Source organism: Rhopalosiphum padi, chromosome 2 (assembly GCF_020882245.1).
Source record: "Rhopalosiphum padi isolate XX-2018 chromosome 2, ASM2088224v1, whole genome shotgun sequence".
Classification (NCBI taxonomy): domain Eukaryota; kingdom Metazoa; phylum Arthropoda; class Insecta; order Hemiptera; family Aphididae; genus Rhopalosiphum; species Rhopalosiphum padi.
Window position 1 is genome coordinate 43,092,571 of NC_083598.1, and position 60,298 is coordinate 43,152,868.

The following is a 60,298-nucleotide window of genomic DNA, read 5'->3' on the forward strand; positions in this document are numbered from 1 at the left end:
CAAAAATAAAACAATATAAAAGGTGATTATCATGCTTATGTGTGAGACCAGCTGTTCATCCGTCACCAATGATTTATTATATTAATTTAAACTTTTGTGTTTTGGCGGCAACACCATAGTTACCGCTAAAACTGTACCAAAAGTTAGGTAGGTACGAAAAATCTAAAACGACATAATATACACAACTAATTATAAGATTATATTTCTTTCTAATATTTGATAATTTGTACTGTAGTCTATGATATATATATATATATATATTATATATATATATATGTGTGTGTGTGTGTGTGTGTGTGTAATTGCAGGGGCGGATCATGGATATTTTATACGAGGGGGGGCACTTATAAATAATAATATATACTCTTATTTTTAAACATAATTGGTAATATATTTAATATAATGTTGATTACATAATATCACACATCAAAATAATATTTATACATATAGGTAATACCGTTAATATTCATGTACATAAATAGGAAAAAATATCCTTATTTGCTATATTTTTCATTTATATGATTCTCGTAGTTACATAAAAAATTTTCGACAGAAAAAAAAATGATAGGAAGGGACATGCCCCTGTGCCCTTCCCCTAATCCGTCATTTTACAATTGTGCGTAAACGATCTGTCCTTAGGTTACGGATTTCGTTGTTCAAGCATAGGGAAATCTAGACAGATACTAATTTATTTTGCATAAAATCTATGAAAGTTAAGCTGTACTTAGTATTATTCATTAATTAATCGTTTTACGTATTAAATAAACAATCTTTTCTTAATTTGAAAAACATATGACTTATATACAAATACGCCCTAACTATCCAAAAAACGCTACAATATAGGTACACCAGGAGAAACAACAATTATGAAAACTCCAATAAATCAAAATATAAATATATTAAATAGATATTTACCGTTTTTAACTATTAAAACAAAAAAATGAATTTTCTTATTAATAAAACAATTTTACTAATTTTAGTATAACTATTATTTTTTACAAGTGGTTTTATTTTGTTTTTAAAACTAAGCCGATATTTTGACATTCTGTTTTCTGTTTTTATCAGTATATCCTGCAGTTTAAAATGTTTTATACCTACTCAACAGTATAAATCGTTATTTGCGTCTAGGCAGGATACAGTTTTTATAGAATATCTATATTATACATATATGACCACCAAATGATCAAAATCACGAATCACGACATACAAACACACTAATTATATAAAACTACTAGCTGTCCCGCACAGCATTGGCCGCGTAGAGAACGTCCAAAGGCGTCGAAGATCCCTTCCACGTCCCTTTGGAGTAAAATTTCGTACGGGATACTGCTAAACACATGGAAAATGGGGGGTAGCCAAAATCACGAACTTCTAATTCCAAATGTGACGGATAAGAAATAACACTTTGTAATTATCTTAGTTAAATGTTTCAAGGTCTTTAATAGAAAATTCACTACACTTACACTTCACTGAATAATACTGAATATGTCGTACCGAACTTCCTCTTTTATACCTTTGAAGATTGAAATTTCTAGAACGAAGCTTTAGGGACCATTTTATACGACGTCACTCCCTATACTTGAACATTGTGGATCTTTCTAGAAAATTCTATAACTTTCTTTTTCACACTTAATACAATGCAAAAATATAGTGGGCCTTAATTGAGATAAAAAACTATCCTATCTTATTATTAGGATTATAAATTACACACAGTATAAAAAATTTCATCAAGATCCGTCCAGTAGAATCAGAGATCATCCCACACAAACATTGTGAAACAAGATTTTTATATATAAGATAATATTAAGTGGGTTGGATGACAACCTAAAATTCAATAAATATATACTTGTCAATTATACAATGTATCAGAAAAAACAAATACTTACCAAAATATTTATCTATAAAATAAAATATATTATTATTATATTAGTATATTATTATTTATTATAAGGTAAAAAGTTCTTGACAAAAGTGAATATAAATTACATAGTTCATAACAGTATAAAATTATAAAATTTTTTTTTTTTTGCCGAAATCTAAAATATGGTCTCAAACCGAATTCAAACAGAACTTTTTGACATATTATGGAGAACCAAATATGAACCAAGTAGATATTCTTAAAATTTTTTTACAGATATAAGGATAACTATATGGGATCTTGTAATAAATTTTCAAATATGTTGATCCATTGAATATTGCTTTATCAAAATGTATAAAAATAAAATGCTAAAAACAATAACAAATTTAGCTTGTCTATAAATAGACCAATAAGTATTTTAAAATGTTTGTTAATTTTATCATATAATAAATTAATATTATAGTATAATCATTTCGAGAAAATTTCAAGTATCTAAAATTATTTAATTTTAAGTTATACCAAAAATACCAAAAGTTTTTGGAAAGAAGTATTAACTAAATCCAATTTGTTATCTAAAACCATCTATATTTTTGATAATCGAAGCATTTTATTTACTACTTATCGTGTATACATACAAAAAAAATATACATAATTGTAAAATAAAAATAATGCAATTAGTAATAATAAATAAGCATAAAACCTCAGTAAATTTTAAATTTATACAATATCATTCTTTTTTAAAGTCGATTTATGTAACCCAATCATGCAAAATCTACTTTATTTAATTAATAAAACTTAATTTAAAAAAAAATCGCTGTAAATACGTACTTATATTATCTAAAAAATAAATATATAAAATATATATGTAAAAACTTATATTTTTGTGATTACTATTGATACAAGAAAGGGGAAGGGGGGGTTAGGGGTTCAATTTTTTATCAAAATAACATGTAATAAAATAATGTATTTTTAATTCATGTACCTATTATAAAAATGTTTACAATGTTACATTCGTGATGGTATTATAGAGTATTTAGAGTGTTTAGTCTCGTTTAATGTAATTAGTATCAGACTGCCTCAAAAATATCTACATTGCACTTTAGTTTTAAAGGCCCTCATTTTAAAAACTAAAATGTTTTATTATGTAGGAAAGGCTCGAGGTCGAGGCTTATCAGGCAATCGCACATATCTATATCATAGCCCATGTATTATATATCCCTGAATGTAGTTCTATGTTAAGTAAAATTTGTTAAATAGTTGAAAGGATTTGTGAGAGTTCATCCACGCAACGAAAAGGTTAGGTCTCGTAGGATGTGTGGTCAGTGTTATTTATGTCAAAGTGAAGAGTGAAATTGCTTTCTAGCTTAGACATATATAATGTTAGAAAATGTATTTAGTTATTTCAAAATAATTACCTGAATACCGCACACTATGTTCGCCTTCAGGATGGCCTGTAAATTTATTATATTAATGTAAAACAAAACATCAGTCGATTTAATTTGTTTAACGTAACTGTTCTCTAGTATTATTTTAAAGCAGCAATTTATAAACTTAGTACATGTAGATATGAACAATTGACAGAGGTACTAGAATTTTATATTTACAACTTTTATTAATAATAAACTACCGTACGGAACATGATTTTTACTTATATAAAATTGCTGAGGATAAAATACTGTAGCCGTTTGAAGAATAGCAATCAATAATACATTATTTATTGGTTTTCTAACTTGTTACATTAGTGTGTCGAATTTCGTATGGGTTGTGGGTGCGAGGTTTCATAAAATATTTTTTTTATTTCAATATTCTGTTAAAACACTTTCTTAAGTTGACTTCTATAGAGATGGTAATAATAGTTAAACTTGTCCTCATACAAAACATTTATATTATTGTAGGTTTAAAAAATTAAAAAATTATAAAGTATCTAGAAAACATAATGGTGCTCTTTTAACAAAAAACAAATGGTTTAAAGGGAGCGCCAAAAAAATTGAAATGCATAATGATAAATAAAAAAGGGGGCGAGTATTTTTAATTTTGCCCTGGGTGCCAAATCTTATCGGCACGGCTCTGGTGTTAAGTAGTAAGTGTCTAAAATTAATAAATAATAAGGTACCTATATGCATACACTTAATATGCATCTTTAAAAGTGATATTTTATTTATATCCGGAAATATACAAATATAAAAATGAAGCCTAGTATTAAGTATTTATGATTAATACAAGATGAACGAAAAATGACATATTACATAACAAACGAACCTATTTTTTGACGCGAAGACTCGAAGCTGGTCTTCTGGCAGAAACTAGACCGAAATCGGTGGTAAGAAAAACTGAACCACACTATATTATAGGAGAAGAGACTGACAATATAAATGTTCCCATTTACGTTGATCGTAGTTAAGCGGGCTGTCCGTTCAGAACCTGGATGAATCGCTTTGATATGTTTTATGTGCTACAAAGAGGATGTGGGGGGGATATTTGAGTCCTCAAAATCAGGAGCTTCGTATATTGTATAAAAGGCACATCTAGTTGCGTAACATCATTAGCCATGGTTAATGTCAAAAGTGTATTATTATTTTTATCATTATTATTATTTGCATAATATATTGATACCAGTTTACTTTGATTATTATTATTATTTTATTTTGATATGGCTGTATGAATTACTAACGTTAAAAACATACATAAAAAAGCTATATCTCATGAAAATTCTAATTGGATCTTAAGTGACAAATGGCAATCACTCATCACTGAAACTAAATTCTCCTGACTAAATCAACTATTCACTATATGGATATGAAATTATTAGAGCAAACCGCCTTGACAAAACAGAGCATGGTGAATCTACATATTTTATTATCTCCGAAAAAATTGATCATTCTCTCTACCACCCTTCAATAATCTAAGTCCTTATTGAGTTAGTAGATGCGGATGATATAGAAATTCTAGAAGAATCGCAATGTCAAATATCTCAAGTACACTTAAATTTATAGAAGGTAGTCAAAGAATGATCATGTCCAGACAAACAGACAGAATATGTGGGTCAATGACTCAATATACCTTTGTACGTATAGATAACTTTAAATACCTATATAATAGTATTGTTATAAATATTACATATACTTCATCGTTTTAAACCTGCAGGTGGCTCACAACGTCACGTTAACGGTCTCCGTGTCGTACACATTTATAATAACTAAATATTTAAAACTGAAATAGTTTTATATTGAGATCATTAAAGTCAATGCTTGTAATTATGTCACATATTCTTCAAAGAAGGATATAAGTACAATAAAATTCTACTCTATAATTATAATTACTTACCTGTAAATCCAGCCATATGTAATAGAATATCTGATAAATTTTAAAATAATTCATACTCAATTATTATTTAAAACTAAGTTTGATTAGCATAACAAATTGTATAATTGAACGGTTCAAAAATATTAAACGAACTAATCACGTTTTAACGATAATTATGAAGTGCCTAGCTCACTATATATTGACTGAATATTTAGTGATTGTTTTTATAGTACGTTATTGGTCTGACAAACTGTTACAAGGTTTCAAATATAAAATTAAAAAAACTATATACCTATTATATATAGGTAATAACTTTTTTTTAAAAAAAACATTTCACTGTAAAATCGATACAATATCTGCTTAGAATCTAAAATGAAATACTTTATGTTATGTATTTACTATTTAGACGGTACTTAATTTAAATTATTTTGTTAATAATATTTATTTTTTTATTAGTTTCGAACGATTTATATACAAATCCAATTTTTATACATAAAGTAATAATAGAGTAGATAATATCTTTAAATTACACACACACAAACATTAACTATTAACCTATTATAACTAACGGTTAACTATATTACAACCTTTTAATACTTAATATTAAAAATATGCCAAGTTCCCAATTATATACTAATAATAATTTAAAAATATTACATTTTAAATCGACTGAAAAAAAATATTTAGTATCAGTATTATTTATGACATAATTGTTTTTACATAAAGTCTAATATATTTTAAAATTGAATTGATTGTATTAAATAAGATATAACAATTATATTCGACCTTCTTTCGGATAATTTTGCATACATTTTTCATATTTTAAATAATTATATTAATTTTATTCTAATCCGATGTGGAAAAAATATTAAAATTACAGTTTATAAGTAACATTAATTGTATGTTGCTTGTTTAAAGCTAGGTAAATTTGTATTGTGTCAAAAAAATTTTCTATGTTAAAAACGATTTGTAATAACTTATTTAATATTTATTTACAACAGCTATAGTATAAAAATATTTTATACAACAGATTTAATATTTTTTCTATCGTAATTTATGATTTACTTTTTCATAAACAATACAACTTATTAAAAAACCTTCAAGCTTAACATTTTTGTTGCCTAAATGACTACATATTATTATTGTGTATAAATTAAAAGTAAGAAACAGTGTAAGTTATGTTTCTCTCTAGTAAATAGTTATAAAATATCAATAAATGGTTTTGGTTTTTGGATAATTTATAACAAATTTACAAGCTGTTACATATCATTATCAATGCAATAACAATTAAATAAAAAATTTTTATTCATAAATAAATTTTACCATACCAGCATCATCTTTGTTATAATTTCCTGGGCAATCTAAAAAAAACATAAAATGTAAGAAACGGTATGTTACGTATGAACAGCAATAAAATAATAATTAAAATAAAAAAAAAAAAAAATTAAATAATAATAAATAAAACCATACTCTGGAACTCTGCGGAATTATCGCTATATGTTGGATTTGATGTTGCTGGAATAATCAAAATTGGAAGAACTATGATTGTAATAGTTACAAAATAATGTTTAAAAATATTCATTTTTGTCATTTGATGATGCATTCGAAGCATAAAAATTATGTGAACGTAAAATAATGAAATGGATAATAATCATACTTCTTAAGTTCTTTTATAACTTATTCCGTTCTATCCCACCTTGCAATAATAAAGAACAAACAATTTACAAACAATATGTAACAACAAATATACTATGTCAACAAAAAATAATCATTATTTGTCATCTTCTGTTTTAGACACTATTTTAATATATTATGATCTACTTAACATATTAGTCACGTTTTATTTAAGAATATATTAGGTTCTTTTAACACAGTTGAGTCATATTAATTTTTTTTTAATACACATGACGTATAGAGCAGGCCACTTAAGCGCAAACCACTATCAATTATTTAGGTCAATCAATGTATAAAATGAGCTAAATTATTAGTTATATATGGTACTTATAAGTTATAAGTAATATATATAATATATAGTATATGACTATTTTATTTTATATATATATCAAAATACTTTTTTTGTATTTGTATACTATTCTAAATACATTAAAAAAATATACTCGAATACGTATTCTGAATATCTTTTTTTAGTATTTTTATTTTATATTTAAATACTAAATATAAAAAAAAAATGTTTGTGTTTATAAATTATAATCCTGGGTAGTGGTCATTCAAAACATAAAATATAGTATTAGCTATAGCCCATGTACGATGTACTACCTACCAGCGGTGTTAGGTTTATACTTTAAACGCCGGAACTACATCTATACGACCCTATTCCGTCTAATAATAGTATAAGGAGACAGGAGTAAGGACATAAATGTCATAAAAGTTTGTATTTTTTAGTTCAAAATTTCCTTTTAAAACGAAGCTGATATTGAAATACAAGTGCTTTTCATAATTCACTCAATAAAGATTTAATTGTAAAGTAGATAAGCTATATTAAAACTGGTGTGTTTGTAAACCACTTGTTTTTTGTTTTTCTCGAATCTAGTTAAAGGAAGGCTAAAAATATTTATTTCATTTGTTTAAAGTTATTAATTAAGGCATTGTATGTGTATGATTAATTATAAAACAATTTAAAGTTAAATAAAATGTTGGTTATTAAAAGTCCTCAAAATATTGCAGGTTTCGATAAAACAGCACGATACCACATACGTATGAATAAAAAAGTAATATAATTTAAGGGATATGTATAGGTACGATATGCATTGATTTGTATGATATAAAACTTTTTTATAATAATTGTATGTATCCGAATCATTTACAAATTATTTATAATTTTTTTTTTTGAAAGAATAGCAAAACAATTCCTTGTATCAGTTTTAGATAATATTCTAGTGAAAAGAAAAGATATCAGCCAAAATCTATAAACATCTTTTTTTCTGGAAATTCAGAAAAAAGGTTTAATTATGACACGGATCTACATTATAATATAGTTTAGTGATTCACAACCTTTTTGTAATGGTGGCCCTCAAATTTTCCCCTTGTTAATTACGCCACTCACCACCACAAAAAGAAATATGATTTTATAATATGATTATATATTTATTTATTCAGTCGAGACCCATAAAAAACATTTCGTGACCCATAGGTTAGGAAACACTGGTCTATCTGAACCATTTACCGTAAGACAATATTTCAAAAGAAGTACTAGCAAAAAAAAAGGAGGATTATAGGAAGAAAATTTACAATGCCAATTCTCAAATTTGACATATTGAACGTCAAAATCGGCGTACACCTTCAAATTTTAGTCACATTTGTAAACTTCGGCCTACTACGTCGTGCAAGAATATTGTTTATAATATTATGCATTAAAATAGTAGGGATAGGCCAATATACCACTTTCTACCGATAGCCGATACTCCGATACAATAATATAATATGTTAACGATAAAAAACCGATACTTTAAAACCAAAATTGTCTGTATAAATCATAAACCGATATTATATTTTATTTGTAGGTACCTACATAAGCCATAAGGTGTTTTTTGTTTGTACATATGGGCAAAGTACGATTTCGTGCGGTTCTTATCGGCGGTAACTTTATAGGCGTACGATTGCACGCACTATATTATTTTTACTTATAAGCAACGTTGTCAAATATATAGTTTTGAGGTAAATCTGTTTACAATTTCCAAAAGAATAATCAAACCAAAACCGAAGGAAGAATTACAGAGACTTGAAAATTTGAAAATTGAACATTAACATTTTATACGTATAAATAATAAAACACCAAAAAATGTACTTATGTATTTGGCCATAATTGGAAATAGGTGTCGGGGCTTTAATATTTAATTTAAATACTATATTAAATATAATTTGTCCACTTTTTTAAATCATTAAATTTAAGATTCTGAACGGAGTGATGAATGTATTGGTTTTACAATGATATGTATTTTTTTTTTTTTTTGTATCTGTCATCGTGTTTTGGAGTAGAAATAATGCTTTCAGCCCCTCTAAAAAGGAAATTTCATTTAGTTGATACTTTGGGAGGGTCAAAAGTAAAAATTTTCAGTAGTTTTCAAAAGCGTTAGGAAAAACCCTGAAAAAGTATCGGAAAATAGAAATGTTTACGCATAATACGTTTTTAACAAAATCGGTTTTTTTATTTTGCTGTAACTCAAAAATCAAATAAATAGCTCGTACGCATAGTCAACAGGAACATAATTTTATATTCGGTCCATCCTATCATCATATATTTTGCGTAGAATATATAAATAAACGATGCGAGATATATGTGTACAATCATAGACATCATGCACACGGCGGGGCTCGGCCGGAGGTAGGAGGACCGGACATTTCTAGGGACACGGCAGTACAATATCGGATGATATTGTCATACATTTAATTACAGTAAAAAAATTTAGAAAATAATTATTTTTTATGTGGTTTATTACGAAAAACTTATAAATGTTGAACGTAATCCTACTGGTTCTTCTTTGTCGAGTACTTTACAATTTTTTCGTTTATAAAATTTTCTTTTTCGGAAAATTGTTGAGCATTTGACTGATTTTTGTTTACGAGTGACTAATTAGTCAAAACTTATTATTTCTTATTTTTATATATGTATGTACTTAAAATAATTTGAGTATTTCGATAATTCTATTGAAATATCATACTAATTTAGATATGAAAATGTAATGTATTATCTATGATATTTTAATTTTTTTAAGACAATATCATCAGTTCGATAGCTTATAAATAATGTTATATAAACTACAAGCTGTACCCGTGCACTTCGCTGCCGTACAAAACGCATCCATATTAAGTTTGGTTGCCTAATGCAAACATTTAGCATGAGGATAAAAACTATTTTTGGTTATCTGATATAGTGTATAAAACACTGATATTTCCGACATATCAACTTTACATAAATGTCATAAATTGTTGCATTTTTTTAATCGATTAACCGATTATGTAGATTATTCGTTAAAATAATCTGTTATTCGAATAATCGATTAAAAAATCCCACAGCCCTAATAAACATAATATAAAGAGGTAATATATTGAGGTCATTAATCGGAATAAAAACTATCCTATCTACGAAGAAAAAATTACATACTTGATCATAATTCCATCAAATTTGATGGAGTAGTTTTGGAATATATCAACAACATCATACCCGTCGTACACCAAATTTTTATATAGAAATACATTTATACAATTATGTATATAGGTATACCATATAATATATACGTTTTCTTAATTAATAGATAACTCAATTGTTTATTAACTTAGACAAATTCTATTGCAATAGATACCTTCCCCGTGATATACTCTTTCGTTTAAAAAAAAAAATCAAGAATATCTGATAAGTAATTCCAGAGTTTACCCTGTACAATGATTTTCATTTCATATTTATACAGTTAGATAGTATATTTTTTTTAATCGTACTTATCTCCCATCGTGTAAAAACACTAGAAACTAACAAACGTATACGTGCCTTTTTTTTACCTTGGAGAAACTAACACACTACGTAAGAAATAACGTGTGTAATTTTTTACCAGTTACTCTCGTGTAATAATTTACGATTGCCCACTTACATATTATTTTTGTCGTTATTATGCAACTAGAAGTAAGTAAAATGAAAATCTGTAGGTTTAAATTATGGGAGTGTAATATAATAATTAAAATAAAAAATAATAATTTTTTAAACATAAAATTTAAAAGTTTTAAATTTGTTAAAAACTTGAGTGGAAAGTCTAACTTTTTTTTGTATTTTCTACTAAGAACCCACCGTATGAATTTCCTCCACCAACTTTGACCTAAATATGCATCCTTTCATTTGATCCGCCGCGCGACGGCTGCACTATTAATAACGATGAGTGAGAATTACTTTTTCAAAATCGCAAATATTATTTTAGGTGAATCATTGATATTATTTATTAGATATTAAAATTAGAGATGTATAAATGCTTTAATATAAGTATCTATATTTTTACTACAAAGTAAAAAAAAATACCAGTGGTACACAATTATTATTTTTCAAACAATGAGTTTTAAAATATTGTGTTATCAACCACTTGGAAAATAGAAATTGTATATAACGGACGCAATTCATGTAGTCGTGTAGATAGTCGGACGCAATTTGTGTACCCACTTACCAAATGTCTTATTTTGGGACGCAATTTTGGGTTTGGCGTTTAAAATCGAGTGCAATTGTTTGGGGGCTACGCGTCTGAAGTGGGTGCATTTATTGTGAGTCTTATGTCTGTAATCAGGTATAATGGTTTGTGGACTAGGGATTTAAGGTACAAAAGTGGAACAAATCATTTACAAATTATATATTTTGCGTTCAAACTCGGGTAGAAATATAGTGACTTATGGGTTTGCATTCAAAATCGGAAGCAATTGGTTGCGGGTACGAGTACGAGTACGGGATACCAAAATGGATCACATTGTTTTCGAGTTATGGGTTTTGCGTTCAAAATCAGAAACTAGGTAAAATTTGCAAGTAGTGTGGGTAAGATGCTGTCGCTGTGTAAGTGGGTTCCGGGTATGAAATAATTTAATATTTTTGGGCAAATGTAAACTGGGCCCGCGATTACCTTTTTTGTTGTAAACTCGGCCCGAAAGTTTTAGATAATAAAATAGGTAGATTGTAAACTCGACTCGGAAATTTTAGGTAATAAAAAAGGTCGGTTGTAATCTCGGCCCGATAATATTTACCAATAAAATTTAATAAGTACAACATAATTTAGGGAGTTTACCAATTGCGCTTAAAATTACCTTTTCATATACCAATTGCGCTCTAAAATTGTTAGGGTCGATAGACCAATTGCGCTCAATACATTTTACATTACCTAAGGAAAACTTAATAACCGATTTTTTTGCGAGTTAAAAGTAAAAGTCTTCCAAGTCGGTGAAACGTATAGGCTTTATACAGTTTAGTTAATGAAAATTAAAATAAAATAATATTAATAATAATAAGAGACTAGGTGGGTAAATCATAAAGATATAATAATAATAATATGATTTTGAGTTAAAGGTAATCATGATGTTTGTATTTTGCACGTTTTAAGAATAGCTATTATGTATATAGTACTCATATAATGTATATGTATAATTGGATGATTTATTTTTTTTAATTGTAGAATATACTTTTCGTGTGTTTTTGGATTGATGTAAAATGTATTATATAATACATATGTAATCAATATACCTATATATTGTATATTGTACGTTTATCGTATTTGATTGTACCTATATTAAACCGGGACAATATTTTATGAACAAATGAAAAAGTTACACAATTTAAATAATTGTGAATTACAACTGTGTATGTTAAAATATAATATGTTATAGCTTTTAATATAAGCGTAGTATACAATTGTTGTGGTGAAAACGTGGTAAATTATCTTAATTGGTGGAAACGGATATTGGTGAAAAAGGGAAAGGTACACTTTTAGTGGAAACGGGTATCGTCCCATTTTTTACGGATTACCCGTTTTTACTCCCTGAATTAATAATGTGACGGAATTAGAATATAGAAATTATGAAATATACATTTATACGTTTTAATATTATAATTTATAATAATAGCAGCTATTTTAATAACCAAAAATGTTCGATTATAAGTTAGCATATAATTAACATATTTAAATGCATAAATCGCAAGTTTTATTTGTGAAATATTATTTATAGAAAAAAATATGCTATTTGAAAAAAAAATGTATAACGTTACACAAAAGATAATCCTTCCTTCGTATACTATTATTTAAATACAACACTTTTCTAATTCTAAAATTATTCATGACTCAATTAACTAATAATATAATTTTCGTTCTCTCAATAAAAAAATCTAGAAATGAAAATACGATTGGCGCTGTCTTGTAAATTTCTACACTATATACTTACTGCATATAAAATATCGGAAAACGGGTAATGTGTATTATGTGTGTGTGTGTTGCCGGCACATCGACACAAACAATTATATTTATTCCGACCTACTAATCCGCCAAAATTATCTAATCACTGAATTATAATTTGTCCCAATCCTCTGTCCTCTGATCCTCTGTTAGTACACAATGTGTGATTTTAATAACGGAATTATGAAACTGTTCCATCGGCGTGTTTCATTAATTATTGTTATTAACGCGTACGTTGCGTACATTTGTCAATTTTTTTTAATTGTTAAAAAGTGTTTTTTTTCAAGGTTCCCAGGTGCGCCAACAAGTCTTCTTCCGCTATATTGGCAACATGCCACTCAAGTCTAACAAATTCTCTACGCTTTTAAAAAGACATAAGATTAGTTTTTTTTTAACCGTCAACAGGTGTCCATGGTAATGAATGATTAATAATTATCTGATATTGTATAGTAAATATCTATAGTTAATAACACTTGTATTTAAAACTAAAATAATCAAATAAATATATAAATATAATAATAATACATTATGTGTATCGCATCACTCGACTTGTACGGCGCATTGTATAGACAATTTAACTATACATTTATGCGCTGAGCAACACATTTTTAATGTTAATATCATATAAATATATAATATTATTATAATGTCTAATCGAAATGTTGTTCTATCTTCAAAACGACATTTTTTTCAATATACATATTGAAATTCTCGTACTATCTACTTACTAAACACTATGTGAAATTCGTTTTTTACGGAAAAATCGTCAAAATTAAAGTGATAAAGGCCAATAAAATAAAAAAATATATCGATTATTTCGTGTTTTTTTGCGCGTAAACTGCTTCAGCAACTCAATTACCTAACAATGCGTACAACATTTTAGAGTTCAAAAATAAATCCTTCACCGCGAAAACTCGCATACGAGTTTTTTTTTCCAAACAGTGGTTTTTAGTGGCCTTACAAGTATTAAATATTTGGATTTACGTGATGTGAATTGCGAAATTTAATTTTTCTTCTTTCAATTTAACTCTACGGACATATTTTTCCAATGAAACTAATTTGAAAAACAATCAGCGTTCGATTCAGTAACCAGAAATAATAGTCATCATTTACGATGACTATATATTCACTAACAATATTTATTAGTCCTTATTCCTCAGGACAAACACCAAACGCCTTCCCGATAATACCATAATAAATTATGATAAGTCCCGTAAAGTAAATTATAAAATCTAAATATCATTATATAGCTTATAGGTATAAAACTGCACGGTCACGTCTCCTGGGGGTGGAGAGGGGGGGACAATCGTGTGATGTTCTGTTTTTCTTTTACAAAATATCCATCATTCTTTAGTACAAAAGTTTTATTTTTAATTTGTATCAGTATTTGCCGGACAATGGTATTAAATTTATAACCAACGCTATTTTTTATACAAAAGTATAAAACAACTTTGTATATATACAAAGTTGGGAAACCGTTCGCATGGCGTTCAAAATAGGACTCCTAGTGCTTCTTTGTGCAATATTTACTATAGTATTTGGGTATAATTAGTACGAAAGCATGTTTTTACGGTCAAATTTTGTTACCTACCAGAACGACCTTTTAACTTATAAGAACAACTTTTGAGATATTTTCTATTAAAATTTTAAGCAATAGGTAGCTTAAATAAATAAATATTATTAAATAAATTGAAAACTTTTTACATTTTTGACTACAATAAATTTATAAAATATGTTCGATGAATTTTTTTAAAATTTGATGAATATCATAATAATATTATTTTAAATTCGAAATTTGTCGTAAAATATTGATTTTACGACAAATTTCGAATTTACCAATACGTTCACGATTTATCGCTCCACAATATTAGCAAAAAAAACGGTACTGTGAGTTGTGACTATTGTGTAAACACTATAAACATACTACATGGGCTACATCAAGGTTTATAGATAATACCTATAGGCTATAATATCTAAACACCTGGGGGCTACATAACGATTTAAGCAATTTTAAGGTATATCTTAAATCGTGGGCTACATAGCCAAATAGGATCACGGCGTTTCTTTGTCAGTCACAGAAAAGTAGATAATATCTATTATTATAAATTATAATCATCAATCAGTAATCACGATAATATTATCTAAGCGGCCTGTAACATTACGACGCTAACGGCAGAACACAGAAAGACGGCGTGCTCCAGGTGTAGCTTATCACCATTGTTTTTGTAATTGCTATCAGTTTGAATTTTTAAATCTAACATCAATACATTATCGAAGTCTCATGGTAGTAACCGGTAGTCACTAGAATTACTAGTTTATAAGTTTTATCTTTAGGCCTTAATTCCTGAATTTCTAGTTTATTGTCTTTTAGATAAAAGTAAAGTAATACAGGGGACCTTCAAGAATGGCTGGTGAAGTTATTGTCGATGCTCTTCCTTATATTGATCAAGGGTATGATGAGCCAGGCATCCGTGAAGCTGTAAGTAGTTTTGATACATCCGTATTATGTTTGTAATAAACACTAATTATCCATTTGAATTGACTTACAGGCAATCAGCATGGTGGAAGACGAAAAACGTCGTTACAGACCGTCGAAAAACTATCTCGAACATTTACCGCCACTCAATGTATCAGCATTTGAAGTAATTATTTTTTTTGTGTTAAGTTCAAGTATCTGTTCCTATACAGTTGTTAAAATTAATTAAAACACTATTATCACCCTCGTAGAGTAAACATTTTTAAAGATTACATAATTTGATATACTTACCAATGTGATTATTAAAACATCATGTTTACCTTTAAAATTATGAAATATTATAATAATCAATATTCAATAGACAGAAATGATGCGCACAGAGTTTGACAGACTTCAGCAGCGTTTACCTATGGAAACAATGAGTATGAAACGCTATGAGCTACCACCACCGCCTGCTGGAAAACTCACGGATATGTCTGCTTGGAATGAATGTTTAGAAAACTCAATGGCCCAACTTGAACATCAAGCTACAAGGTATATTATATTATTATTTTTATGTTATAAACTTATAGGGTGATTCTATGTAACAATGATATTTAACAATATTTTTTTAATTTCCATTACTGATATTTATTATTTATTTTTTATGTCTAAATGGCTAACATTTGATATTTTCTTGGTTTATCAACAACCCCATATGCTTGTATATGTTAAAGAAGCCACTCTTACTGTTAGAAATCCTACTTTATATTGCATGCATTGGTTTTAACTTTGGAGAGTATGGTTTTCATTTAATTTCTTTCTTTGTTGTCATGCAATTCTTATTAAACTTCATAATGCTATATTAACAATCATAGGTGACAAACATTACTTATCGACATCAAAGAATCTAATATCTACCTAAATCACATATTTTGTGTTATTATTGTATATTTTCATCAAGTTAGTTTAAATTCTTAAATTTGTCAAGACTCCATAATTTTTTCTGAATAGTATTATCATAGGCCTGCTTGACACTTGACATCTATGAACATTATTGTAGATATTCTTATTATATTAATCATTATTCATTATGTTTATTACTTAGTACTTGCTATACTGGGGAATTATTGGTTCCGCCGAAGCTACCTGCTTAGGAAAAGGTTTATATTGATTTTATATAATATTTACACATCAATTCCATTAGACACTGTTTATCCCCCCCCCTTGTATATGTATTTTAAAATATATAGTATATATTAATAAAATGATAATAATTGTATAATTCAAAATCAAAACTAAAATTTATATTCTAATTAATACGTGTATGTTAATATATTATTATAAGATGTATAATCTAATTAATATATAGGTACGTCATATAATATAAATGTAACTACTTTTGGTAATATTTGGACATATTTTTTAAATAAGTGAACTTAGCGTAATAAAAGAATATCAATGAAATATATTGACACGTTTTATTTTTATTTTTTTCAAAACAGTCAATTTGTAAATCTAATTTTTAGAAAACTTTTTGTTATAAAAATATTTATTTAGTGAAGTTAAACCAGGGTTGGCCTGGGTACCTGAGGGCCCAGGCAGGAATTATTTTCTGGAGGCCAATAATAATTTTATACGTTATTAGCCAGTACAGGAGCCCAGGAACTATAATACGGCAAGGGCCGGCAGGAATCCCGGCCCTCTGGCCCTGGCCAGGCCGACCCTGAGTTAAACCATTTTATACAATTTATATTATGCATTTTATAATATATTCACATACAAGTATTAATTAGAATATACATTTTAGTTTTGAATCATACAATTATTATAATTTTATACATTGTATTAATATATACTAAGTATATATTTTAAAATACATATACAAGGAGGGGGGGGGGGTAAACAGTGTCCGGTGAAATCGATATGTAGATATTATAAACATTAGCCGGAATCGATATATGCCCATTATACTATAAATTTGAGATCTGTCTATGACACCTTTTCCTCTTTAAGCTACATTTTAATAGATTATATTAAAAATACTTTTGTCTTACAGAATTACAAACTTAGAACTGATGATGGATTATGGAACAGAAGCCTGGAAATCTTATTTGGAAATCCTAGTGAAATGTGTTGCTGCTGCACAGACACAAGTGACTAAATTGAAGTAAATATACATATTAAAATCTGTAGTTATACAGGGCGATTCTTTTATCATTGTACACTCATTATTTCAAATAGTATTCATGTTTTTAAAAACATTTTTTTACATAGTTTCAAGTTGTTAAAAGAACAACATTTTATTAAAAATTTATGTTTTTAAATTTTTTTTTTAAGTTTTTACTTTTATGAACAACAACATAGAGTTTTAATTTCATATTCCAAAGCAGAATAATTTTTTTAGTATTTTGATACTTAAAAATCGAATTTAGGGTGAATAGTTTATGAGTTATAAGTATTTAAAGTTTTGATGTGCGGAGTGAAGTGGTACGGGGTTACCCCGCAAAATATTTGTGCCCTACTCCACTTGTCTTAACTTTAAATATGTATAACTTATAAACTACTCGCCTTTAATTCAATATTTATGTATCAAAATATTCAGAAAATATTCTGCTTTGGAATATGAAATTAAAACTATGTTGTTGTTCAAAAAAGTAAAAAACTTAAAAAAATATTTAAAAATATTATCTTTTAATTAAAACCTTGTTTTTCTAACAACTTAAAACTATGTAAAAAAATGTTTTCAAAAACATGAATACTTTTTGAAATAATGAGTATTTCATAATAAAAGAATCACCCTGTATGCTTCTTACCTTATTAATGAGTTAATATTTATAGAAAACAAATTCAAGAAGTAAATTTCCAACGAAAGAATGTGCAGATGCAAGTTGGCGAAAAATTAAGAGATTTAGAAGCTAATTGGGTGGGATTGGTGAGCAAGAATTATGAAATCGAATTAGCATGTGCTCATTTGGAAAAACAAATAAGAGCATATGAATTAGCCAAAACAGAAAAAATGGATACAGATTAAAAATTTCATCTTAACTTTTTTCGTAATTATGTATAAAGTATTTAAAAACATTTAAGGTATAAGAATAAGTAAAAACAACATTCTCATGTATTATTTTTTCACAATTTTATATTTCATGTAAAAAAAGTATAAAAAATGTGTATTATAAAATAAAGCATTTTGCCTACATCAAAATTATTAACTATGTTGAAAAAACACATAAAAAAAATTTGAGTATCAAATATATTTGATAGTCATACTATCATGATAAATTGCACTAGGTATGTATGGAAGCCAGTCAAAAAGCAAGACAGTAAAAATGCCAATTATGAAAACATTGAAAATAATGAAATATTGACAAACTAAAATAAATATTGATAAATTAAAATGTATTGTGACTAATTATTTGTAGTAAAACTAATCATCTATTAAAATAATTAAAATTAAAAATACTTATAAAAACATACATCATTTTTTCTTTGTAAACCATGATACAATCGATAATATTATTATTATACATTATGAAATTATTTAATTAAAAATGTTTAATATGTTTTAAAAACAGAAAACAAAATTCCAAAATTATAATTTTCATTTAACAATACTTTAAATAAAATTTTTTTTTTTTATTAACAAAATAATAATTATCTACAGTTTGATTTATATAAATTATGATAGTCACTGTCAATATTTCATACTTTTCAATATTTCGATTGTTGACGTTTCATACTACAATTGATTTATATTATTATATAATTTGTTTTGTTAATAATATGTTATAAAAATACAATAAGTACATTAAAATTTAGTATGTAACAGCTACATAAATAATGTAACTTAATAAATGTCTAGGATTATTCATAATATATAGTCATATAATTTAGGTATTTAACGGCTTAATATTACTTACTATATTGTACTTAAGTCGTATATATTCAAAGGAACTGAAGTAAAACCTAGCAATGCTTATTAATTTCAAGCTAAGGATATAATATATATAAAAAAAAAATATCGCACAAATTTTAATTTTATGATTTATAACTAATTAACTGTTTGTTAAAATTCATAAAGTAGTTTCGTTTTTTTTACTGATCTCATTATTCATAATGGTTGATTCCAATACAGCAATTCTTTCTTTTAAAATGTTCACCTAAACACCAATATAATTATAGTATCAAGTACATAGATTTTTTGAACATGACAAGAGAATGTTACCTGAAGAGTGTGTGTGCTGACCATAATTTCGATTTCAGATTCCAATTTCTTTAAACGTGACTGAGATTTGCGTTTAGCCCTTTCCAAACTCCGTTCAAGTGTCCTGTGGTTTAAAAACAAATAAATAATATTATAGTTAATAATAATAAAAGCTGTATAATCTTACGTGTTCTCATTGCGGAGTTTTTCAATCAATGTAATATTTTGCTTATGTCTAGTGTCAGAATTTCTTATTGCAAGTTGATATGCTGTTGTAACATCTTTTAGCTGTTTCTGTAGTTTAACATTTACACTAGCATTACTATCAAAATCTTCAGATGATAATTGCTGCTCTAATGCTTGAATTGTATCTAAATCTATTTTAGACCGTTCTTCGCACTCGACCAAACGTTTTTCTAACTCGCAGTTATGTTTTTGCAATGCTGCATAACGTTCTTGAAGTTCACTCTTTTCTTCTCGTATTCCCATTAGTTCTTGTACAAGAACTGCCATTTCTAAATCAATGCGAGTTACTTGATTACGACTTCGTGGTTTAATTGTTTCTTCTTCACAATGATACGATTCTAAAGCAACTACTGTTGATCCAATTTTTTTCTTTTCTTCATCTAAATTATGTAACAGCTCTATGATTTTATCTTTCATCCTGTTCAATTAAAATATATTATTAATGCAAATTAATAATTTTATAAAATATATAAAAAAATTTAAAAACAGTAATCAATCACATTTTCTCTTCTTCATTTGCTGAACCATCGTAGATGGACAATAAAGATGAATAACAGTTCATTATTTCTTCACCTGTCTCTACTTCTAATTTTAGTGCAATCATGTTTGATTCATATTTTCCCAATATTAAATATAACCTTAAATGTATAAAAATATATATATATATATATGAAAACACTAGTATAATCCATTACAATTTAAAGTAAAAAATCTTACTTATCAGTTTGAGCAGCTGATTGTTCAAACATAAGCTCAAGAACTGCCATTTGTGAGCGTACATGGTCTAAACGTGTTTGTAATTGTTCAACTTGGCGCATTAAAACTTCTTTGTCTCCAGATTCTAATAAATTACAATCAGAAATTGCAGCTGATGCAAGACGTTCAGCTATAGCCTTTTGACAGATCTAAAATTTAAAAAAATTGTTGATAAAATAGTTAAAAAAAATTATCCAAAGATAAAACAATAATAGTCATACACTAGTGCCTTCAAGGTTGACTTCTGCACTGTCTTCAATAAGCTTTTGCAGTTTTACTTTTTCAGCTAATTTAGATGTCTCCATTAATAAACGTGATGGAGACATTGGACCAGATGAAAAACTGCTTTCTGTATCCTGTAACTATAATTTTAATTATTAAGAATTTACTGATCTTGGTTAAATTTAAATAGTTAAAAATCAAATAAATGATTTATTTATATTGTATAAAGTATTAAGTACAAATGTAAAATGATAAGATATCAAAACAATATTATTATAGAATATAAATTAACAGTGGCGGCAATCCTAGAGTAGAGGTGTAGGCGTGTAGCGCCTGCTATACCTTTAATTAGAGGTGGGTGAGGTGGGTTATCTATGTAATTTTTTGTACACGAATAATACAGAATAATACTTTGGAATATTTTAATAGTATAATAGTAACTATTTTATTCTTTAACATGTTGAATAAATCAAAAAACTATTCAGTAGACGGATGTTATATGGATGAATATTGTTGGGGTAGGTAGTAACTTCTTATGTTTCGCTAAATTTATATTTTTAAGGATAGCCACTGGACATTAAACTTTCAACTTGTATTATTAAACCATTGAAATATAATATAAAATTGTATTTTAAACACTGTCATAAGTTATTACAATATGATAGAGAACCTGTCAACCTGAGAACTTAGGAATAAAGTTTCTTGAAATTAGTGAAAAAAGATATATAAATAATGAAGAAATTTTACTATTTTGAAACACTCAAACGTTGTTTTTTGTATTTTTATAACTGATATTTTAAATTTAAATAATACTTCATAGTTAATAAACAATCAGTGTGATTATTTCTGTACATTCAATACATTTTTCACATCAGTGTTCTATTGAATTTGAATTGGATAATTTAAAATTTTCAGAAATACCAAATTGTACCTTTAATATTAATTCTTCTTTTTCATCAGTTACTTCTTTCAAATTGTGTCTTGTTTTCTCTAATTCTTCTTCTTTTAAAGCCAATTTAGTATGTATATTATGATCATCAGAACAAGCTGCACAGTCACCCTAAAAAAGAAAAATTAAATATAAAAATGTAAATTAAGAACATTGTTATGTTTTTTTAAGATGAATATTTTTAAATTGTAATATTTTACATACTTTTAAAAATTGATACATTGTAAAATAAATTATTAACATCAAAGTTAATGTTTTTATGTAGTTTAATATAATAGATCAATTTACTATAATAATATTAAAGCTACTAACCAAAATTGGTTCTAATGAACATAAAATTGCTAATAACAGAGACAAGATAAGGTGGTATAGGAGTATAGCATTCTTATTAAATGTTTAAGATATAATTAATTTAAATTGTCCATAATGTACTAAATCAGTTTTTAAAAATATATCTCAAAGATTTCTTCAATATTTTTGTCAAAGACAGTCAACTTGAGTATTTTACGTACAACAAATTTGAAGGGAATGAAAAAAAGTTTGTTATATTGAATGTTTATTTTTTATTACATCAATACATCACAATATTTTCAAGAGAATGAGATTTTTATTATGCTGAGCTTTGTTATATTGCAAGTTGGCTGTATACAAAAATACATTTAGAACGATTAAATAAAAAGTTCATAAGTGAAACATTTCCAAATTGTTTATCTTAATAAAAAAAATTAAATAACTTAATTTTGATTTTATACAAGTTAAATGATTGATGATTCATAATATTTATTTTATTATGATTAATCCTAAAAAAAAATCTAATAATATATATATTTTTTTTAATATTTACTGATTTTAAAAGCAAAATATCCTTTGTACATACCTCTTTAGATAAAACAATAGATTCTTGAATAAATGAGGATGTTTCAATACTTTGAGCATCAATTTCTAAAAAATAAACACATATAAAAATAAATTACATTGATTTAAACACACTATTACCTGATTGGCTTTCTTCTATTTCTTCAGTAATAACCTGAGATCTTTGAACTTGTAACTTACGGGCTAATTCAGCAATGACTGAATGCAATTCAGTTATTCTTTCTTCGTATTTCTGTTTTATATCAATTTCTGTTGTAACCTGTACAGCAATTGAATGATTATTAAATATAATAATATTTAATAATAAAATATTTTTATAGTTTATTAATAAGTTCTACTTTGATTTGATTTATAGATGTTTCAAGAATATCATTTTTTTCATTGGCCAATTGCAATTGCTTAGTTAAATCTGATATTTCAGTTTTCAATGACTTCAATGCAGCCAAATGCAACTAAAATGTTTAGTTTTAGTAAAATAAATTAGTTTTAATATACTTATGAGTTATGACTAATACAATTCAAAAATATATCAAATTCAGGTATTATTTGTGTTTCTTACTTTATTAGCAAGATGTAGTAAATTTCCAGAGTTAGCTGATCCTCCCGTTTGTAGTAGATTTTGCATACGAACAGAATTTGGTTCAGGACTTAGGTCTCTGGCACCACTATCAAATTCCCAGCTTTCATGTTTGCCACCAGATAATGCTCCTAATGTTAGTTTAATTAAAAATAAATAGGTTCAAATAAAATGTTTAAAAATCTTACCCAAACTATTATCACTACTGGTAGGCAAGTATTCAGGTAATGGGTCATAGATATGGACACGAAGTGCATCGATTTCTGTTCGTAATTCCAAACGACGTCTAACAAACTCATCAAACGATATACGACCAGATTTATCAGCACCCAATTCTTTCATCAAGTCATCGACACTATCTTCTAAATTTAACTGACGACAAATAGTCAACAGATCTCGACTACAAATATAGAACACAAATCAAAATTTAAATAATAAATTTATTTTTTAAGGGGAAAAGGAAAAGGAAAGGAAATAAAAATAAAATATATGTTCAGGTCAACATAATTTAGAAAAGCCATTTAAAAGTCATAAGAAAGAGTTTAGCAAGAACTTAAAATGTTAAAACTTTAATAATTACTATATGTCTTACATGTTATGCAATACTAATATGGCTAAATGATCATGAGGATATGTCACATTGACACTAAGGATTAATAAAACTAATACATATAACCAGAATAATAAACAGTTTGATAATCAAACTTTGATTACATTTAGGCATTCTATTAATTTTTTTTTATTATTCCTGTGATCCACCCTTGGATCGCAATAGAAAGTATGATCGACCATTGAGATGAAATAAAAAATAGATACAATAAAATTCACAACCATAATAATATTGTTATATTATTTTCACCTATCGATGTAACCATCGCCATCGCCATCACAGGCTTGGAACAGCTTCCTCGCCCTCTCTTCTTCACATATTGAACTCGTCTCTACGCTTTCGGACACAGATTGTTGCTCGTCCATAACGATTCATTTCGTGATCAACATTTTTAAATTCAACACCGGCGCGAGACTCTAAGTCTTTTTGTAGAAACAATGTATTCCGAAGAACATAACATTCAGTTTTCAGTCCATTTTTTAACATGCGATCATCGAAATCTGATTGTATCAGTAACTTATAAATTATAATTTACTTGAGTAAATAACAAGATTATAACAAAAAATACGGATTACGGAAAACAACTGATAACAGGTAAAGTGTGATAAGAAAGCGTCCAATATCACTCAAATCGAAGCATTTTAATGACGGCGTATCGGCGTATCATGTATACATCAATACATCATACATAAAAACACACACGTCATACAATGATCATTCATCACTATAAAATCAATACTTTCATAGTTTCATCGCTCCACTTAGGGTCCAAAATTTGTAACATATAAAATTAGATAAACTTTAGTTGTACCTATTTAAAATAAATTGTAATGGGTATTGTATGTAATCATTAAATGGTTTTTTGATATCATTCATTACTATATATTTATACGTTTTTAATAATTAAACTACTTACAATGGAAATTATAAATATGTATTCTTAAATACCAACGCCGGATTAAAAGTTAAAGACGCCGGGGGAAAAATACATTTTTCAAATAATTGGTTATTGGTACTAAAAGTAGTTAACGCCGTTCTTAACATACAAAAGTTATGACGCCGGTCGCCGAGGGCAATTGCCCACCGTTAGACATGGCACTGTTAAATACCTATACCTACAGCTAGGCCAGTGGAATAATTGAGAATGGATCAAAATAAATTTGTATAGTGAACTTGTGGGGAACTTTGCCCCCACACGGCCGCACCCCCCTTATATACATTTTGTATAATTTAATAACTTAACACGCATATCAATATAATCATTCTATATTACATAATACTATAAATTTATAAATATTTTATAAATTGTTTTAATATTTTACAATATTATGTCCAGATTTCTGGGCTTTTTAGCAAGTTCATCAATGACCTCTTCATTTGAAAATGTAATGTCATTGTGATTTGCCAACATTGACAGACCATTAAGTCTTTTCTACAAACAAAATTAAAACATTTTTCTTATTAGATATTATGAAAATGTATTTTATTAAGCAGTAGGTAAGCACAGGTGCACAGGTATTAAAATTACTAACCTCTGAGTTCTAACATACTGTTTTGAAGATATATTTTAATTCTTTTAAGGCTAAAAAACATTCTTTCAGGCGTATTTGTAGAAACGGCAAGTGTGCACTGTGCATAGTATTTTTTAAATAAATTGCACATTTGGATAAAAATCGGCAAATATTATTTTAGGTGAAAAATTGAGATTATTTATTAGAAATTAAAATTAGAGATATGTAAATGCATTAGTATATAAGTATCTATATTTTTACTATGAAGTAAAAAAAAATACCAGTGGTATATAAATTATTATTTTTCAAACCATGGGTTGTAAAATATTGTCTAAACAATTTTGGGCAACTTTTAAAAGTTCCATCCACAAATTTTAAATCAACCAATTAGAAAATATAAATTTTCGGAGCACACTAGTTGCCTCCCAAATTATACCAATTGCCTCCCACCCGTATCGTAAATAAAATGGTTAATCTACACTAGTTGCCTCCGATGATCTGGTAGTTAAAAATTATATACGATTTGCCTTCCAAGAATTTACACACTGATTGCCTCCCATATAGACTTAAGTAGTGGTTCATAAATTATTATAGTAACATAATATATAGATATTTAGAAATTGTTATTGTAATTATTTAAAAAAAAATATTAGATAATATAGGTACACAATTATATTAAAAACAATACTATAATTAATCAATAAAAAAATTATTATATAATATATTTTGTTATAACTTATAGGTAATAATTATAAATTGTTTTATATTAAATCATTTTAAGTCATTACTCATTAAGTATATAGTTACAAATGTATAGTTACTATATTATAGTACGATTAAAAAATTGCACATAATTAATATAAAATAATAAGTATAGGTATGTTAATACAAAACATGTGGTAGACAATTAAAAAAATATAGGTAATATACTAATATACATAAAATTATCTGTAAAATATTTGTATAAAAAATTATTTGCTATAACATTGTTTAGGTTTATATTTATTAGCCAATATTTGAAGGTACTCAAAATTTGATATTTTTTTTTATTCAACTGAGTATCAATAAAAATGATTTTGTTTCTAATTTGTAATTTGTACTGTGGTTTAGGCTTATTAGAACTTTGTCTTAATATTACAGTTTAGGTCTGAATTAATTTTAAAACTTCAATAAATTTAAATATTTTTGGATGCGGAGACCCAAAATAGCTATTAAATTTGCTATGAAAAGATTCACATGCGTTGGTTATTGTGAGGCAACTAGTACTAGACCCTTTTCGATTACAATAAAATTTAAAGTACGTTGGGAGGCAACTAGTATACAAATTATTGACCTTTTTGACTTCGGGAGGCAACCAGTGTGTCCCCGAAATTTTATATAACGGACGCAAGACGCAATTAATGTAGTCGTTTAGATAGTCGGACGCAATTTGTGTACCCACTTACCAAATTTTTTATTTTGGGACGCAATTCATGTGTAGCCAAAAATGTCATGGGTTACGGCGTTACGGGTTTAGCGTTTAAAATCGAGTGCAATATTGTTTGGGGGCTTCGCGTCTGAAGTGGATGCATTTGTTTGTGAGTCTTATGTCTGTAATCGGGTAGAATAGTTTGTAGGCTAGGGGGTTTGAGGTACAAAAGTGGAACAAATCGTTTATAAATTATGGATTTTGCGTTCAAACTCGGGTAGAAATATAGTGGCTTATTAGTTTTGCATTCAGAACCGGTAGTAAGTGGTTGCGAGTATGAGACGAGTATGGGATATCAAACTGGATCACATTGTTTTCGAGTTATGGGTTTTGAGTCCAAAATCGAATAAAATTTGTTCTCATCAGAAACTGATTAAAATTTACAAGTAGTGTTGGTAAAGCGCTATCGCTGTGTAAGTGGGTTCTAGTTATGAAATAAGGTAATATTTTTTTTGTCACGCCTGCACCGAAAGTTTGGTTTTCGACCACGGTTGAAGCACTGGAAAGCAACCTTTTTCCGTCCAGCGGGCGGAAAAGAGGAAATCCCCAAAAGTGCCGAGCACGTATCCCCTGCACAACCATAAACTGAAATGTATACCACGGTCTTTATAAAACATAAACTTTTGGTTACATCTTATATTCATAGTATAACCTCCTTGCATGACGCATAAACATTTAAACAGTTAAATATTTAATTTGCACTGTTCCTAGATAAGTGCGTTACCTGCATAACCTTTTCCATGAACGCAGTGGCGTGACTAAAAACAGTATGTGTGGCTCACTTCCCGCCCTTGCCACACAATATACTATTACGGATTACCCGTTTTTACTCCCCGAATTAATAATGTAACGGAATTAGAATTATGAATTATACATTTGTACGTGTTGATATTATAATAATAGCAGCTATTTTAAATCATTAATAACCAAAAATGATCGATTATAAGTTAACATATGATCATTAATCAACATATTTAAATGCATACTAGTGTTTTATTTGTAAAATATTATTTATAGAAAAAAATATGCTATTTGAAAAAAAAAGTTATTACGTTACGTAAAAGATAATATCGTTCTTCCGGTTACTATTATTTAAATTCATCACTTTTCTAATTCTAAAACTATACATAATTTATAAATATTATTATATAATAATAGGTATACGTAAACAATAATATATTATATAAAATATAAATCATTAGGTAATAAATATAAATGTTTATGATATTGTAAAATTGTATAGTAAATATTTAGATTTGGCAGACAGCTATTATTGTAGCAGAACTATCAAAATTAAAATACTCTAGGGATTTTAGTCTATAATAATAGAACAACTGAAATAAATAAATATTACTTACAAAATGATGTAAACATTTTTTACGGATTGCAGACTGGTCAGCTGATCCGCCGGATCTAATATATATAGCTATAGATAATATTTTAAGAAAAATTTACGTACTAAATACGGGTCTAAGCCAAAATAGCGAAAAAATTATCCACAAATTTAAAAATCGAAAATTGATAATAGCGAAAATAAAAATAGCGAATTTTAAAATAATTGTATTTAAAACTAAAATAATCAAATAAATAATAATATAATAATAATACATGTGCATCGCATCACTCGGCTTGTATGGCGCATTGTACAGACAATTTAACTACATTTATGCGCTGAGCAACATATTTTTCAATATACATTTTGAAATTCCCGTACGATCTACTTACTAAACAAGACGCGAAATCGTCAAAATTAAAGTGATGAAAGCCAATAAAATAAAAAAAATATCGATTATTTCGTGTTTTTTTGCGCGTTAACTGTTTCGGGAACTCAACTAACAATGCGTATGAAGTTTGAGAGTTCAAAAATAAATCCTGGGGGCCAGATTCGATTCGATCGCGACACCCTTTTGCGTTTTCTTGAATTTTTGAATTTTTTTCAAAAAACAAATAAAATATTTTTTTTTTATAAATTTGTGTATATTTATGTATATCCCACGAATATAAAAATTAGATTTAGAAAAAGGCAATAAATAACTATGAAAAACGAGATTATACACTGATATCGATTAACTATCGTTTAGCCACAGGTATACAGTGTATGTACCACGTAATCTAATATTTTAAATAAAAAGTAATAAAAGAAGTGGTAATAGGCATGTATATAATATATTATGTAATACAACCTTTTTTTTTTTTGGTCGATTGCTACAACAGAAAGACTTCGAGGTCGATCGCCAGTCTATATTAAAGTTGGCCACCCCTGATATAATGTTATTACTACACTCTCCGTGTCACGATGTCAGTGATGTACTATTATGTCACTACAATATAATTATATATAATTAATAAATATAATATACCGTCACATTCAGGATATCTTGTTGAGACGTCTCCGACACAGATATATTATATAGTAATAATTTTTCTACGATCGCAAAATACCATTTGCGATTTGGATCGGCTGCTTTACGACGAAACTTCGCTGATGCCCTATAGGCGATGTGTTGATCAAGCCGACTTTAAAGCGACATCAGCTGAATACGAATTTTTAAGGTAGTTATCGGATATAAGAGTATAAGAATCAATTTAAACTGATTTAAGGAATCCCGATGGGCCAAAAACTAAACTGCCACAGGAAGCGTGCCTCGGAACAGCGGTCGTTCGAAACACGTGATGAGTATCAAGAATGACGGCAGCACTGAATGAATTTAACTTACCTATCTATCCACTCCTCAATCAGACCACCCAGACGGTTCCCAGTCATGATATGAATGCCATGGTAATGCCTTGGGACACGCTTGCCGCTGTGGAGCAGTTTCGTACGAGGAATACTCGGACACAGGATGGGTTACGGGTCAGGCGCATCATTCTGGTCGTCCTAAGAACCGAGCCTTCGCCTTGTTTTTGTCGATAGACGGAGAGCAATGTTGGGCTCTGGAAATCAAATGGTCCATTTCTTAGTTTCGTTTGGCCGAAATCAGTTTATTGAAACATTCTTGACAACTGATGGGAATGGGACTCCGTTTATATAACGTTCATAACGTTTATTTGATCATTAGTAAACTTGTAAATTTCATTATTTTAAAAATGTGTGTTTTATATAATATACAAGTTGAAACATGACAATAAGTGATAAGTGACAACTGACAAGTTAAAAAAACCTGGAAATTATTACTAAAAAACTTGTTTTTTGTTTCATAAACAACAATACCTTTTACAATATATTGAAAATATGATAACAATTTAACTCGTCCCCGAAGTATATTTTTTTTTGTGAAAATTGTTATTAATATAATTTTATATTTATTCTTAAACATTTTAAGAACTATTATTATATGAAGTTGGAGCATATTGTCAGCCGTATAGGGCATCTTCTAACTAATCATACAAACAGAAATCATGCATTATCCTTATTCAACAACTACATTTATGCTTGCGTTTTTTGGGTAGTGGTACTCAGTATCAAGCTATTGGTGACATGTGTGGTGTATTAAAAGCTACTGTTTGTCGTGTAATAAGAAATGTGAAAAAAGCTATAAATGAGGTACTTTTTGCACAATTGGTACGATGATCTAATAATATGGTAACTGGTGCTCAATGTTTCTATAGTATACCTTATAGTTTCAATAACTTTAGTCGTAGGTCGTGTTGATGAAAAATTAATTAAAATTCATGCACCATTATTGGTAAATAATGAACCTAGCTGTGTTTGTTGGTAGACATGACAATCATTCTATTACGTGTACATCAGTTTGTGGACCAACTATGCAATTTTACGATACTATATAATTCTATATTCAAACTGGCCAGTACGTGATGCCAGTGTCTTACGCAATGGAAATTACTAATATCATAAGAAATTCATATAATAATAGTTATCAAAATGTTTAAGAATAAATATAAAATTATATTAATACAATTGTCTTTAAAAAAGCTACATTTCGGGGACGAGTTAAATAATTGTTATTATATTTTCAATATATTTTACAAGTCAATGTTATTCGTGAAACAAAAAACAAGTTCTTTAACAATAATGTCCAGGTTTTTCTTAAATTTTCACTTATCACTTATTATTGTAATGTGTCAACTTGTATATTATTTAAACACAAATTTAACAAAATAATAAAATGTACAAGTTTACCAATGGTCAAATAAACGTTATGAACGTTATATAAACGGAGTCCCATTCCCATCAATTGTCAAGAATGTTAAAATGAACTGATTTCGGCCAAACGAAACTAAGAAATTGACCCTTTAATTTCCAGAGCACCAACATTGCTCTCCGTTCATCGAAAAAACACGGTGAAGGTTTTGGTATTCAGCTGGTGTCGATTTAAAGTTGGATTGATCAACACATCACCTATGGGGCATCAACAAAGTTTCGCTGTAAGGTTTTGCTGGCCACCAGAACTGATGAGTTACACAACATCAAAAGTTGCCAGTTGTCCTTGCATTCTCGACACGTACCGTTTCCGTTGTCGGCGACGATAAGACTAACACTATACACCCAGATGGGTGCTGACCAGTTACCCTTAACGAATGTTTTTATCAATTTAAAAATATAGGTACCAGTTGCCCTCACATATTAATAGGTATATTATTATATTATAATAATTATATATTATACATGATTTAAATGCCAGTCCATCAAATAGGGGAGCTAAATATGTAAATAATAATAATCTATACTAATATTATAAAGAGGAAAGATTTGATTGTTTATTTGTATTGAATAAGCTCCGAAACTACTGAACCGATTTAAATAAAATTTTATACATAGATAGTTTAGACACCGAGAAAGGACATATACTACATTTTAATACTAAAAAAGGGCTGTAAGGGGTTGAAATAGGGGATGGTATTGGTATATTAATATATATTTTAACACCGTACCTGCACGGCATTGCCATCAACGTCGTGTCGGCGGTGACATAGAAGGGGAAGTTTGGGCGGCCAAGTATGGGCAACTGCCGTACGGCACAAAACTATATATATAAATATATATGTATATAAATATATCGTGACGTACCGATTGGCCGACAAATCAATTCGCCGACACACCATTTTGCCGACACACTATATTGTGATGAATTATACTTACTAAATAAACTATATTATTTTTTATTGCTTTAAATTATTTGTATAAATCACGAACATTGTTCAAGTCAACTATTAATACTATAAATTAACAATTAACATTTTAAGCTTCCGTTTTCTAAATGAAAATGAAACATTATTGCATATAGCTTTTGTGGGATTTGTTATCACTTCGTCCTTCAAATAAATTATTTTTAAGTTATAAAACACGTATTCAAAACTCATTTTAAAAAATGGTATAAAACTCGTGAATAAAATTGTATAAATTAAAACAAACTCACTTTAAGCTTATTTCGAAAACCACGTTCAGCCAATTGGATTCCATGCGTCGGATGGTTATGCGTTTTTGACATTATAGCAATATTGGAATCTTCTCTGTGTATTGCTCGACCTCCACAATTATCAATACATTTATAATAGTGGTTAGAACCTCTTGTTCTATCAATACGATGTATAAAATTATCCAAAACTAAAAGTTGGCCATCTCGCTCAGAAGTTATTATAAGCCACGACATTTTAAATTTAATATTACTATATAACAAACTGACGATGCAATGATTACTTATACTGTCAACTGACAAATGCCAATAATATCATAGTATAGTTTTATCAACATTTTGATGGTAGATTGTAATATTCTAGATTTCTACATAAAAATTATTTTTGTATTTTATGAAACTACGTTTTGTCGGGGAATTGAAACTTTTTTCATTTTTACCGGTAACCGGTTTTCGCGTCAGCGAAACGAGTAGTCGGCGAATTGGGTGTCGGCGAATCGGGCCTGAATCAAGTATATACACACGCAACCACGACACCGATTAGAGTCGTACCTAACCAGAGGTCACTTTTGCCCGAGCAACGCCGGGTAGGACAGCTATTATTATATATAAATAATAAAAATTGTATTCATAATAATAGCTCACCTGGTACAAAGAGAATAATATATAGCGTAATTAAATAGCGTAATTTTAGACGTGATTAAGTACAAAAATTATAATTATTGTATTTATTTTTTTATTATATGCATATTTTTTATGTTTCAAGTGACAAAAATTACAATGTATAAAATAAATAGATTCCTTCATTCTGCTTTTGTTTTTTTATCCCATTTAATGATATAATTATAACATAAATCTAAACGTACATATACATATTTTATGGTTCATTGCAATTTGTTACAAAAATATTTCTTAATTAATGTATTTGATTGTTATATTTAACTTTTGATTGATTGTAAACATGCATTATTTATTAATTAATATTTCTTTCTAATAATTTCTGTTGAGCATCAGTGAAAATCTTACGATAATATGTTTTACGAGTATTATTTTCATAGATATTCAGAGCACCACAGTATGTCGTCAATAGATCAATATTAGGGTTGACATAATCTGCAAAGTTATTAGATTAGTTATTAGATTGGTTGATTGATTACCAATAGGATTATATGTGTTAGGATAACCACCCTTTTCAGTCAATGACTGGAAAGGAGTCAACATCAGAATCTTAGGGTAGGTATACACATTCACACATTATAATATAGTCATTAGTGATCAGTAAATAATAAATAATAATGTTATGTCCTTAACACAAATTAAAGTAAGTAGCAGGTAACATCTAGCTCCACTTGGACCGTACTTAAAAACCATCTGCCGGATACGTACAACTTCACACTCACTGCGTGTGTGTCCGGTGAGGATCATATGTAAGGAGTGGTGTAAGGTTATAAATTCATAATTGTATTTTTCAAATAATAAAAAAATCTTCTTTTAAACGTGTTAACGACTGTTAAGTACATTGAGTGTTTCCTTAATTAATATTAAACCTGTTTACTGTTCCTTGTTTCAGTAACTAATGATAAGATTCCAGTTATAATTGGGTAGGTAAATTAATTTGTCATATAACTAAATCCACATATAATTTATATCTTATATGTGTATGCATGTATAAGTGCACATACATATAAATGAGAAGGTAGTAGACTAGAGTGTGTGCGTGATATAAATATAATATGTGTGTGCAATGAATTATGTACACAAGAGGTAAATTATATACATAAATAAAAATAACAACAGCCATGTACCCTCTTCGGGTGTTACTACACTTAAAACTCATTTATTAACAATTAAAATAAAAGGTATTACCGCAAAACCCGGAGAAGAACCCTGATCCGAATTATTTGTATATAAAGGCTGTTTCATAAGGAACGCAGTATTTAATTTTATTAGAAATACGCATTATAAATGATACATATTGTTTCACTACGAGTTAAGATTTAATTGTGAAACACGAAAACGATCTCCATTCTCTTTTCTTACATTTCCATGACTCCACGTTCATATTCAAAAAAGGTTGGCCCAATCATCCCACCTATCTCAAATGCCACACCAAACAGTTACTCGCTAATCGCTAGATGCATTTGATTTTTTTCACATCGTCAGAACGCTACCTCGTTAAAATACAATTAACGAATGCTCTTCGTTTAGTTTTAGTATGATCCATTGATTCAAAATACACAATGACAATGTATTGTCCAATTCCGATGGTGTCCGATGGTGGACACGAAAATAATAACCACTTTAATAACTTCAAAACCAATAGTTAGCAGAAATTATAAGAACAATGTCACCCACCCAACAACAAATAATTACCCCGAATTTCAAAAATGCGTTCTTTATAAAACACTTTGTACTTAATTCATAATTAGTTAATATAAATACAAATTATAACACAACTCAGTTATTATTTTGCAACAAATAACATGCTTATAATATATATTACATTAGTAATGTTTTATTATTTATAGTTAATATTGGTACAAAATAATACATACATTGATAATTAGCTAGGTAATGGACTGCAAATTCTGTAAAATGTTATAATTGTTTTATATAAGTAGTGTAGAAGTAAATAACTAAAAAATATCAAAAAAATTGATAGATGGGATAATAGCCTAGGCCCAGGGATGACGTCAAAGGGGCATGGGTAGATGACTGCCCCGCGTAGACCTAATAACTATGTGGCACAGATGGTCAGACTAATTATATTGTATTAACTATTATTATAATTTATGTTGTTATAACTGTTACGTGTTATTGGGTTATGTTTATTAATTAAGTTTTTAAAAAATTATAAAATATGCATAAAGTGATTGTGCAAACTTGTGTTCTGTACAAACGTATTAGCAAGAAGTTTTAAAATAAAACAAATTTAAAAGTTAAATTCAACTTTCAGAATATTTATAATACTTATTATATTCCTCTACAACTAATTAAACTAATTAATAGATCGATGGATAATAGTAATAAAATATTATTTAGATAAAATGATAAAAATGAGATAATAAAATATTTATATAGAAAAATATAGTAAATTACTATTTTTCTACACTTATTTGTATTTTTATTGTTTAGGTTATTCAGTTATTTATTGACATTATAATTTTTCAATTTATTTAGTATAATTTCAATAAAAATGTTTATCAAAATACTGTTAATCAAAATGGCTGAAAATTTAATTCAATATTGTACAAAAAGTTATATTAATAGTATCTATATTTAAATATTTAGTAGAAAACGCACTTAAATAGTCATAAATATATTTTACACACAATTAAATTAAGAACATACGTACGATTAAGAATTTCAACTAAAAAATAAAATTGATAAATTGTTACTTATTTTAATGTGATATAATTTGTATTTGATCTTACCATATCGAGTATAAAATAAAATAAAAGTATATATATAATATATATACACACACGCATTTAAAATTGTCTGTTAGAAATTTATTTTAAATCAAAAGAAATAATATAGGTTTGCTTAAATTATTGATAATACTTTTCAAATTGCGTTTCATATTTATATGAGTCCTATATGAATGCTTCAAAAATCCAAGGTGAACTTTTGATATTTATAGTTATACATCGTACCCGTGAAATGAACCAAAAATAAAGGTTAAAAATTCCATAGAAGAACCGTAAATTAAATATGTTTGCAATGTCAATAAACCCGGACCATACCATGTTAAGTACCTTGTAGAAATCTCTCAACGTTTGGTTTCAAGAACCAAATATAAACTATGTTCTGCATCACAAATTATCTATACTAATTTATACTAATATTATAGAGAGGAAAGATTTGATTGTTTGTATTGAATATACTCCGAAACTATTGAACCGATTTAATTTGGTACAAAGATAGTTTAGACACGGAGAAAGGACATATGCTACTTTTTAATACTAAAAAGGGTTGTAAGGGGTCGAAATTGGGGATGGTTAATATTATAAAAAAAATTAATTATACATCTTTTTAGGAACCTAGTAACCACTTAGAAGAAATAACAAACATTATTAAACAATTAAAAAATACATATACGTTTGCCGAGTTAGCTATTACTAATATAATGTAAAAAAATCTCGATTTCACCTGAGATAACTTTTTCCCGGGCAACGCCGGTTTTTCAGCTAGTAAATTATAAATAGATCATTTTTTGAACCTTGATTGCTACGTGTGTGGAGTCTTTTTGATGTTTGAATTTTGTATATAAATATATCAACCGAGTATGTGATAATAATTATATAATCGTACCCAATGTCTTATAAAACAGTTTTATACATATGGTTCTCAGTAAGTGAAAATTTAAAAGAATGATTATCATTATAAAAGTTATGAGACTCAAATTTTATACATTGAGTTATAACGTTCCATACATTAAATTAAATATATTTTTCTATATAAAATGCACTTACTGAAATATTCTGGAATAAAATGATTAACATACTAATTAATAATTAGGATTATACAATATACTCTATAATACTATCTCACAATATTATTAGAATATAAATTATCTAACATTGTCTTTATTTAAATTTAGCAATATGTAGTAGTCTACTAACCTAAACTAATATAACCAACCTACAGTAGAGAATTTTTGTTTTTTTTACCTCCTCGTTGAACACCAGAAAGGATGTCAGGAAAACAAGATCTTATTCCAAAAACCCTTTACTCTTTACCTTTAATTAGATAAGTAATGATCAAAACATGATATTAATGGCTCCTTAAAACCTTCGTGTTATAAGACGTTAAGTAAAACTTTTTGATTCACCTTATAAAAGGTTAATATTATATTATAAAGTAAAAACTTAGGTTTTGAGTCAAGACATAGAAACTCGTAGACTTTACAACCATAATTTCAAGAAAACCGGTCATATTGCATTTTGTAATTTAAGTACATATTTTATAATCTATTCGAATGAATTCAGGGCTAAAAAATAAATTAAATAAACAACACAGTTCCGCAGTTCCGCACAAAGCATTTAAAATATTATAAGATTCTTTTGGACACAACAAACTGTTTCATTACATAATTGTAGTTATAAAACATATATTTGGACGCGAAATAGCTTAATGTTAAATAACTAATAATCATTGATTTTAAACATCTATACTGTTCTATTAAACAAATGTTTGTATTATTTGCTCATATGATTGATATTTAATATTTATATAATAGGACTCGTATTCATATATTAAATAAATGTATAAAAGTATGATGCGCAAAATGCCTACAAAATTGGGAAACTTTTATTCAACTAGCAATGAGCATTCGAAATATTTTACCGTTGTTACTTTAATGTGCAAATGTTAAATTCCAATACTGATAAACTACAAAGTATAGAATAACTTTCTTATAAATGCGAACCATTCGTTTTATCATATAATTATGGCATTCCTAAATAACGTTTTTGATTCGCATAGAATCTTCTGAACGTTAAATACTTAAATAAACTAAAATTACATGAGTAGTATTCCCAATGTTACGATTAAGTATATGTTACCAGTTATACTTATTGACTGAGAGATTTTTATACAATACCACATTCATCAGTTTTAAATCAAAGCTACAAACTTAATTTTAATTGTCTATTAGAAAATAATACTCTTTACGTACCTCTCATAACTTTAATAATATGAAAAAAAAATAATAATTTCATTATTATAAAATATACATAGTTACCTTTCTACAGGATAAATGATTTAATATTAGTATACAAAATCGAGGTCTATCGTTATTAACAGAATTTACGAAATATCAGAATTTTTAAATGTTCAATAATTCTGCAGGAGAACTACTTAAACTTTAAACTTTATAATACCATCTTTTAGAGTAAATAAAAAAATGTCATAAACCACTTGGTTGTTATATTATTTTTTTCAATTGGTTAGAAATTGTTTGGTCTTTACAGTTTGGTATTACAACATTTATAATATTGAACCATCACCTACAGTACCTATTACATTTTTACACAATTAATTTAATATGAAATAACTGTTTTGTAATCTCTAATTTATTTTACGATATAGATAGAACATATTGCTTTTAAATGTTTTGATACTGTAATTTGAAACCAAAATGTTCTATTTATATTACAATAAAATAATAACTGTATTTACAAAGCATCATATGGTTAACTAATTATATGTCAATTTGAAAAATATAATACTTACTTCCAATTTTAACTGCAAAAAAAGAATCATTATAATTGCGAGTGATAAAATAATATTAAAAAATAATACGTTTTAAAAAATATGTTTTATTAATTATTGTGATTTCAAAATAGCCAATAGGAGTTCATTTCATAAATTTAGTGACTTATAGGTTTTGATTGAACCATTCAATTTAATTTCTAGATAATGGATACATTTTTAATTTAAACTGGCATCGTCCAGTTGGTTTTACAAATTTATTAACATGAATGACTTTACCCAGCCTAAAAAAATAATTATCAGTTTTCGTGCTACTGTCTGACAATTCCTTTGGCCATACTTAGCTTTGAGGACAAATTTCGTCCACCTTGCTAGCTGACGTTTCCCGATAGAACGTATGAGCATTTACATTGGAGTAATATTCCTTCTACTAATATTATTATATATAATTTGGGGACCGTCACCCTCCTCCCCCAAAATTACTGGTTGTTTTTAGGAAATACGCGGTATTGGATCACAATTGGTCGTATGACTGATTATTTTTTTTGAGACAGAATTTAGAGCTACTTTTATCGGTTATCAGAGTTGAATAATAAAAAAAAAACTGATGGATTGGTCTACTGTATTGTAGATTTGAGAATGTTAGGATTTTTACTATTCCTAAAAACAAAAACACTTTTTTTTTAAATTCTCTTTTAAAAATCAAAAATTGTTGGCCATATTTCCCTCAATATACCATTATTATATATATTATACAAAATAAAAAAATAACACGTACCAAGATCACCTGTGGACAATCATTTTTTAATTAATTTTTAAATACGTACATATCATAATATACTATATTTAATATTATACTATATGATTCTTTTATCGAATAACACTCATTATTTCAAAATGATTTAAGGACTTTGTAGAAAATATTATTTTTACATAATATCCAGTTGAATTAAAACAACATGTCTAAAAATTATAATTTTTAACTTTCAACTTTTTTGAATGACGTTACATATTTTTAATTTCAATGATTAATTTGCAATAATGCAAAATATTATCAGGAGTATTCATACATTAATATATAAATATATATTTGTTTAAGAAATAGATAAAAGAAACTAGATTCGATTGATATTTCTTTTTTAAAACAAGGATTTCAAATTTCAAAAATTTTAATGTATATTTTAGGTTTTTTCTACATACTCATATTTTAAAGATTTTATTGTTTTAATGCATAATTTATCATTTTTTAATTTAATGTTAAATATTTCGAAAAATATTTAGCTTCAGAATGTAAAAAAGTAATATACTATAATGTAATGATAAAAAATATAATTTGTTTACAAAAATATGATGTTTTCTTTTATTGGAAATAATTTTAAAAAAATGTTTTCAATAACAAAATTTCATACAAATAAAATTAGAAAATAATAATAATATTTACTTACTAATTTGTTCATTCGCTAAAAAATAGCAATTACTATTGTTAATAATGGATGCAGTCTTGTAAAATATTTGAATACTATTGTATTTAAATACGTGTAGAAGTATTTTTATGGTATTTAAAATACAATTTTCGTGAGTATTTTTTTTAAATAATCTGACTTTCTGAGTACTTTTTAAAAGTATTTTAAATTATATTTAAATACCATATTTAAATTTAAAAAAATCAACATCTTATTTTATAAAAGAATTTTATAAGATTGAAATTTTTTTAAGAATAATGCCAATCTAATAATTTTATCAACATTACTTGCAACACCTATATTTAAATGAAAAAAGTATACATTAATTTACCTCTAAATAGACTGACATTTCATAGTATATTATATGAAATTGTTAAAATTTATGGTATGTACTGTTATAAAATAGGTACCTATACTGATATAACGATATTCAATATACATTTATATCATAAAGTATAAAATTTAAAATAAATACTTGTTTTTCATATTGTTGTGTTTAAAATAGATTTTATATAATGTAAAAAATACTTCAATTTAAAAGTCTGTGCTAATTTCTAGTAGAAAATTGAATCAAGTCGGTAAATTATTAGGGATGAAGAGTAATTAATATCCGACAGTTCTCTTAGGGAATGGAAAAAACTTATGAAAAGACAAGGATTTTTAAACTAAACAAGTTTTTGATAAAATTGATTTTATTATTTTATTGTAATTAATAACGAATAATCATTCTTTATACGTTTTACTAAATGTTAATGCATGTTATCATTTTCTAAATATATAAGATATTTTCAAGCTATTTTTAAACAAATAAACTGTTAAGTTTTGATTTAAGTAAATAATGTCTCTAAATATTTACGGCATTAAAAAAATTTACTAACAGTCAACAATTTGAAAATGTATTAAAGTTCCCTTTTAAATTGTTTATACTGCGATTAAAAAACAAACTTGAGCATAAATCTAAAATTATTTTTGATGAATGTAATAACCCATTAGTTTTTATTGTAGTTTAGAACCAAATAGTTCTATTTAAATCAAATAATTTCATGATTGATTACAACAAAATATTTATTGCCGAGAACTGGTACTGGGTAAATATTCCCATTTTGGGCTGCTGTTTTGTTAATTTTGATCACAGATATTACCAGCTATATTCAATGTTATACCAAAAACATATAACCATATAGAAGCATACATTAACCATTCCGAAAAAAAATTGAATAAAACCACATTAAACAAAATTCTCGCCTCAAAATCAATAATTGTAGCCATATGTTTTACGCGAAATACCTTAATTATATACAAAATAAAGAAATAATACGTACTGTTTTCAAAGGCTGTAAACAATAATTTTTTTATTCATTTTGAAATATGTAAAAATTTTTTTTGTAAGAGTTAAATAACAGATATTTACATATTTAAACCGAAAAAAATTAAAAACTAGTTATAGTCTGGCGGCCTGCGTAGAAATGATTTTTAGATATTTACTTTGTGTTGTTAGCTTTAATATTATTATAAATTTACCTATTATTAAACTTTAAGGCAAGAATATTAAATCATCTTTCGTCGTTTTTTTACAAACAATTTTTCATTAGATACAATTGTATGTAGTATCTTGATATAATGATATATAATTTTAATCATAATATCAATACTAAATCATTAATATTGAAAATGTCGTATATTTTTGGCGATGATCCACCAACTTTCACAAAAAGAAATAATACTAATTTATTCAGAAGGTGATTAAGGTCGATGTTGACGAAGGGTGCACAAAAGCAGAGCTTTCAAATATTACAATCAGTTACATCATACAAGCGATAACGATTGAATAATAATATATTATACGACGTTTTATGATTTATATAAAAATTGTGAAGAAAAGGACAACAACGACGCCGTAGTGTCTCAGACCATAGAGTAATTAATTTGTGTCCTAAAAGCACAATTTAACTGTTCATGATATTTTATAAGTTATCAGCGATACCGGTCCAACGCAAAGTTAGCATTATTGACACTTTGCCAGAAGCAATGATGTGAGACATTAAAAATAAAACGATATCGCAATAACAATGATGACAATTATAAGGGTACTAAACAGTTAAATTTAAAAATGAATTAATTGGTTCGGTGTAAAAAAATCGTTTTTACGAGTTTTTGGTTCATAGCACATTATACATTTTGTTAATGCGAATTTGAAATTTCATACAAATAAAATTAAAATAATAATAACATCTACGTACCACTTATCACATCTAAAAAAATGTAATTAATAACGTTACCAATTAGTTATGCCTAATTAATAACTATTGAAATGTATTAAAATTTATGAATAATCAGAATTTCAAAATATTCGGAAATTCCTTAAGAGAGTTACATAAACCTCAAACTATAATATCTTCTTATAGTTTTTAAAGTGAAAAAAAATTATGTCAGTTTGAAATAAAAAAGTTCTACTGTATAACCATTTGGTTGTTTAATTATTTTTTTTTTGTTTGATTAGAACTTTTTTAATTGCGTGGAAGTAAAATTTGGTGATACAATAATTAATAATATTGTATTTTGAAATTAGAATTACATTTTTTACTCAATCAAAATAAGATATTTTAACTTTTCGGAAATCTCTCATTTATTTTACCATGTAAAAATATCAATAAATATCAATTTAAAAATTATAATAATTACATACTTATATCTAAAAAAGAAAAAAAAATATTCTAATTGTTGGTGATAAAGTAATATAAAAAATAAAAATAAAACTTATAATGTATTATGAATTATCGTGATTTAAAAAAGCCAGTAGGACATAATTTTTAAAATTTAATTTCTAAATAATGGATATATTTAAAATAAACTGGGATCAACCAGTTGTTATTAAACCTATATTATGAAGAATGATAATGAAGTACAAACTATTAGAGTCCATTTGCATTTTAATAAACTAATAATAGGTATTGCACATTTGCATTTTCGAATTAGTAATATATTATTTTACTGAATAAATATAAGATATTACTTTTTGGTAATCTCTAATTTATTTTAACATATAGATTATAGTTTATAGGTAGAACCTATTTGTTTAAAAATTGTATTTAAGACCCAATCAGTTTTTGGTTCCAAAAAAAATGTATTAATACATAATTCATAAGAATTCTCCACTCAGGATCTAAAATTCTAGGCCATGTTTCACACGAAATATCATAATTATAATATATACAAAATAAATAAATAAATAATACGTACCAATCCCATCTGCGGACAATAATTGTTAAGTTACTTTTTAAAGTGTACACTTTATATACTGTATAATAATATAAACTTTATATATATTTATATACACAATAGTCCTAGGGCTGCTCGAACAGTCGAGCTGGAACCAGTTTCCACAGAGATTGTCTCTTTTGTTTCACATTGGACAAATTATTCTAGATTCTAGATAATAAATATAGAGAAATGTAGAAGAAATTTAGATAGACTGTCATTTATTTTGCATAAAATCTACGAAATTTTAAATTTTACAACCTTTTTTAAAATTAAAAAGTTTTTCTGCGTATGACTTATATAAATACGTCCTAACTATCCAAACAACGCTATGATATACACCAGGAGAAACAAAAATTCAGTAAAGTAAATAAATAAACATTTAAAATATTTACCAATTCTTCCTATAAAAAATATGTATATAATAATATCATATTATTAATATATATAAATAATATTCATCATGAAGACCTGAATGTTATGTTTGCCTATTGATAATATTGTCTTTATTATTATGTGCATTCAAGAGTATTATTAAAAAATTCTATCTTTTTGTTTTGCGTATTTCAAGTTTTACGGGTGTATCTATGCATATTATTCAATTTTTCAATAAATAAATTTAAACAAAATGTTTGGGGACTTTTTAAATATTTAAAGAACTTATAGGTATTCTTCTTGAGTAATGTGCTCTCTAATATTTCTGAACTCCAATGTCTAATTAATAATTATGTAAAATTAACATTGTTGCTATTTTTGCTAATCGCCAGGATTGGGCATATAATTGTTACATATAACTAAGTAATTTAACTCGGTTATTTTTGTAATTTTTAACTATTGTATCTAGTTACACATCTTCCTGTAAGTTTATATTAAAATTTAGGTTACAATTAAAATTTGTATTGTATATAATATTTATATTTAATATTTATCACTGTATGATTATCATATTAGAAAATTTAAATTAAAAAAACATTTTGGTACTGTAATCACAGGTATATAAACATATTAGTAGGTATATGTTTATATATCTTTAGCCGTAATTGACTGTATTTAATATTTATAACACAGAACAAGATGTTTATAACGACAATTGTTTAATGATAAAAATAAATCATTTCCAATTTTAAATAATTATGCCACAGTAAAAAACTATTTGTATAATTTAATACAAATCTCTATTCTTCTACTCCAGTTGAAAGGTAATTTTCATTTATTGGATTCATTCATGTTCTACTACTGGCTACTACTATAATAAATTTATCTGACCAAAATTTTGAAAAAATTAGTTTTTTTTAAAGAAAATTAATCTTATTAATTTTAGTAAAACATAATTAATACAATTATTTTATTTAAATTTAATTTCATGCTTTCAAACTGTATTACCTATCATTATATTATATAAATATCATTGAATTAGTCAATAATTTAATTACTATAAATATTACTTTTTTATATTATTTTTACTATACCTATGTTGCATGCACTTATTTCATAAAAAGCCTAACTACTAATTTTATAACTGTTACGTTAGACAATTTACAAATGTTTAAAGACTGTTATATAAACATGTTTTTTTATTGTGATTTATTATATAAGTAGGTTGTCTATGCTTGATACATTAAACTTTTAAAATGTGTTAATTTTATTATAATATATGAATAAATAAAACATATTTTATTTATCAATGTAACTTGTATTCAGTAACACAACATAAAAGTATCTATTATCTTGTAATTGGTTACACAGTTTTAGAGTAACTTGTAAATTGAACCAGGTACAATAAATAAAGTAACCCCAACCCTGCTAATCGCTAATATATGAAATAATTAACGTCACAAAACAAATTTTTAACCTCGAACAGAATAAAATAAAACTAAACAAAAATTTACATACTCAGTGTTGCTGGAAAAAGAACAATTAATGGATGAATAAAATTAATTTAAATGATTTGATATAGTATTATGGTGGGAAAATTATAATGGCACAAGCACAGCATATTCGTTGATTTTTTATTTATTTAATGGTGATATCTAACAAAAATTTATAAAATAAATTATGAGAAACATATCACCACATAAAAATAATACGCAATAAAAATAAAAACCAATAAATTACGTACTCAATATGTCAGCTAAAACACGATCGGTATAAATAATTTATTTTCATAGTTAATAATTCAATATAATTAATTAAGATAAACCTTATAAATAAGTATAACAATGCTATTGAAATTTAACTTACTGTATTTTTCTACAAAAATTAGTTAAAATATTATTTTGTTAATAACATCATATCAGAGGTAGGTAACTGACGGAAATTGAGTAACTCACAGACAAATAATTTGGATTTATGAAACGTAAGTCATTGCATTTGATGGTGAATGAGCCAGAATGTCGATTATAAAAATTGCAAGATATGGTTCCATAGTGAAACTTTTACTATCTACATTTTCCATTATCACTTTCACAGGTTAAGGACTTTCGTTTTCAAATGGCATGAATGCATGATTACAAATGTGTGAGCGTGTGTGTTTTAATATAGTATAAGTATTGATGCATAAATCGCCATTGTATCGTTACAGTATCGTCATATAAAAATATAATACATTTATTTTAATATGAAGTATAATCGTCGTATTTCGTAACTTATCACAGCGTATTAATTTGTTTGGTATTATGTACAAATACTACAAATCATTTTCTGCACTACCTTTAACGGTACATCTGATGATTTCTTTTGTCATTGTTCAATTATTAAACTCTTGTTGACCATGTGTGTTTAATACTTTTATAATTTTTTTAAATTTATTAACAAGAGTCAAGGACACTCACAAATTATTTTTTATTTCGTAGTAAATATAAAATTTAAATATTCACTTTTTATAATAATGATATCCACTAAATTTATAACTATATATATTGAAACATAGTTTTCCTCCTTGTGTTTCACAAATATTAGAAGTCTCCAAATTCATATTAAACAGTTTACTGAACAAACGTTATACTGACATAGTGACATCCGTCGACAATGTGTGTAGGTACGCGCAACATACCATGGTCACCACTCACCATAGTACTGAATCATACTAGCCGGGAACAATAACACAATTATAAGTTATAATATAAGAACAGCTTTTAGAGCTTTCAAGCTTGGATAGTTAATGCAAAATATAGAAGAAGTTAACCCTTCTGGCTCAACAATGATAATTAAATATTTAAGAAAAGAATTGACTAAACAGAATAAATGTATAATAGTATAATAATAAATTAAATAATAATATAAAAAAAACTCACTGCTGCTATAGTCTTCAGGTCTACAGGAAACACCCGCTAGAAATTCAATGAAATTCACACACAATACATATACAATTACAATGAAATAAATCAATAATAAGACAAGACAAATTGTGACGCCGAATAAATATAATAATAATATGATATGACGTTGCGATTCGCGCACACGGCACACATATCTAAAATAGAAATAATCAGTAAAATATGGCAATTAGCACCCACGTAATATAATATAAAAAATAAAAATACGACGATTCTTTTATGTATTAACAACAATTCTGTTTTCAGGTTAACAACGGATTACGTTATTCAAGTATAGAGAAATCTAGACAGATTCTAATTTATTTTGCATAAAATCTATGAAAGTTAAGCTATACTAAGTAGAATTCATTAATTTATCGTTTTACGTATTAAATAAACAATCTTTTCTTAATTTGAAAAACGTATGAGTTATATATAAATATACTCTAACTATCCAAACAACGCTACAATATAGGAACACCAGGTGAAACAACAATTATGTAAACTTCAATAAATCAAAATATAGATATATTAAATAGGTATTTACCTTGGACATCTATAAAAACAAAAATATAAATTTTATAATTAATAAAACGATTTTAGTATAACTGTTATTTTTTACAAGTGATTTTATTTTGTTTTTAAAACTAAGCCGATATTCCGATTTTCTATTTTTTTTTATCTCCTGCAGTTATAAATGTTTTATACCTACTCAACGGTAGAAATCATTATTTGCGTCTAAACGGGATACAGTTTTCATATAATATCTATATTATAAATATATGATTACCAAATGATCAAAATCACGAATCACAACATACAAACACACTAATTATATAAAACTACTAGCTGTCTCGCACGGCATTGGCCGCGTAGAGAACGTCTACCTCCAAAGGCGCCCCTTTGTAGTAAAATTTCGTACGGGATACTGCTAAACACAATGGAAAATGGGGGGGGGTAGCCAAAATCACGAAATTCTAATTCCAAATGTGACGGATAAGAAATAACACTTTGTAATTATTTCAGTTAAATGTTTCAAGGTCTTCAATAGAAACTTCACTACACTTACACTTCACTGAATAATACTTAATACGTCGTACCGAACTTCCTCTTTTATACCTTTGAAGATTGAAATTTCTATAACGAAGCTTTAGGGACCATTTTATACGACGTCACTCCCTATACTTGAACACTGTGGATCTTTCTAGAAAATTCTATAACTTTCTTTTTCACAATTAATGCAATGCAAAAATATAGTGGGCCTTAATTGAGATAAAAAACTATCCTATTTAATTATTAGGATTACAAATTACACACAAAATAAAAAATGTCATCAAGATCCGTCCAGTAGTATCAGAGATCATCCCACACAAACACTGTGACACGAGATTTTTATATATAAGATAATATTGAGTGGGTCGGGTGACAACCTAAAATTCAATAAATATAAACTTGTCGATTATACAATGTATCAGAAAAAAACAAATACTTACCAAAAAATTCGTCTATAAAATAAAATAGTCGTATATTATTATTTATTTTAAGGTAAAAAATTCTTGACAAAAGTGAAAATAAATTACCTAGTTCATAAAAGTATAAAATTATAAAATTTTATTTATTTTTGTCGAAATCAAAAATATGGACTCAAACAGAAAAATTGGCCATATTATGTTAGAACCGAATACGAACCAAGTATTCTTAAAAAAATTTTATACAGGTATTATAAGGATCACTATATGGGATCTTGTAATGAATTTTCAAAAATGTTGATTTATTGAATATTTCTTTATCAAAATGTATAAAAAAAAATGCTAAAAACAATTACAAATTTAGCTTGTCTATAAATAGACCAAAAAGTCTTTTAAAAAATTTGTTAATTTTATCATATAATAAAAATAATATTATAGTATAATCATTTTGAGAAAATTTTAAGTATCTAAAAGTATTCGTTTTTAAGTTATACCAAAAATATCAAAAGTTTTTGGAAAGAAGTATTAACTAAATCCAATTTGCTATCTAAAACCATATATAATTTTGATAATTAAAGAATTCTATCAACTACTTATCGTGTATACATACAAAAAAACATACATAATTGTAAAATAACAATAATACAACTAGTAATAATAAATAAGCATAAAATCTCAGTAAATTTTAAATTTATACAATATCATTCTTTTTTAAAGTCGATTTATGTAACCCAATCATGCAAAATCTACTTTATTAATTAATAAAACTTAATTTAAAAAAAAAATCGCTGTAAATACGTACTTATATTTTCTAAAAAATAAATATATAAAATTTATATGTAAAAACTTATTTTTTTGTGATTACTATTGATACAAGAAAGGGGAAGGGGGGTTAGGGGTTCAAATTTTTATCAAAATAACATGTAATAAAATAATGTATTTTTAATTCATGTACCTATTATAAAAATGTACACCTGACCTACTGGGATATGCTACTAAGATACATTCGTGATGGTATTATAGAGTATTTAGAGTGTTTAGGCTCGTTTAATGTAATTAGTATCAGACTGCCTCAAAAATATCTACATTGCACTTTAGTTTTAAAGGCCCTCATTTTAAACACTAAAATGTTTAATTATGTAGTGAATGCTCAAGGTCGAGGCTTACCGTGCAATCACACATATCTACACCATAGGCCATGTATCATATTATATCCCTGAATGTAGTCCCACGTTAAGTAAATTTTGTAAAATAGTTGAAAGGATTTGTGAAAGTTCACCCTCGCAACGAAAAGGTTAGGTCCCGTAGAATGTGTGGTCAGTGTTATTTATGTCAAAGTGAGGAGTGAAATTGCTTTCTAGCTTAGACATATATAATGTTAGAAAATGTATTTTGTTATTTCAAAATACTTACTTGAAAAATTCACGTTAGCATAATCGTTGACACTATGGCCTGTAAATTTATTATATTAATGTAAAACAAAACATCAGTCGATGTTCTCTTAGAACAGAACTGTTCCCTAATATTATTTTAAAGCAGCAACTTATAAACTTAGTACATGTAGATATGAACCTTTGGACAGAGGTACTAGAATTTTATATTTACAACTTTTAATAATAATAAACTACCGTACGGAACATATATAATTTTTACTTATATAAAATTGCTGAGGATAAAATACTGTAGCCGTTTGAAGAATAGCAATTAATATTACATTATTTATTGGTTTTTTTAACTTGTTAGTTGTTACATTAGTGTGTCAAATTTCGTATGGGTTGTTAGTGCAAGGTTTCATAAAATAATTTTTTATTTCAATGTTTTGTAAAAAGACTTTCTTAAGATGACTTTTATAGAAATAGTAATAATAGTATAACTTGTCGTCATACAAAACATATATATTATTGTAGGTTTAAAGTATCTAGAAAACATAATGTTGGCATGTTGCTCTTTTAACAAAAAAACAAATGTTAGTCAAAACAGTCTGATACGTGCGTGTTAAGTAGTAAATGTCTAAAATTAATAAATAATAAGGTACCTATATATGCTATACACTTAATATGCATCTTTACAAGTGATATTTTATTTATATCCGGGAATAAACAAATACAAAAATGAAGCCTAGTATTAAGTATTTATGATTAATACAAGATGAACGAAAAATGACATATTACATAACAAATGAACCTAACCTTTGACGCGAAGACTCGAAGCTGGTCTCTTGACAGAAACTAGACCGAAATCGGTGGTAAGAAAAACTGAACCACACTATATAGGAGAAGAGACTGACAACATAAAATGTTCCCATTTACGTTGATCGTAGTTAAGCGGACTGTCCGTTCAGAACCTGGATGAATCGCTTTGATATGTTTTATGTGCCACAAAAAGGATGTGGGGTGGGGGAATTTGAGTCCTCAAAATCAGGAGCTTCGTATATTGTATATAAGATACATCTCGTTGCGTAACATCATTAGCCATAGTTAATGTCAAAAGTGTATTATTATTATTATTATTATTATTATTATTATTATTATTATTATTATCATTATCATTATTTTTATTTTCAAATATTGATACCACTGACGGGGCAATTGTGAACTCCGTCAGTTGTTTTTTCTTCCCTGAAATGGGTATATTATGTAAACTCCGCCACATCAAAAAAATTCGAAATCGAAAAAAAATGGCAGAGTTACAGGATGCTTATAAATAGGTACACTAATGGAGTAATAGAAGACTGAATATTTACAAATTGTATCACATCATTTATGTATACATATAAGGCATAACTATTAACTATAAATTTTTGGATTATTTTATAGGTATAGGGCCCCCACATACAATATCGGTCCCCTGTACTAAATGTTTGTCCAGCCCTTTATAAAACTTTATAAAAATTATAAATACATTTCAACGGGCCCGCGGGCCTTTAAAAAAGCCAGGCCCATGTACTCGAGGTCCATCAGCTTCCCCCCCTCTTGTGAGGGCTATGATTAGGTATAACAATTATTTATTATGATTTTATTACTATGATTTAAATATTTAATGTGAAGGATATGATAATACATTATATTAGAATTTTTTTTTAATAATATTATATTATATTATATTATACTACTATTTGATTTTCTTCACTAGCAGTGTTTACATGAACCCAATTTTATCTGGTTTTTTTCTGGTGGAATTTACAGTAAAAAAAAAGGAATTGTAGCAGAGTTTACATGCGCCCCACTGACAGATAATGAACAAATAGAATATATAGGTCAATATACCTTTGTATGAGTAAATAACTTTAAATACCTACATAATATTATTGTTATATATATTACATAAACTTCATCGTTTTAAACCTGCAGGTGGCTCACGACCTCACGTTAACGGTCCTCGTGTCGTACACATTTATAATAACTAAATATTTAAAACTGAAATAGTTTTATATTGAGATCATTAAAGTCAATGCTTGTAATTATGTCACATATTCTTCAAAGAAGGATATAAGTACAATAAAATTCTACCCTATAATTATAATTACTTACCTGTAAATCTAGCCATATGTAATAGAATATCTGTTAAATTTTAAAATAATTCATACTCAATTATTATTTAAAACTAAGTTTGATTAGCATAACAAATTGTATAATTGAACGGTTCAAAAATATTAAACGAACTAATAACGTTTTAACGATAATTATGAAATGCCTAGCTCACTATATATTGACTGAATATTTAGTGATTGTTTTTATAGTACGTTATTGGTCTAACAAACTGTTACAAGGTTTCAAATATAAAATTAAAAAAACTATATACCTATTATATATAGGTACCTAATAACTATTTTTGTTTAAAAAGACACGAGCACACAAAAAAAACATTTCACTGTAAAATCGATACAATCTCTGCTTTGAATCTAAAATGAAATACTTTATGTTATGTATTTACGATTTAGACGGTACTTAATTTAAATTATTTTATTAAAAATATTGATTTTTTTATTAGTTTCGAACGATTTATATTCAAATCCCATTTATATACATAAAGTAATAATAGAGTAAATATCTATAAATTATACACACACAAACCTTAACTATTAACCAATTATAACTAACGGTTAACTATATTACAACCTTTTAATACTTAATATTAAAAATATGCCAAGTTTCCATTTATATATTAATAATAAGTTAAAAATATTACATTTTAAATCGGCTGAAAAAAAATATTTAGTATCAGTATTATTTATGACATAATTGTTTTTATATAAAGTCTAATATATTTTAAAATTGAATTGATTGTATTAAATAAGATATAACAATATTATTTGACCTTCTTTCGGATAATTTTGCATACATTTTTCATATTTTAAATAATTATATTAATTTTATTTTAATCCGATGTGGAAAAAATATTAAAATTACAGATTATAAGTAACATTAAATGTATGTTGCTTGTCTAAAGCCAGATAAAATTGTATTGTGTCAAAAACATTTTCTATGTTATAAACGATTTGTAATAACTTATTTAATATTCATGCCCAACAGCTATATTTAATGAGTTTATAAAAATATTTTATACAACAGATTTATTATATTTTTTCTATCATAATTTATGATTTACTTTTTCATAAACAATACAATTTTTTAAAAAACCTTCAAGCTTAACATTTTTGTTACCTAAATGACTACATATTATTATTGTGTATAAATTAAAAGTAAGAAACAGTGTAAGTTATGTTTCTCTCTAGTAAATAGTTACAAAATAACAATAAATGGTTTTGGTTTTTGGATAATTTATAACAAATTTACAAGCTGTTACATATCATTATCAATGCAATAACCATTAAATAAACAATTTTTATTCATAAATAAATTTTACCATACCAGCATCATCTTTGTTAAAATTTCCTGGGTAAACTAAAAAAACATAAAATGTAAGAAATGATATGTTACGTATGAACAGCAATACAATAATAATTAAAAAAAGAAAAATTAATTAATTAATAATAAAAAAAACATACAATCGAAGTCATATCTATATTCATCATATGTTGGATCAGATGTTGCTGGAATAATCAAAATTGGAAGAACTATGATTGTAATAGTTACAAAATAATGTTTAAAAATATTCATTTTTGTCATCTGATGATGCATACGAAGCATAAAAATTATGTGAACGTAAAATAATGAAATGGATAATAATCATACTTCTTAAGTTCTTTTATAACTTATTCCGTTCTATCCCACCTTGCAATAATAAAGAACAAACAATTTACAAACAATATGTAACAACAAATATACTATGTCAACAAAAAATAATCATTATTTGTCATCTTCTGTTTTAGACATTATTTTAATATATTATAGTATACTTAACCTATTAGTCACGTTTTATTTAAGAATATATTAGGTTCTTTTAACACAGTTGAGTCATATTAATTTTTTTTTAATACACATGACGTATAGAGCAGGCCACTTAAGCGCAAGCCACTATCAATTATTTAGGTCAATCAATGTATAAAATGAGCTAAATTATTATTTATATATAGTACTTATAAGTTATAAGTACTATATATAAATAGTATATGACTATTTTATTTTATATATATATCAATTACATCACATTGTCGATTCCCAAACACAATGTTTAATGGTAGTAATAATAAGTGTTAAAATAAATAATAATTATAAACAAATAAATATATTATTATTTTTTACGTCTATGTGTAAACCCAGTCTTGTAAAGTATTCGAATAAATTTATTCGATTAAAAGTATTTGAATACTTTTTTGTATTTGTATACTATTCTAAATACATTTTAAAAAATATACTCGAATACGTATTGTGAATATCTTTTTTTAGTATTTTTATTTTATATTTAAATACTAAATTTGAAAAAAAAATGTTTGTGTTTATAAATTATAATCCTGGGTAGTGGTCATTAAAAACATAAAATATAGTATTAGCTATAGCCCATGTACGATGTACTACCTACCAGCGCTGTTAGGTTTATACTTTAAACGCCGGAACTACATCTATACGACCCTATTCCGTTTAATAATAGTATAAGGAAACAGGAGTAAGGACATAAATGTCATAAACGTTTGTATTTTTTAGTTCAAAATTTCCTTTTAAAATGAAGCTGATATTGAAATACAAGTGTTTTTCATAATTCACTCAATAAAAATTTAATTGTAAAGTAGATAAGCTATATTAAAACTGGTGTGTTTGTATACTTGTGTACTTGTGTGGTGTATTTTTTTTTACTTTCTACTAAAAATATAGATACTTATATTAAAGCATTTATACATCTCTAATTTTAATATCTAATAAATAATATCAATGATTCGCACCTAAAATAATATTTGCGATTTTGAAAAAGTAATTCACTCATCAATATTAATAGTGCAGCCGTCGCGTGGCGGATCAAATGAAAGGATGCATATTTAGGTCAAATTTGATGGAATTATGATCAAGTGTGTAATTTTTTCTTCGTAGATAGGATAGTTTTTATTCCGATTAATGACCTCAATATATTACCTCTTTATATTATGTTTATTAGGGCTGTGGGATTTTTTAATCGATTATTCGAATAACAGATTATTTTAACGAATAATCTACATAATCGGTTAATCGATTAAAAAAATGCAACAATTTATGACATTTATGTAAAGTTGATATGTCGGAAATATCAGTGTTTTATACACTATATCAGATAACCAAAAATAGTTTTTATCCTCATGCTAAATGTTTGCATTAGGCAACCAAACTTAATATGGATGCGTTTTGTACGGCAGCGAAGTGCACGGGTACAGCTTGTAGTTTATATAACATTATTTATAAGCTATCGAACTGATGATATTGTCTTAAAAAAATTAAAATATCATAGATAATACATTACATTTTCATATCTAAATTAGTATGATATTTCAATAGAATTATCGAAATTCTCAAATTATTTTAAGTACATACATATATAAAAATAAGAAATAATAAGTTTTGACTAATTAGTCACTCGTAAACAAAAATCAGTCAAATGCTCAACAATTTTCCGAAAAAGAAAATTTTATAAACGAAAAAATTGTAAAGTACTCGACAAAGAAGAACCAGTAGGATTACGTTCAACATTTATAAGTTTTTCGTAATAAACCACATAAAAAATAATTATTTTCTAAATTTTTTTACTGTAATTAAATGTATGACAATATCATCCGATATTGTACTGCCGTGTCCCTAGAAATGTCCGGTCCTCCTACCTCCGGCCGAGCCCCGCCGTGTGCATGATGTCTATGATTGTACACATATATCTCGCATCGTTTATTTATATATTCTACGCAAAATATATGATGATAGGATGGACCGAATATAAAATTATGTTCCTGTTGACTATGCGTACGAGCTAACGTCGTGATGCACTTCAACAATTCGTGTACGGAACAGATCTATCACCGCCGATAGAGAAATCTGCAAATATATGATAACATGAAATCATTATAATTAACTAACGATAACTATTAGCTGTACAGTATGACACGGCAGCTTAATTATAAATTTTCAACTTCAAAATTAATATTGCAAATCTTCGCAATTTTGACACATTTCGTAAACATTTGAATTTTAAATGCTTATAAACAAAAATTGTGAATAACGATTTTTGATTTTTTAATTACTACAATAATAAGTACAACTTATAATAAACCTAGTATTACATTTTAATTTTTTTTTATAGGTTTTTCAAAAAAAAAAAACTTAGAAAAATAGATAATTTTTATTGTCTTTAATAGCTTAAAAAAAGTCAAATATTTTGAAAATGTAATCGTAAATAGATAACGCTAATACAAATATTTAGTAAAAATATCAAGTATTTTCAATGATTGATTTTTGAGTTACAGCAAAATAAAAAAACCGATTTTGTTATAAAACTTTGTATAATATTATAAAAAGTATTCAAGCACGACGTTGTTGGCCTAAGTTTACAAATGTGACCAAAATTTGAAGCTGTAAGCCGATTTCGACATTCAATATGTCAAATTTAAGAATCGGCATTGTACATTTTCTTCCTAAAATTCTTCTTTTGTTTTTACTAGACTATAATGTTGATCTGGGCCATTAATTATTACACCTTTTTCTTAATTTCTAGAAAAAAGAAGTTCACAGATTTTGGCTGACATCTTTTCTTTTCATTAGAATATTAGATACAAAGAATTGTTTTCCTATTCCTTCAAAATAAAAATTTTAAATATTATGACTCGTATAAATAAAATTATTATAATCATAACAATGTTTTATATTACACTCAATATTCAATATACATTGTACCTAAATATATAATAAGAGATATATAATTGGTATTGCTTTTTTATTCATACGTGGTGTTTTATCGAACCCCGCAATATTTTGAGGACTTTTAATAACCAACATTTTTTTTAACATTGAAATTGTTTTATAATTAATCATAAACATAAAATGCATTAATTAATAACTTTAAACAAAAGAAATAAATATTTTTAGTCTTCATTTGACTAGATTCGAGAAATACTTTAATAATTAAGTGGTACATACCATTTTTTAATATAGCTTATCTACTATTACTACTTTATAATTAAGTCTTTATTGAGCGAATTATGCAAAACACTTATATTTCAATATCAGCTTCATTTTATAAGGACATTTCGAACTAAAAAAAAAAACAAACGTTTATGACGTTAATGTTATAAAAAAAATAAACCATACACATATAGTATCATGGGGTAATAATATAATGGTTGCATGATAACTCATTATATTATACTTATATCACATTCACAGAACACAAACACAATTATTATACACATGATTGAGGATTACAAGTAGGTTAGAAACTAACTAATAACATACGTAAGTGTTCCCAGCAAAAAATTATTTTACTGGGGTATTCTTGGACCTCGGGTTACCAGTTAAGGGATATAATAATAGTATAATATGCTTAATGCTTATATAATATATATCACCAGTTTTAGTCGAAAAATTATTATAAATTTATAACAAAAAAAGTGTTATTAATAATATCATTATATTATTTAAATATTAGGTAGGTATATACATTTTTTAGAATAATTATAAATGTCATATAATTCACTTGGAATTATGACATTGGCTTATGATAATTTTTAGAGTAATAGTATCACATATGAAAATTTAATTGGGTACTCACTAAACATTCTTCAAAAACCAAATATGATATACAAATTAAAGTTCATAAAAAAAAAAAACAAATTAATTTGGCATGTAACTGTGCACTCAACATATTTAAACATTTAACTCAACATTCAAATTTTTTTAAATGCATTTTAAGTTAAGCTCCACCCTAGTCTCTCTAAATTGCGCGTATGCGTATAATCTACTTAAATAATAAATAATGCCTAGATCACTCACTCGCTCGGACATTTAAATCAAACATTTTTATCTTAAATGTTAACATAATAAAAAATTAACTCCGGAAATAATGATCAGCGACAATTTTTAAATAATTTGAAAATTTAAAGTACCCGATAAAGTAGAAATATACCTACCAACGTCTCAAATGATTGAAAAATATAATGCATTGATAAAATATTATTAACCTGTTGACGAGTCACGAGTGGATTTTATTTGGTATCGATTACCCAGAGAGTGAATTGTTTTTATAAAAATATTGGTATTTTAGCAGTAAACACATCATTTGACGTGTTAGATATTTGTGTTACAATAGTAAAGACGGTATTAATATTATTATTTATTGTTATGAAATATATTTGTGACAAAGGAAATTAAATGTTTTGGCAGGTAGATCGACAGCTTCAGTCTTATCCGATGTAAAAAACAACAACGTAATTATATTATATATATCACAGTGTAGTACTGCGTAGACAAAAACAATACACATCATAATTACCCTAAATCACAGATATATAACATTTTTTTAGTCTACTTTTAATTGGAGATTCAAATATCTTTCTCTTGCATTTTTTTTTAAGTGAAGCTGTGTATTGTGGAGTATGTGGTGGAAGAAACTATTTGTAAGTAATATTTCATAATTTGTTTTTAATTTTGTTTTTTAATAACTTCATTAATATTAGGGTTAAAATTAGTGAAAATATAAAAAAAAGTATTTAAATATTTAATTTACTAGGTCTTAAGGTCAAATCACAGGGTTCATCAACTATACTTTCTGATATATTATCTGAAACAGTTACTAAAATTGAACTAACTGTACTATTGTTTAACAATGGATTAATTAAAGATCTACCTAAGAATAAAATCACTTTTACCCATATTAATATTTTAGTAACTATGTTATATATAGATTAATTGGTTGACTATAGTTATACTCAATTATTCAGGAACAAGAACTACAAGTATTTAATGTTTTAATTTATTTTTATGTTCTGGTAAAAATATTAAAAAATGTATTTTTTTATTTAATTATTTAAAAAAAAATTGAAGATAGCCATTTTGTAGAGTTTTTTTTTCTGAAAATATTGACGTTTTAACATTTTAATTTCATCAATTTCCTGATTTTTAATATTTTTTCTAGTTTCAAAAAAAACTGCGAATTATTTAATAGGATAGTGCCATAGTGGTATCATTGTATCAAACATGTGGCCCGCCGCCCGCGTGCTCGTATGGCTGGCGAACGGGTTTCAGTGTGGCTCACAATAAACGTCATATTTTATTTTCTTCAACATTGTTAAATTTTTAAATAAAGTTAATAACTACCTATTGTACAAAATATCAATATGTACATTTTTGTTATACCTAGTATTAAATATTATAATTATAATAAATAGATAAAATAAATGTATTTTGTTTACTTTGAGTTTGCATTTAGTAAAAAAAGGTGTTTTGTCCGCCAACGTATAAATACGTAATAGTTAATATTTTATGGCTTGTTGGTAATTTGAGTATGGCATAGTCCACAATTTAAATATCTAATTTAATGTTTTGATATTATTGTCTTGTCCCATTTTTTGGCAAGACATAAACATAATATTATTAATTTATTGTTGGTCTACAAAATAATGTAATATTTTGATAAAAATGATCACTACATAAATTCTAAAATCACATCATTTTGTACTCATGTCTATCATATTTATTTATAAAGTATTAAAATGCAGTGTTTGGTAGTAACATAACGTCCGTTACTCCGTTACTCGTTACTGTAACGTAGTTACAACTTTCAGTAACGTTATGATAACTTCGTTACTATTATTTTTTTGTAACGACAAGAGTAACGACATTAATTATTCAGAAATAATTTACTAGAAGAACGCGTTGCATTATAAATTTAAATATTTAATTATATATTTTTTTTTTTGTATATCACGGTGCTATGAAGGCCGAAGCGGCACTTTGCAGGTAGTACTTCCCCTCGTATCAGTATCAGAAAATTTAATTATATTGAAAACTCAAGTAGGTATAATTACACGTATGTGTAATTACAACATTTACCCAGTATAAATATTAATTAATAATATAATATCCATGTATAAATAAACTACAATTTTCAGTTTCAATTTTCGAGGAAAACTGAATATAACATTGATAAACAGATTGCAGGAGTAGAGATAGCAATATTAGCAATTGCTATATCTTATTTATTTTTAGATAATGTCTGTTAAATTATACAACATAAGGTCGTCTTCGGATTACCGCTGTTATTGTTGATTAAGTGAAAACTTAATAAGGTAACATAAGAGTAACGTTAAAATAACGTCATTGTAACTCAATTACTTTAGTACTTGAGATTGAGTAACTAACAAGTAATCTAGTTAAAAAAGTAATTTACCTAACACTTACTATTTTACTAAAATGTATGGTACTTGTTAGTACTTGTGATACTACGTAGTACGAATACGAATTTTACTTTTTGGAAGAAGGAACATAGGGAAATTATTATATACAATAAATATTTTAGAAGGTCATAGCTGAATATATTTTGAGGAGGTTAACATTTTTTTTTTTTACAATACATGTATATATACATTAAAATAAATTGTAATGGGTATTGTATGTAATCATTAAATGGTTTTTTGATATCATTCATTACTATATATTTATACGTTTTTAATAATTAAACTACTTACAATGGAAATTATAAATATGTATTCTTAAATACCAACGCCGGATTAAAAGTTAAAGACGCCGGGGGAAAAATACATTTTTCAAATAATTGGTTATTGGTACTAAAAGTAGTTAACGCCGTTCTTAACATACAAAAGTTATGACG

The 60,298-nt window shown here is 26.6% G+C and overlaps 3 protein-coding genes across 4 annotated transcripts; 1 reads left to right on the forward strand and 2 right to left on the reverse strand.

The window, feature by feature from the left end:
* Positions 1–15,234: 15,234 nt before the first annotated feature.
* Positions 15,235–18,752, forward strand: LOC132920930 (pre-mRNA-splicing factor SPF27). 2 transcript variants are annotated; one of them, XM_060983672.1, is made up of 6 exons: positions 15,235–15,373; positions 15,461–15,568; positions 15,639–15,731; positions 15,927–16,099; positions 17,604–17,714; positions 18,386–18,752. In XM_060983672.1, exons 2-6 carry the CDS (start codon positions 15,494–15,496, stop codon positions 18,576–18,578), a joined length of 645 nt encoding a protein of 214 aa, XP_060839655.1. In that variant the 5' UTR covers positions 15,235–15,373; positions 15,461–15,493; the 3' UTR covers positions 18,579–18,752. The 2 variants fall into 2 exon arrangements, with proteins under 2 accessions (XP_060839655.1, XP_060839654.1); XM_060983671.1 differs by having other exon boundaries at positions 15,321–15,568.
* LOC132920929 (colorectal mutant cancer protein) lies at positions 18,669–24,565 on the reverse strand. Its single transcript, XM_060983670.1, has 13 exons — positions 24,237–24,565; positions 23,566–23,777; positions 23,360–23,508; positions 23,139–23,252; positions 22,921–23,059; positions 22,802–22,866; positions 21,907–22,035; positions 20,975–21,115; positions 20,715–20,902; positions 20,498–20,635; positions 19,939–20,415; positions 19,773–19,875; positions 18,669–19,707 (listed from the first exon to the last, which is right to left on the reverse strand). The coding sequence occupies exons 1-13, from the start codon at positions 24,350–24,352 to the stop codon at positions 19,621–19,623; spliced, it is 2,058 nt and encodes a 685-aa protein (XP_060839653.1). The 5' UTR covers positions 24,353–24,565; the 3' UTR covers positions 18,669–19,620.
* An 8,489-nt stretch (positions 24,566–33,054) lies between these two features.
* On the reverse strand, positions 33,055–53,234 carry LOC132923338 (uncharacterized). Its single transcript, XM_060987263.1, has 3 exons — positions 53,070–53,234; positions 52,933–52,965; positions 33,055–33,454 (listed from the first exon to the last, which is right to left on the reverse strand). Exons 1-3 carry the CDS (start codon positions 53,209–53,211, stop codon positions 33,315–33,317), a joined length of 315 nt encoding a protein of 104 aa, XP_060843246.1. The 5' UTR covers positions 53,212–53,234; the 3' UTR covers positions 33,055–33,314.
* Positions 53,235–60,298: the final 7,064 nt, after the last annotated feature.

Bases quoted from the DNA above. Each gene is read 5' to 3' on its own strand.
- LOC132920929 (XM_060983670.1), bottom strand. From the start codon at position 24,352: ATGGACGAGCAACAATCTGTGTCCGAAAGCGTAGAGACGAGTTCAATA. The intron at 23,778-24,236 runs GTGAAAATAATA...CTATATTTGTAG, and splicing joins GGCGATGGTTACATCGATAG to TCGAGATCTGTTGACTATTT. The intron at 22,867-22,920 runs GTAATAGTGTGT...TTTATTTTTTAG, and splicing joins AATAGAAGAAAGCCAATCAG to AAATTGATGCTCAAAGTATT.
- LOC132920930 (XM_060983672.1), top strand. From the start codon at position 15,494: ATGGCTGGTGAAGTTATTGTCGATGCTCTTCCTTATATTGATCAAGGG. The intron at 15,569-15,638 runs GTAAGTAGTTTT...ATTGACTTACAG, and splicing joins AGCCAGGCATCCGTGAAGCT to GCAATCAGCATGGTGGAAGA. The intron at 16,100-17,603 runs GTATATTATATT...TTTGTCTTACAG, and splicing joins CTTGAACATCAAGCTACAAG to AATTACAAACTTAGAACTGA.
- LOC132923338 (XM_060987263.1), bottom strand. From the start codon at position 53,211: ATGCTTCGTATGCATCATCAGATGACAAAAATGAATATTTTTAAACAT. The intron at 52,966-53,069 runs GTATGTTTTTTT...ATGTTTTTTTAG, and splicing joins ATATAGATATGACTTCGATT to TTTACCCAGGAAATTTTAAC. The intron at 33,455-52,932 runs GTATGGTAAAAT...ATAACTTTGCAG, and splicing joins TTTTAACAAAGATGATGCTG to ATTATGTCAACCCTAATATT.